A 72,089-nucleotide genomic window follows, 5' to 3' on the forward strand; every position below is an offset into this window, starting at 1 on the left:
TAGTATCACAGATCTACAAGAAATTAGAGATGAATCTGTTGGGATCTTTTTGTGGAAGCCTATGAAAGTGGCAGTTCTGTTGAATTAAAGTGGCCAGTTAAGGCTTCAGCTCAAAGTTATTTACACCAATGGCAGGTATAGAAATGTTTCTTCCATAGAAGTCAGAAGTGGGTGCAGTAAAGTGACCTAGGACTTTTCTTGCGTCTCCTCTACCATTAGGATTGGCTGCCATGTTTGTATTTTCAGCTTCTTGTTCGAAAAGCTCTGTGAGGTTTCCTCCGAAGTGTTGTTCCCTGGCTTGTTGTAAATGCCTCCTTAGAGTCCTCTCAGTTTTAGGATCAGGATCAAAGAGAGGTTCTTTATCTCTGTTTCAGCTCATAAACAAGAAAAGAAAGAACAAGAGAAGAAGAGAAAAGGAGTCTCTATGTCAGAGTATAGAGATCTCCTTGTGAATGAGTTAAAAGAGGAGAAAAGAAAAGAAAGATATCTTTTAATTTAAAAGAGTTTTTGAAAAATAAATAGAAAAAGAAAAAGATTTTTGAAAAAGATGAGAGATAAAGAGGTTAGAAGTTTTCAAAAATAGAAGACAGGGAAAGAGGTAAGAATATTTGAAAAAGAATAGAGAGAAAGAAGTAAAAAGTTTTCAAAAATAGAAGAGAGATAAAGAAGAATTAGAGAGATATCAAACTTTTAAAATTAAAATGAGATAAAATAAGTAACTAACTAGCTAATGAACAAGAATTGAAAATAAAAGATTTGATTTTGAAATTCAATTTTAAAAGAACATAAAGATTTGAAATTAAAAAGAAGATAAGATAGGAAGGACTTAAAGTTAGAAGATATGATAAAGATTTGAAAAAGATTTGGAATTTTGAAACGATTTGAGTTTGAAAATTGAAATTAAAATAAGATAAGATAAGGTTTTGAAAAATATTTGTAGATGATGAGCGGATAATTTGTACGCTTTTTGGCATTGTTTTTAGTATGTTTTTAGTAGTTTGAGTTGAGTTTTTAGTATTTTTTATTAGTTTTTAGTTAAAATTCACTTTTCTGGACTTTACTATGAGTTTGTGTTTTTCTGTGATTTCAGGTATTTTCTGGCTAAAATTGAGGGACCTGAGCAAAAATCTGATCCAGAGACTGAAAAGGACTGCAGATGCTGTTGGATTCTGACCTCCCTGCACTCGAAGTGGATTTTCTGGAGCTACAGAGACCCAATTGGCGCGCTCTCAACGGCGTTGGAAAGTAGACATCCTGGGCTTTCCAGCAATATATGATAGTCCATACTTTGCCCAAGATTTGATGGCCCAAACCGGCGTTCAAAGTCACCCTCAGATTTCCCAGCGTTAAACGCCGGAACTGGCACCTAAATGGGAGTTAAACGCCCAAACTGGCATAAAAGCTGGCGTTTAACTCCAAGAAGAGTCTCTACACGAAAAATGCTTCAATGCTCAGCCCAAGCACACACCAAGTGGGCCCGGAAGTGGATTTTTATGTCATTTACTCATCTCTGTACACCCTAGGCTACTAGTTCTCTATATATAGGACCTTTTACTATTGTATTTGAATCTTCTGATCTTGGGAATCTTTTGTTCTTTAGATCTTTTGATCACTTTGGGAGGCTGGCCTCACAGCCATGCCTAGACCTTGTTCTTATGTATTTTCAACGGTGGAGTTTCTACACACCATAGATTAAGGTGTGGAGCTCTACTGTACCTCGAGTATTAATGCAATTACTATTGTTCTTCTATTCAATTCCGCTTGTTCTTTGTCCAAGATATTCATTCGCACTCAAGAACTTGATGAATGTGATGATTATGTGACGCTCATCATCATTCTCACTTATGAACAAAGTGACTGACAACCACTCTTGTTCTACAAGCAAACGAGGCTCTAATGTTTATCTCTTAGATTTCTGATAACACGATGCATGGTTGATCGCCTGACAACCGAGCGCTCGCCTGACAAACGAGCCAGCCATTCCGTGAGATCAGAGTCTTCGTGGTATAGGCAAGAACTGATGGCGGCATTCAAGAGAATCCGGAAGGTCTAACCTTGTCTGTGGTATTCTGAGTAGGATTCAATGATTGAATGACTGTGACGTGCTTCAAACTCCTGAAGGCGGGGCGTTAGTGACAGACGCAAAAGAATCACTAGATTCTATTCCGGCCTGATTGAGAACCGACAGATGGATAGCTGTGCCGTGACAGGGTGCGTTGAACATTTCCAATGAGAGGATGGGAGGTAGCCACTGACAACGGTGAAACCCTTGCATAAGCTTGCCATGGAAAGGAGTAAGAAGGATTGGATGAAGACAGTAGGAAAGCAGAGAGACGGAAGGGATAGCATCTTCAAGCGCTTATCTGAAGCTCTCACCAATGATATGCATAAGTATCTCTATCTTTATCTTTATGTTTTATTCATCATCTATACCCATTTGAGTCTGCCTGACTAAGATTTACAAGGTGACCATAGCTTGCTTCATACCAACAATCTCCGTGGGATCGACCCTTACTCGCGTAAGGTTTATTACTTGGACGACCCAGTGCACTTGCTGGTTAGTTGTGCAAAGTTGTGTTTATGCCATGGTATTGAGCACCAAGTCTTTGGGGCCATTACTAGGGATTATTTGAGGTGTGAAAAGTAGTGATCACAATTTCGCACACCAAGTTTTTGGCGCCGTTGCCGGGGATTGTTTCGTGTATGGACAACTGACGGTTCATTGGTGGACAAAATTGTGATACAAGAGTTCCAGGCACTGTTAGAGAAGCGTTTTCTTTCCACAACTCCGTTCAACTTAACCAGCAAGTGTACTGGGTCATCCAAGTAATACCTTACGTGAGTAAGGGTCGATCCCACAGAGATTGTTGGTATGAAGCAAGCTATGGTCACCTTGTAAATCTCAGTTAGGTAGATTAAACCAATTGATTATGGATTTTCTAAAATAAATAATAAACAGAAAATAAAAAGGGATAGAAATACTTATGTAAATCAATAGTGGGAATTTCAGATAGGCGTATGGAGATGCTGTGCTCCTCTTGAATCTCTACTTTCTTATTACATTCATCCAATCCTTCTTACTCCTTTCCATGGCAAGCTATATGTAGGGCATCACTGTTGTCAATGGCTACATCCCATCCTCTCAGTGAAAACGTTCCTATGCTCTGTCACAGCACGGCTAATCATCTGTCGGTTCTCAATCAGGTTGGAATAGAATCCCTTGATTCTTTTGCGCTTGTCATCACGCCTAGCCTTCAGGAGTTTGAAGCTCGTCACAGCCATTCAATCTCAGAATCCTACTCGGAATACCATAGACAAGGTTTAGACTTTCCGGATCCTCATGAATGCCGCCATCTATCTAGCTTATACCACAAAGATTCTGTTGGGGAATCTAAGAGATATGCGCCCGGCCTAAAGTAGAACGGAAGTGGTTGTCAATCACGCGCGTTCATAGGTGAGAATGATGATGAGTGTCACGGATCATCACATTCATCAAATTTAAGTGTAGCGTATATCTTGGAATAAGAATAAAAAAGAATTGAATAAAAAGTAATAATAATTGTATTGAAACTTGAGGTACAGCAGAGCTCCACTGTTGAAAATACATAAGTGAAAGGTTCAGGCATGGCCGAATGGCCAGCCCCCATGGTCTAAGGACTAGGCGTCCAGAGATCTGATCCTAAGATCTAATGTGATCAAAAGATGTCAAATACATTAGTTAAATGTTCTATTTATAATAAACTAGCTCCTAGGGTTTACATGAGTAAGTAATTGATGCATAAATCCACTTTCGGGGCCCACTTGGTGTATGTTTGGGCTGAGCTTGATCAATCCACGAGCTGAGGCTTCTCTTGGAGTTGAACTCCGAGTTATGACGTGTTTTGGGCGTTCAACTCCGGATCATGACGTTTTTCTGGCGTTTAACTCCAGACAGCAGCATGAACTTGGCGTTCAACGCCAAGTTACATCGTCAATTTCCGAATAAAGTATGGACTATTATATATTGCTGGAAAGCCCTGGATGTCTACTTTCCAACGCCGTTGAAAGAGCGCCAATCGGAGTTCTGTAGCTCCAGAAAATCCATTTCGAGTGCAGGGAGGTCAGATTCCAACAGCATCAGCAGTCCTTTTGTCAGCCTTTTTCAGAGTTTTGCTCAAATCCCTCAATTTCAGTCAGAATTTACCTGAAATCACAAAAAAACACACAAACTCATAGTAAAGTCCAGAAATGTGAATTTAACATAAAAATTAATGAAAACATCCCTAAAAGTAGCTTGAACTTGCTAAAAACTACCTAAAAACAATGCCAAAAAGCGTATAAATTATCCGCTCATCACAACACCAAACTTAAATTGTTGCTTGTCCCCAAGCAACTGAAAATCAAATAGGATAAAAAGAAGAGAATATACTATAAATTCCAGAATATCAATGAATATTAATTATAATTAAATGAGCGGGACTTGTAGCTTTTTGCTTCTGAACAGTTTTGGCATCTCACTTTTTCCTTTGAAGCTCAGAATGATTGGCTTCTCTAGGAACTTAGAAATTCGGATAGTGTTATTGACTTTCCTAGTTAAGCATGTTGATTCTTGAACACAGCTACTTATGAGTCTTGGCCGTGGCCCTAAGCACTTTGTTTTCCAGTATTACCACCGGATACATAAATGCCACAGACACATAACTGGGTGAACCTTTTTAGATTGTGACTCAGCTTTGCTAGAGTCCCCAGTTAGTGGTGTCCAGAGCTCTTAAGCACACTCTTTTGCTTTGGATCAAGACTTTAACCACTCAGTCTCAAGCTTTTCACTTGGACCTTCATGACACAAGCACATGGTTAGGGACAGCTTGATTTAGCCGCTTAGGCCTGGATTTTATTTCCTTGGGCCCTCCTATCCATAGATGCTCAAAGCCTTGGATCCTTTTTACCCTTGCCTTTTGGTTTTAAGGGCTACTGGCTTTTTCTGCTTGCTTTTTCTTTTTCTTTCTATTTTTTTTTTGCCAAAATTTTTTTTTCGCCATTCACTGCTTTTTCTTGCTTCAAGAATCAATTTCATGATTTTTCAGATCATCAATAACATTTCTCTTTGTTCATCATTCTTTCAAGTGCCAACAGTTTTAACATTCATAAACAACAAGATCAAAAGACATATGCACTGTTCAAGCATTCATTCAGAAAACAAAAATTATTGTCACCACATCAATATAATTAAATTAAATTTAAGGATAAATTCGAAATTCATGTACTTCTTGTTCTTTTGAATTAAAACATTTTTCATTTAAGAGAGGTGAAGGATTAATGGATTTTATTCATAGCTTTAAGGCATGGTTTACATACTAATGATCATGAAATAAAGACACAAAACATAGATAAACACAATACTAAAAACCGAAAACAAGAAGAAATAAAGAACAAGGAATGAATCCACCTCTAGTGGCGTCTTCTTCTTGAAGGACCAATGATGTTCTTTAACTCTTCTATGTCCCTTCCTTGCCTTTGTTGCTCCTCCCTCATTGCTCTTTGATCTTCTCTTATTTCTTGGAGAATGATGGAGTGCTCATGATGTTCCACCCTTAATTGTTCCACATTGTGACTCAAACCTTCTAAAGAAGTGTTGAGTTGCTCCCAATAGTTGTTTGGAGGAAAGTGCATCCCTTGAGGCATCTCAGGGATTTCTTGATGATGAGCTTCCTCATGCATTTCTTGAGGACCGTGAGGGGCTTCTCTAGCTTGCTCCATCCTTTTCTTTGTGATGGGCTTATCCTCTTCAATGGAGATGTCTCCTTCTATGATAACTCCAGCTGAGTAACATAGATGGCAAATAAGGTGAGGAAAAGCTAGCCGTGCCATAGGTGAGGGCTTGTCGGCTATTTTGTAGATTTCATTGGAGATGACTTCATGAACTTCTACTTCCTCTCCAATCATGATGCCATGAATCATGATGGCCCGATCCACAGTAACTTCAGATCGGTTGCTAGTAGGAATGATGGAGCGTTGAATGAACTCCAACCATCCTCTAGCTATAGGCTTGAGGTCCAGTCTTCTTAGTTGGACTGGCTTGCCTTTGGAGTCTCTCTTCCATTGAGCTCCTTCCACACAAATGTCCATAAGGACTTGGTCCAACCTTTGATCAAAGTTAACCCTTCTAGTGTAGGGGCGTTCATCACCTTGCATCATAGGCAAGTGGAATGCCAACCTTACATTTTCCGGACTGAAATCCAAGTATTTCCCCCTAACCATTGTGAGATAATTCTTTGGACTTGGGTTCATACCTTGGTCATGGTTCCTAGTGATCCATGCATTGGCATAGAACTCTTGAACCATTAAGATTCCGACTTGTTGCATGGGGTTGGTTAAGACTTCCCAACCTCTTCTTCGGACTTCATGTCGGATCTCCGGATACTCATTTTTCTTGAGCTTGAAAGGGACCTCAGGGATCACTTTCTTCTTTGCCACAACATCATAGAAGTGGTCTTGATGGCTCTTGGAGATGAATCTTTCCATCTCCCATGACTCGGAGGTGGAAGCTTTTGTCTTCCCTTTTCCTTTTCTAGAGGATACTCCGGCCTTAGGTGCCATTGGTAATGGAAAAACAAAAAAAAAAGCTTATGCTTTTACCACACCAAACTTAAAATATTGCTCGCCCTCGAGCAATAAAAGAAAGAAGAGAAGAAGAAGAAGGAGAAAATGTGGTAGAGAGGGAGAGAAGTAGTTTTGGCTTTAGGTGAAGAAGGAAGGGTTGTGTTGTGTGAAAATGAAGTAGAATGGAAGGGTATTTATAGGGAAAGGGGGGAGGTATGTTTGGCCATTTGGGTGGGAATGGGAGGGAAATTGGTTTGAATTTTTGAAGGTAGGTGGGGTTTATGGGGAAGAGTGGGTGGATGTGAGTGGTGAATGGGGTAATTGGGAAGAGGAGTTGAGGTGATTAGTGAAAGGTGTTGGGAAGTGTGACATGGGGAAGAGTGATTTTGGATTAGGAGAGTGTGATTAGGATTAAAAGGTAAGGTGGGAATATGTTAGGTGGGGATCCTGTGGGGTCCACAGATCCTGAGGTGATCCTGTGAGGTCCACAGATCCTGAGGTGTCAAGGAATTCCATCCCTGCACCAAAGAGGCATGTAAAATGCCTTCGTGCATCATTCTGGCGTTTAAACGCCCATTGGTGCACATTTTGGGCGTTCAACGCCCATGTAAAGCATGTTTCTGGCGTTGAACGCCAGTTTCATGCTTGTTACTGGCGTTCAGCGCCAGTTTTTCCTCTCTGGCCACATTCCTGGCGTTCAGCGCCAGGATGTTGCTTGTTTCTGGCGTTCAGCGCCAGAATGGTGCTCTGTTCTGGCGTTGAACGCCAGCCAGATGCATCTTACTGGCGTTGAACGCCAGCCCGTGCGTCCTCCAGGGTGAAAAAATTTTTTCTTCTGTTTTTGACTCTGTTTTTAATTGTTTTGATTTTTTTTCGTGACTCCTCATGATCATGTACCTAATAAAACACAAAATAACAATAAAATAGAATAAAATAAGAATTAGATAAAATTGGGTTGCCTCCCAACAAGCGCTTCTTTAATGTCAATAGCTTGACAGTGGCTCTCATGGAGCCACAAGGTGATCAGGTCAATGTTGTATAGTTGTCCACACCAAACTTAGAGTTTGGATATGGGATTTTAACACCAAACTTAGAGTTTGGTTGTGGCCTCATAACACCAAACTTAGAGTTTGACTGTGTAGGCTCTTCTTGACTCTGAACTGAGAGAAGCTCTTCATGCTTACTCTCTTTTGTCACAGAGGGATGGCCATGTGCCTTAAACATAAGGTAGTCCCTATTCAATTGAAGGACTAGTTCACCTCTGTTGACATCTATCACAGCTCCTGCTGTGGCTAGGAAAGGTCTTCCAAGGATGATGCAATCATCCTCTTCCTTCCTAGTGTCTAAGATTATGAAATCAGTAGGGATGTAAAGGCCTTCAACCTTTACTAACACGTCCTTTACTATTCCATAGGCTTGTCTCAATGACTTGTCTGCCAGTTGTAATGAGAACAAGGCAGGTTGTACCTCAATGATCCCCAGCTTCTCCATTACAGAGAGTGGCATTAGATTTATTCCTGACCCCAGGTCACACAGAGCTTTTTCAAAGATCATGGTGCCTATGGTACAAGGTATTAAGAACTTGCCAGGATCTTGTTTCTTTTGAGGTAGAATTTTCTGAATCCAAGTATCCAGTTCATTAATGAGCAAGGGAGGTTCACTTTCCCAAGTCTCATTACCAAACAACTTGGCATTCAACTTCATGATAGCTCCTAAATATTGAGCAACTTGCTCTCCAGTTACATCTTCATCCTCTTCAGAGGATGAATAGTCTTCAGAGCTCATGAATGGCAGAAGGAGATTTAATGGAATCTCTATGGTCTCTGTATGAGCCTCAGATTCCTTTGGATCCTCAATAGGAAACTCCTTCTTGCTTGAGGGACGTCCCAGGAGGTCTTTCTCACTAGGATTTTCGTCCTCCTCCTCCCTTGTGCATTCAGCCATATTGACTATGTCAATGGCCTTGCACTCTCCTTTTGGATTTTCTTCTATATTGCTTGGGAGAATACTGGGAGGAGTTTCAATGACTTTCTTACTCAGCTGGCCCACTTGTGCCTCCAAATTTCTAATGGAGGATCTTGTTTCATTCATGAAACTGAAAGTGGCCTTTGACAGATCAGAGACTACATTGGCTAAATTAGAAGTGTTTTGTTCAGAATTCTCTGTCTGTTGCTGAGAAGATGATGGATATGGCTTGCTATTGCCCAGCCTGTTGCGTCCACCATTGTTAAAACCTTGTTGAGGTTTTTGTTGATCCTTCCATGAGAAATTTGGATGATTTCTCCATGATGAGTTATAGGTGTTTCCATAAGGTTCACCCATGTAATTAACCTCTGCCATGGCAGGGTTTTCAAGATCATAAGCTTCTTCAGAAGCTGCCTCTCTAGTACTGTTGGATGCATGTTGCAATCTATTCAGATTTTGAGAGATCATGTTGACCTGTTGAGTCAACACTTTGTTCTGAGCCAATATGGCATTCAGAGTATCAATTTCAAGAACTCCTTTCTTTTGAGGTATCCCATTGTTCACGGAATTCCTCTCAGAAGTGTACATGAACTGGTTGTTTGCAACCATGTCAATGAGTTCTTGAGCCTCTTCAGGCATTTTCTTCAGGTGAATAGATCCTCCTGCAGAATGGTCCAATGACATTTTCGAAAATTCAGAGAGACCATAATAGAATATATCTAATATGGTCCATTCTAAAAACATGTCAGATGGACATCTCTTGGTCAGCTGCTTGTATCTTTCCCAAGCTTCATAGAGGGATTCACCATCTTTTTGTTTGAAGGTTTGAACATCCACTCTCAGCTTGCTCAGCTTTTGAGGAGGAAAGAATTTATCCAAGAAGGCAGTGACCAGCTTATCCCAGGAGTCCAGGCTATCCTTGGGTTGTGAATCCAACCATACTCTAGCTCTGTCTCTTACAGCAAAAGGGAAAAGCATGAGTCTTTAGACTTCAGGATCTACTCCATTCGTCTTTACAGCCTCACAGATCTGCAAGAACTCAGTTAAAAACTGATAAGGATCTTCAGATGGGAGTCTATAAAACTTGCAGTTTTGTTGCATTAAAGCAACTAGCTGAGGTTTCAGCTCAAAGTTGTTGGCTCCAATGGCAGGAATGGAGATGCTTCTTCCATCAAACTTGGACGTTGGCTTTGTGAAGTCACCAAGCATTCTCCTTGCATTATTATTATTTTCGGCTGCCATCTCCTTCTCTTGTTCGAAAATTTCTGAAAGGTTGTATCTGGATTGTTGTAATTTAGCTTCTCTTAATTTTCTCTTCAGAGTCCTTTTAGGTTCTGGATCAATTTCAACAAGAGTGCCTTTATCCTTGTTCCTGCTCATATGAAAGAGAAGAAAACAAGAAAAGAAGAGGAATCCTCTATGTCACAGTATAGAGATTCCTTTGTGTTAGTAGAAGAAGAAAGGGGTAGAAGGATGAAGAAGGATATTCGAATTTTTGGATGAAGAGAGGTGAAGAGAAGTGTTAGTAATTAAATAATTAAATAGAAGAAGAAAAGAGAAGGGAAATTTCAAAAATAATTTTAAAAAGGGGTTAGTAATTTTCGAAAATTAGAGATAAAATGTAATTAAAATTAAAACATGAAATAATTAATTAATTAAAAAGAATTTTTGAAAAAGATAGAGATATTTTCGAAAATTGAAGAGGGAAAAGTAGTTAGGTGGTTTTGAAAAAGATAAGAAACAAACAAAAAGTTAGTTAGTTGATTGAAAAAGATTTGGAATCAAAATTGAAAAAGATAAGAAGATAGCAAGTTAGATAAGATATTTTGAAATCAAATTTTGAAAAAGATAAAATTTTTGAAAAAGATCAAATAAAAGATAAAAATATTTAGTTCAAAAATTTTGAAATTATTTACTTCACTAACAAGAAACTACAAGATAAGATTCTAGAACTTAAAGATTGAACCTTTCTTAACAAGAAAGTAACAAACTTCAAATTTTTGAACCAATCACATTAATTATTAGTGAATTTTCGAAAATTAGATGTAAAGATAAGAAAAAGATTTTGAAAAAGATTTTTTTTTGTTTTTAAATTTTTGAAAATAATAAAAAAAATTGAAAAAGATTTTAAAAAGATAAGATTTTTAAAATTGAAATTTTGACTTGACTTGTAAGAAACAACTAATTTTAAAAATTTTTGACCAAGTCAACCCAAAATTTCAAAAATTTGGAGGGAAATAAGGAAAAGATATTTTTTTATTTTTGAATTTTTAATTATGAGAGAGAAAAACAACAAAGATACTCAATGCATGAAATTTCTAGATCAAAACAATGAATGCATGCAAGAATGCTATGAATGTCAAGATGAACACCAAGAACACTTTGAAGATCATGATGAACACCAAGAACATATTTTTGACAAATTTTTGATGCAAAGAAAACATGGATGACACCAAACTTAGAAATCTTTAATGCATGGATTCTAACAAACAAAAAATGCACATGAAAAACAATAAACAACACAAAACAAGAAAACATCAAGATCAAACAAGAGGACTTATCAAGAAAAACTTGAAGATCATGAAGAACACTATGAATGCATGGGATTTTCGAAAAATGCAAGAAAAATTTTTAAAAGCATGCAATTGACACCAAACTTAAAATTTGACTCAAGACTCAAACAAGAAACACAAAATATTTTTTATTTTTATGATTTTATGATTTTTTGGATTTTTATTAAAATTTTTTTTCGAAAATAAAGTTTAGGAAAACGAAAAATAAAAGAAAAATTTTGAAAAAGATTTTTGAAAAGAAAATTACCTAATCTGAGCAACAAGATGAACCGTCAGTTGTCCATACTCGAACAATCCCCGGCAACGGCGCCAAAAACTTGGTGGACGAAATTGTGATACAAGAGTTCCAGGCACTGTTAGAGAAGCGTTTTCTTTCCACAACTCCGTTCAACTTAACCAGCAAGTGTACTGGGTCATCCAAGTAATACCTTACGTGAGTAAGGGTCGATCCCACAGAGATTGTTGGTATGAAGCAAGCTATGGTCACCTTGTAAATCTCAGTTAGGCAGATTAAACCAATTGATTATGGATTTTCTAAAATAAATAATAAACAGAAAATAAAAAGGGATAGAAATACTTATGTAAATCAATAGTGGGAATTTCAGATAGGCGTAAGGAGATGCTGTGCTCCTCTTGAATCTCTACTTTCTTATTACATTCATCCAATCCTTCTTACTCCTTTCCATGGCAAGCTATATGTAGGGCATCACCGTTGTCAATGGCTACATCCCATCCTCTCAGTGAAAACGTTCCTATGCTCTGTCACAGCACGGCTAATCATCTGTCGGTTCTCAATTAGGTTGGAATAGAATCCCTTGATTCTTTTGCGCTTGTCATCACGCCCAGCCTTCAGGAGTTTGAAGCTCGTCACAGCCATTCAATCCCAGAATCCTACTCGGAATACCATAGACAAGGTTTAGACTTTCCGGATCCTCATGAATGCCGCCATCTATCTAGCTTATACCACAAAGATTCTGTTGGGGAATCTAAGAGATATGCGCCCGGCCTAAAGTAGAACGGAAGTGGTTGTCAATCACGCGCGTTCATAGGTGAGAATGATGATGAGTGTCACGGATCATCACATTCATCAAATTTAAGTGTAACGTATATCTTGGAATAAGAATAAAAAAGAATTGAATAAAAAGTAATAATAATTGTATTGAAACTTGAGGTACAGCAGAGCTCCACACCCTTAATCTATGGTGTGCAGAAACTCCACTGTTGAAAATACATAAGTGAAAGGTTCAGGCATGGCCGAATGGCCAGCCCCCATGGTCTAAAGACTAGGCGTCCAGAGATCTGATCCTAAGATCTAAAATGATCAAAAGATGTCAAATACATTAGTTAAATGTTCTATTTATAATAAACTAGCTCCTAGGGTTTACATGAGTAAGTAATTGATGCATAAATCCACTTCCGGGGCCCACTTGGTGTATGTTTGGGCTGAGCTTGATCAATCCACGAGCTGAGGCTTCTCTTGGAGTTGAACTCTGAGTTATGACGTGTTTTGGGCGTTCAACTCTGGATCATGACGTTTTTCTGGCGTTTAACTCCAGACAGCAGCATGAACTTGGTGTTCAACGCCAAGTTACGTCGTCAATTTCCGAATAAAGTATGGACTATTATATATTGCTGGAAAACCCTGGATGTCTACTTTCCAACGCCGTTGAGAACGCGCCAATTGGAGTTCTGTAGCTCCAGAAAATCCATTTCGAGTGCAGGGAGGTCAGATTCCAACAGCATCAGCAGTCCTTTTGTCAGCCTTTTTCAGAGTTTTGCTCAAATCCCTCAATTTCAGTCAGAATTTACATGAAATCACAAAAAAACACACAAACTCATAGTAAAGTCCAGAAATGTGAATTTAACATAAAAACTAATGAAAACATCCCTAAAAGTAGCTTGAACTTGCTAAAAACTACCTTAAAACAATGCCAAAAAGCGTATAAATTATCCGCTCATCATTCATCTTGTTGCTTAGATTAGGTATTTTTCTTCAGAGTTCTTAAGAATGAATTCTAGTGTTTCATGATGATCTGTTGAAGTCTGGCTGGCTGTGAAGCCATGTCTAATTTTATTGGACCGAGGTTTCAACTGATCATCACAAGAGCTTGTTGATCTCTATCAATCTTGCTATTGGAGCAATGATCTGCTAAGGCTTGGCTGGCCATTGGCCATGTCTAGTGTTTTGGACCGGAGCTTTCTTTGAAAGCTTGGCTGGCTGTGAAGCCATGTCTAATTCCTGGACCGGAGTCTTAGACTAGCATTGCAATGATTCCTGGAATCCAAACTGAGAATTCTGAAACCTTTATTTTCTATTTTCATATAATTTTTGAAAAAGCACAAAAAAATTACAAAACCATAAAAACCAAAAAAATATTTTATGTTTCTTGTTTGAGTCTAGTGTCTTATTTTAAGTTTGGTGTCTTTCATGCATTGTTTATTTGATCTTGGTTCTATTTTCAAGTCAATAGTACAGGGAACTGAAGATTCAGAACATGCAGCAGAGGAATTACACAGAAAAAGCTGGGCGTTCAAAACGCCCAGTGAAGAAGGACAGACTGGCGTTTAAACGCCAGCCAGGGTACCTGGTTGGGCGTTTAACGCCCAAAAAGGTAGTGCATTGGGCGTTAAACGCCAGAATGTGCACCATTCTGGGCGTTTAACGCCAGGATGGCACAAGGGGGAGGATTTTGTTTTCAAATCAATTTTTTTCAAGTTTTCAAAGTTTTTCAAAATCAAATCTTTTTCAAATCATATCTTTTCAATCAAATGTTTTCAAAATCAATTTCTTTCCTTTTTCAAAGATACTTGCTAACAATTAATGATTTGATTGAACATTTCAAGTATGTTGCCTTTTCTGTTGAGAAAGGTTTAATGTTTGAATCATATCTTTTCTTGATAGCCAAGTTATTAATTTTTAAAATCAAATCTTTTTAAAATTGTTTTCAAATCATATCTTCTCAATCACATATTTTTTTTTAAAACCAATCATATCTTCTTAACCTCATCTTTTTCAAATTAGTTTTCAATCATATCTTTTTTATTTCTAATTTCAAAATCTTTTTCAAAAATCACTTGATTCCTTTTCCACTTTTAGTTTTCGAAAATTATCAATCAATTTTTCAAAATGTTTTTAAAATCTTTTTAATTAATTTTCGAAAATTTTCTTCCCCTCTTCTCACATCCTTCTATTTATGGAGTACCACTCCTTCTCAATGCACAATTCGAACTCTCTCTGATTAAGTTCGAATTCTTCTCCTTCTTCTTTCTATTTTTCTTCTTCTCTGACACCTTAAGGAATCTCTACACTGTGACATAGAGGATTCCATATTTTCTTGTTCTTTTCTCTTTCATATGAGCAGGAGCAAAGACAAAGGCATTCTTGTTGAAGCTGACCCTGAACCTGAAAGGACCTTGAAGCGAAAGCTAAGAGAAGCTAAGGCACAACTCTCTACAGAGGACCTAACAGAAATCTTCAAGGAAGAAGAAACCATGGCAGCCGAAAACAACAACAATGCCAACAATGCAAGGAAGGTGCTGGGTGACTTTACTGCACCTACTCCCGACTTCTATGGGAGAAGCATCTCTATCCCTGCCATTGGAGCAAACAACTTTGAGCTTAAGCCTCAAGTAGTTTCTCTAATGCAACAGAATTGCAAGTTCCATGGACTTCCATTGGAAGATCCTCATCAGTTCTTAGCTGAATTCTTGCAAATCTGTGACACTGTCAAGACTAATGGGGTTGACCCTGAGGTCTACAGACTTATGCTATTCCCTTTTGCTGTAAGAGACAGAGCTAGGACATGGTTGGACTCACAACCTAAAGAAAGCCTGGACTCATGGGAAAAGCTAGTAAATGCCTTCTTGGCAAAGTTCTTTCCACCTCAAAAATTGAGTAAGCTTAGAGTGGAAGTCCAAACCTTCAGACAGAAGGATGGAGAATCCCTCTATGAAGCTTGGGAAAGATACAAACAATTGATCAAAAAATGTCCATCTGACATGCTTTCTGAATGGAGCATCATAGGTATTTTCTATGATGGTCTCTCTGAACTGTCCAAGATGTCTTTGGATAGCTCTGCTGGAGGATCTCTTCATCTGAAGAAGACGCCTACAGAAGCTCAAGAGCTAATTGAAATGGTTGCAAATAACCAATTCACGTACACTTCTGAAAGGAATCCTGTGAACAATGGGACAAGTCAGAAGAAAGGAGTTCTTGAGATCGATACTCTGAATGCCATTCTGGCTCAAAACAAGATATTGACTCAACAAGTCAATCTGATTTCTCAAAGTCTGTCTGGAATGCAAAATGCACCTGGCAGTACTAAGGATGCTTCATCTGAAGAAGAAGCTTATGATCCTGAGAACCCTTCAATGGAAGAGGTGAATTACCTAGGAGAACCCTATGGAAACACCTATAATTCCTCATGGAGAAATCATCCAAATTTCTCATGGAAGGATCAACAGAGACCTCAACAAGGTTTCAACAACAATAATGGTAGAAGAAACAGGTTTAGCAATGGCAAGCCTTTTCCATCATCTTCTCAGCAACAGACAGAGAGTTCTAAGCAGAACCCCTCAGACTTAGCAACCATGGTCTCTGATCTAATCAAGACCACTCAAAGTTTCATGACTGAAACAAGGTCCTCCATTAGGAATTTGGAGGCACAAGTGGGACAGCTGAGCAAGAAAATTACTGAACTCCCTCCAAGTACTCTTCCAAGCAACACAGAAGAAAATCCAAAAGGAGAGTGCAAGGCCATCAACATGGCCGAATTTGTAGAGGAAGGAGAGGAAGTGAACACCACTGAGGAAGACCTCAGTGGGCGTGCACTGACCTCCACTGAGTTCCCCAATGAGGAACCATGGGAATCTGAGGCTCAAAATGAGACCATAGAGATTCCATTGGACTTACTTCTACCCTTCATGAGCTCTGATGAGTATTCTTCCTCTGAAGAGGATGAGTATGTCACTGAAGAGCAAGTTGCCAAATACCTTGGAGCAATCATGAAGCTAAATGACAAGTTATTTGGAAATGAGACTTGGGAGGATGAACCCCCTTTGCTCACCAAAGAATTGGATGACTTGTCTAGGCAGAAATTGCCTCAAAAGAGGCAGGACCCTGGGAAGTTCTCCATACCTTGTACCATAGGCACCATGACCTTCAAGAAGGCTCTGTGTGACTTAGGGTCAAGTGTAAACCTCATGCCTCTCTCTGTAATGGAGAAGCTAGGGATCTTTGAGGTGCAAGCTGCAAGAATCTCACTAGAGATGGCAGACAATTCAAGAAAACAAGCTCATGGACTTGTAGAGGATGTTTTGGTGAAGATTGAAGACCACTACATCCCTGCTAATTTCATAGTCCTAGAGACTGGGAAGTGCATGGATGAAATCATCATCCTTGGCAGACCCTTCCTAGCCACAGCAAAGGCTGTAATTGATGTTGATGGAGGTAAACTGATCATTCAAATGAATGAAGAATCCTTTGTGTTTAAGGCTCAAGGATGTCCCTCTGTCACCATGGACAGGAAGCATAAAGAGCTTCTCTCAAATCAGAGTCAAACAGAGCCCCCACAGTCAAACTCTAAGTTTGGTGTTGGGAGGCCACAACCAAACTCTAAGTTTGGTGTTGAACCCCCACATTCAAACTCTAAGTTTGGTGTTGGGAGGTTCCAACATTGCTCTGAGAAAATGTGAGGCTCCATGAGAGCCCTCTGTCAAGCTACTGACATTAAAGAAGCGCTTGTTGGGAGGCAACCCAATGTTATATTTTATCTATTTTCTTTTGTTATTTTATGTTTTTTGTAGGTTGATGATCATGAGAAGTCACAAAATCAATTGAAAAAGTAAAAACAGAATGAAAAACAGGAAGAAAAACAGCACACCCTGGAGGAAGAACCTACTGGCGTTTAAACGCCAGTAAGGCTAGCAGGTGGGCGTTTAACGCCCAGTCCGGCACCATTCTGGGCGTTTAACGCCAGAAAGGGGCACCAGACTGGCGTTAAACGCCAGAAAAGGGCAAGAACCTGGCGTTAAACGCCAGAAATGGGCACCAGCCCGGCGTTTAACGCCAGAATTGGCTCAAAACGTGATTTTGCATACCATTTGGTGCAGGGATGACATTTCCTTGACACCTCAGGATCTGTGGACCCCACAGGATCCCCACCAACCCCACCACTCTCTCTCTTCTTCACCCATTCACCAATCACCTCAACACCTCTTCCCCAAAAACCCTTCACCTATCGAATCCCATCTTTCTCTTCACCACTCACATCCATCCTTCATAAAACCCCACCTACCTCACCCTTCAAATTCAAACCACTTTCCCTCCCAAACCCACCCATACATGACCGAACCATGAACCCCCCCTCTCCTATATAAACCCTTCTTCACCCCTTCATTTTCACACAACTTAAACACCACTTCTCCCCCTCTTTGGCCGAACACAAAGCCATTCCCTTCTTCCTCATTTCTTCTTCTTCTACTCTCTTCTTTCTTCTTTTGCTCGAGAACGAGCAAACCTTTTAAGTTTGGTGTGGTAAAAGCATTGCTTTTTATTTTTCCATAACCATTTATGGCATCCAAGGCCGGAGAAACCTCTAGAAAGAGGAAAGGGAAGGCAAAAGCTTCCACCTCCGAGTCATGGGAGATGGAGAGATTCATCTCAAGGGTGCATCAAGACCACTTCTATGAAGTTGTGGCCTTGAAGAAGGTGATCCCCGAGGTCCCTTTTTCACTCAAAAAGAGTGAATATCCGGAGATCCGACATGAGATCCGAAGAAGAGGTTGGGAAGTTCTCACCAACCCCATTCAACAAGTCGGAATCTTGATGGTTCAAGAGTTCTATGCCAATGCATGGATCACCAAGAACCATGATCAAAGTGTGAACCCGGATCCAAAGAATTGGCTTACTATGGTTCGGGGGAAATACTTGGATTTTAGTCCGGAAAATATAAGGTTAGCATTCAACTTGCCCATGATGCAAGGAGATGAACATCCTTACACAAGAAGGGTCAACTTTGATCAAAGGTTGGACCAAGTCCTCACTGATATTTGTGAAGAGGGCGCCCAATGGAAGAAAGATTCAAGAGGGAAGCCGGTTCAACTAAGAAGGCATGACCTCAAGCCCGTGGCTAGAGGATGGTTGGAGTTTATCCAACGCTCAATCATCCCCACTAGCAACCGGTCCGAAGTTACTCTAGACCGAGCCATCATGATCCATAGCATCATGATTGGAGAAGAAGTAGAAGTTCATGAGGTCATAGCCCAAGAACTCTATAAGGTGGTGGACAAGTCCTCCACCTTGGTAAGGTTAGCCTTTCCTCACCTCATTTGTCACCTCTGTTATTCAGTTGGAGTTGACATAGAAGGAGACATCCCCATTGATGAGGACAAGCCCATTACTAAGAAGAGGATGGAGCAAACAAGAGACCCCTCTCATCATGAGATCCCTGAGATACCTCAAGGGATGCACTTTCCTCCACAAGACTATTGGGAGCAAATTAACACCTCCCTAGGAGAATTGAGTTCCAACATGGGACAACTAAGGGTGGAGCACCAAGAACATTCCATCCTCCTCCATGAAATTAGAGAAGATCAAAGAATCATGAGAGAGGAGCAACAAAGACAAGGAAGAGACATTGAGGAGCTCAAGCACTCCATAAGACCTTCAAGAGGAAGAACAAGCCGCCATCACTAAGGTGGACCTGTTCTTTAATCTCCTTGTTCTTTATTTTCTTGTTTTTTCGAATTTTAGTGCTTATGTTTATTTATGTTTGTGTCTTATGATCATTAGTGTCTTAGTGTCTATGCCTTAAAGTTATGAATGTCCTATGAATCCATCACCTTTCTTAAATAAACAATGTTCTTAATTGAAAAAGATAAGAATTGCATGAATTTTGAATTTTATAACAGTTTAATTATTTTTGATATGGTGGCAACACTTTTGTTTTCTGAATGTATGCCTAAACAGTGCATATGTCTTTTGAATTTGTGGTTCATGAATTTTGGCTCTTGAAAGAATGATGAAAAAGGAGACATGTTACTGAGGATCTGAAAAATCATAAAAATGATTCTTGAAGCAAGAAAAAGCAGTGAATACAAAAAAAAAAGAGAAAAACGAAAAAAAAGGAGAAAAGAAAACGAAAAAAAAAAGAGAAAAAGAAAAAGAAAGAAATAAAGTGTGATCCAAGGCAAAAAGAGTGTGCTTAAGAACCCTGGACACCTCTAATTGGGGACTTTAGCAAAGCTGAGTCACAATCTGAAAAGATTCACCCAATTATGTGTCTGTGGCATGTATGTATCCGGTGGTAATACTGGAAGACAGAGTGCTTTGGGCCACGGCCAAGACTCAATAAGTAGCTGTGTTCAAGAATCATCATACTTAACTAGGAGAATCAATAACACTATCTGGATTCTGAGTTCCTAAAGAAGCCAATCATTCTGAATTTCAAAGGATAAAGTGAGATGCCAAAACTATTCAGAGGCAAAAAGCTAAAAGCCCCGCTCATCTAATTAATACTGATCTTCATAGATGTTTTTGGAATTCATTGCATATTCTCTTCTTTTTATCTTATTTGATTTTCAGTTGCTTGAGGACAAGCAACAATTTAATTTTGGTGTTGTGATGAGCGGATAATTTGTACGCTTTTTGGCATTGTTTTTAGTATGTTTTTAGTAGTTTGAGTTGAGTTTTTAGTATATTTTTATTAGTTTTTAGTTAAAATTCACTTTTCTGGACTTTACTATGAGTTTGTGTGTTTTTCTGTGATTTCAGGTATTTTCTGGCTGAAATTGAGGGACCTGAGCAAAAATCTGATCCAGAGACTGAAAAGGACTGCAGATGCTGTTGGATTCTGACCTCCCTGCACTCGAAGTGGATTTTCTGGAGCTACAGAAGCCCAATTGGCGCGCTCTCAACGGCTTTGGAAAGTAGACATCCTGGGCTTTCCAGCAATATATGATAGTCCATACTTTGCTCAAGATTTGATGGCCCAAACCGGCGTTCAAAGTCAACCTCAGATTTCCCAGCGTTAAACGCCGGAACTGGAACCTAAATGGGAGTTAAACGCCCAAACTGGCATAAAAGCTGGCGTTTAACTCCAAGAAGAGTCTCTACACGAAAAATGCTTCAATGCTCAGCCCAAGCACACACCAGGTGGGCCCGGAAATGGATTTTTATGTCATTTACTCACCTCTGTACACCCTAGGCTACTAGTTCTCTATATATAGGACCTTTTACTATTGTATTTGAATCTTCTGATCTTGGGAATCTTTTGTTCTTTAGATCTTTTGATCACTTTGGGAGGCTGGCCTCACGGTCATGCCTAGACCTTGTTCTTATGTATTTTCAACGGTGGAGTTTCTACACACCATAGATTAAGGTGTGGAGCTCTACTGTACCTCGAGTATTAATGCAATTACTATTGTTCTTCTATTCAATTCCGCTTGTTCTTTGTCCAAGATATTCATTCGCACTCAAGAACTTGATGAATGTGATGATTATGTGACGCTCATCATCATTCTCACTTATGAACAAAGTGACTGACAACCACTCTTGTTTTACAAGGTGACCATAACTTGCTTCATACCAACAATCTCCGTGGGATCGACCCTTACTCGCGTAAGGTTTATTACTTGGACGACCCAGTGCACTTACTGGTTAGTTGTGCAAAGTTGTGTTTATGCCATGGTATTGAGCACCAAGTCTTTGGGGCCATTACTAGGGATTATTTGAGTTGTGAAAAGTAGTGATCACAATTTCGCACACCAGTAGAGATAAGATATGAAATTTAAAATTTGAACTTTACTAACAAAAAAATATCAAACTTAAGATTTTAAGATCAAATGACACTAATTTTTCGAAAATTTGAAAGAAAAATACAAGAGACCACCAAACTTAAAAATTTTAAGATCAAACAAAGAGAGTAACAAATATAATCCGAATACCAAGAAGAGCAACCAAGAACAATTTCGACAATTTAAAGGAAAGATGAACACAAAAAGGGACACCAAATTTAAAAACTGACACAAGACTCAAACAAAAGATAAAGGTTACTAAAGAAAAGAAAGGGTTTTGAAAAATTTTTGAAAAAGAAAACAAAAGACACTATTAAGAGAGTAACAAAACCCTAAAGAATACCTAATCTAAGCGACAAGATAGTCCGGTAGTTTGTCAAACTCGAACAATTCCCGGCAATGGCGCCAAAAACTTGGTGCACAAATTTGAACTCCGCACAACTGAAACGGCAAGTGCACCAGATCGTCCAAGTAATACCTCAGGTGAGTGATGGTCGAATCCCACGGAGATTGTTGGATTGAGCGAGCAATGGCTATCTTTTAGATCTTAGTCAGGTGATTAAGAAAAGATGGTTGTTTGTTTGAAAGCATAAACGAAATAGTAAAGAATGAAATACCATATTAGTGTTAAAGCAATGATGGATATTTAGTTAAGGCTTCAGACATGCGTATTCTTTCCATATTAACTTTTCTTACTATCTACTTCAACAACAAATGATTCATTCAATGGCAGCCATAATTAACTAACTCATGTAGCATCCTCATCAAATTAGTCTCTTCTAAGCCATAGCAGTCCACCATATCCGAGCAACTCATGTAGCATCCTCATCAAGTTAACTCATGGCTTCCCACCATAGCCGAAGGTGAAGACTTAAGCAATCTACTCCCCTTTGCGATCCTATTCAAAACACCACAAACAAGGTCGGATCTTCTGGATCAGGGAACGCTGCTTTTCTGACTCTAGCCTTAACGCCACAGAAACCTCAGTAACCCATGGTCAACGGGATTATATGTCACGTATCCAAAGTCACCCAGGCACGCTCTTGGAATCCACAGTGTACTCTCTAGCTGTGGTTCAATGCTTTTCGGGTCAAGACTCACACGGAACCCATGTAGAACAAGGATGATTGACATAGGTCATCCTCAATTCATGAGATAAATAACGAAAATGCACAAGAGAATGGAGTCAAATGTGTATTGAAATAGAAAGAGTAATATTATTAATCCATGAAAATCAGCAGAGCTCCTAACACTAACTTAGGAGGTTTAGTTGCTCATGCTTTATAAAAAGTAATGTAAAATGTGAAAAAGGTAAAGATGAGGCTGAAGATCCTAAACATGGGTGATTTTCTCCTTTAAATACTAATCTAAGAACTAAGAAGTATAAAAAGTATGACAGACTACACTAGAGGTGCGAAATCCATCCTTGGGCCCACTTTGGTTGAGTACTTGGGCGGAGCTTGGCGTCCAACTTTGAGGAATGGTCGTTGAACGCCCATTAAGGGGTGATTGGTGCTGTCTTGCTTCTTGGTGGGCATTGAACGCCCCAAAGGAGGGTGGTTCTTGGGAGTTCAACGCTGGCTTGTCTCCTTGGGGTGTTGAACGCTAGCTAGGGGGTAGCTTCTTGGCGTTCAATGCCAAGTATGGGCTGGCTTCTTTAAAGAATAGTATAGACCATTATATATTGATAGAAAGCTCTGGAAGTTAGCTTTCCAATGCTGTTGAGAATGCGTCATTTGAACCACAAAAGCCCTAAAAATGCATGTTTGAGTTCACGGAGGTCAGATTATGACAGCATCTACTATGATTTCCTTGCCTCTAAATCAGACTTTGCCAAAGCTCGTCAATTTCAGCCAGAATTTATCCAAAATCACCATAAAACACCACAACTCAAAGTAGAATCTAAAAATGTGAATTTTGTAATAAAACCTATGAAAATATAACTAAAATAATATGAAAATGATGCCAAAAAGCATACAAAATATCCACTCATGTGCTTAGTCTTAGATCATAAAATTAAGTACTTGAAGTTAGGATAGATTAATAAAGAATTTGGGAGGCCCTGGGAGTTGGCCCATGAGCTACATTAGACACATTGCTTGTTCTTTAAAGGCAGGACCCAAAATTTGGAATCCTTGAACCTCTGTTGATGGTGCGTTAGGTGCATGGTGGCCTGCATTGAACGCATGGAAGGTTGGTCAACTACTAGAGGTTGCATTGAAGGCAAGAGAGGCTATATTGAATGCATGGACCAGTTGTGTTGAACGCATGGACCAGCTGTGTTCGACGCATGGTTTGGTGTATCAAATGCATGGTGTAGCCTTTGCTGGATTAAGCTGCGTTGGAGATAGCATAGTGGTGCATTGAACGCAAGTGATGGTGCGTTCAACATAGGGTTGGTTTGGGAATCAAGGGACTCTCTGTTTGGCTGCGTTGAATGTATAAAATGGTGCATTAAATTGTTGTGTTGTCCAGGAGCTTCTTTGTTTTGTCCAGAAGCTTCTTTGTTTGCTTCTCTCTATCTCTTGCTCCTAGTGTTTCTCTTGCTCGCCTCTCTCCATCCTTGTTCTTGCTGACGTTCTTCCACAATCTCCTATAATTAAAAAATTCAAAGCAACTCAAAGTAGTGTTCGCTAAACCATGAAATAATTGTTTATAAAAGAAGAATCACTAAGTTGTTAAATAAAATTCTAAGGAAAAAACAACTAAAGATGTGGATGCATCATTGAACTCCAGGTCCTTGGCAAAAATGCCAATGTTCTAGGGGTAACCTAAAACCAGTGTGATTTAGGCTTGAATGTGAGGTCCAAGCACTTTTGGATGGTAATGTTGACGCCTCCTCTGAGGTGATGAAGCCATCCTAGTTCTTTCAAGAGGTTGGAGAGTGATACTTGCAAGGGATTCTGATGCCTAAGTTAGCAAAGGTCATAGGCAAGTTTTTGTATTGATTAGAGTCGAGAAATATCTGAGATGAAAGCGGTATTTATATAGTGGTAAAGATAAGTTATCTTTTATAACTTATCCACTCATCTTGATAGGTAGTTATTCTCCTATTTTATCTAACGATTGTTGATATCTCATATTTTGATATATGTAAATGTTTGTAAGTGCAGTTAAAATTCTACCATCTAAGTTGTACAAAAAAGATCGGACGTTTAGGACGAGTGACCTTGGACTTCTGAAGTTGGCCTTAGTTATCTTGGCTTAAATTAAAAACATTTATAACTAAGTAAAACAAAGTTAAAAATTAAAATATGCAAAAGTACTTATAATATGAAAACAATCTATATATTTATTTTAATAGATTTAGACACTTCTAATAGATCAATCAGATTAATTTGTGAATAAACATAGATTTGACTTTAACAAATTAGGTTTGTTAAAAAATTTAGACCTAGTATCTTGTGATAGTTCAAGTCGACTAGTCGAGCACATATAAAATTATAGAATCTTGGCAAATTATCTGAAATATTCCCATTTCTACCTTCAATGAATAAGATAAAAAAATATTGATATAACATAGATAGTTACTAAAACTTATATGAATATTGTAAGTAAGCATTTATGAATACTAATAACAATCAGTTAAATAATTTAAAAACTTTCTTCCACGTAAAGATAGAGAACAAGAGAAAGCAAACAAAAAGGTATGGAGAAGGAGATTTTTTTTAAACATAGAAATGTGTATGACATTTATCTTCATGTCTATTTCTCTTTGCATTGACAAATAAAGTGAAAAGCAAATTTTGACAGTGGATTATAAATATATTTTTAAAGCGACATATTTATCTTATATTGATAAATACTATTATTTGAAAAGCATGAGTCATTACATGTCACCAAAAAAAATAAGCCATTACATGCAATTGTATAACTCTCTTAATCAATGTCTAAAAAAAGTCTCAATAAAATATTTTAATTCTATTTGATGATAATGAGTCATGAAACCAGATGTATTTACAACATAAAAGAGTAGTTAGAAGATTAACCACTATTGTTACAAATCAAATTATAGGAGAAAAATACAAATATATTCTGAAAAAGAAAGGGGGAAGTTAAACAACATAAATAATAAAATTTATATATAAGGGCATGTGCATATCAAAATAATAAGAACAATATGATCAAAATTAAAAAAAAAAGGAAAAAGTAAGTACTAAGTAATATGAGAGAAAAAAAATTTGAGATATGGAATAATGAAATAGCTCAATTACATTTATTAAAAGAAAATAATATTGATATTGAAAATATAGAAAAACTCACAAAATAAAAAAAGAAGAATAATAGTGTACTGTACCCCTTATACGTCGGAGGAATCGGGTTATACCTCGGCACATTCACCCATATTCAAAATTAATAACTCTATCCTAACAAATATCTCCCCCAAAATCTCTCTTTAAAGTCGGCCACGAAGATATCGGCTTAAACTGATGACTCATTCAATCTCAACCAAACTATAAATCAGGACAAAGGCCGACAATAAGGGCCAGGATCATTCAACACCACCTCACTAACTATACACTCATTTTCTTTAATGATTCTTTGCTAACTTGAGCATCAAAGTCCTTTTTGCTGGTACCACGCTTGGGTCCGAGTTCACGAGGGTACTCCAATTCTGGATCAAACTGTGAGACGCCTGATGATTCCATATTTAATGATAATTTTTTGCTTGATTTGGATGGATTTCATCATATAAACTCACACTTAAGCACCAAAATAGCATACTTTTGTGTTTTATCCCTAAATTAAACCTAAATGTGAAAACATATATTTTTGTGCATAAATTGACCATTTTAATCCCACTTTTATTTTATTCGATGCCGTGATATGTTTGTGAGTGATTTCAGGTCCTAGAGGCAAGAATGGATAGATAGAAGTGGAAGGAAGCATGCAAGAAGGGAGAACACATGAAGAAAAACTAGGAGAAGCACATAGCCAAGTTTGCATACGCACAACCTCCTGTGCGTACGCACAACCTCCTGTGCGTACGCAAAAGTGCAACAATCAGCAAGTGTGCCTATGCACAACTCCTGTGCGTACGCACAGGAGAAAAATCAGCAAGTGTGCATATGCACACATCTATGCATACGCACAGGTCCCTCCACGTGACTTCATTAAAATGTCACATGGCTCGCGATTTTGGAGCTTTCCTGGCCCAATTTTGGAAGGTTGGAAGCTGAAATTTAGTGCTATATGAAGAGGGCTTCATTCCATATCAAAGCATTAGGTTAGATTACATAGAAAGCATTAGTAGGAGTAGGAGTAGTATAAAGTAGTATAGAGTAGTGATCTTTTATTTCTCTCTTAGGGTTTTACTTAATTTCCATTGTAGAATTTTATAGTTTCAAGTTTGATCTTGGATTTTGCTCTTCTCTTTTGTAAGTTCTCTTTAATTTCTCTTTAATTACATCACATTTACTCATATTTCTCTAGTTTAAGTTACTTTGTTAATATATGCAATTTTAGTTCCTTGAATCTTTTGTCTATGAATTTAATGTTTTATGCTTTATATATGTTTGATTGAATGTTTATTATTGATTTTGTGAATAGTTTGGTTATAATTTTCATTTTCCTTTGCAATTTCTTATGTTTTACTTTTACGCCCACCAAGGGTTTGTGAAAGTGTCACTTGTTAATTTTGAGTATATTTTCACACCTTGGCTTGGAAAATGAGTTCCTAGGATACTAGAGTCATAATGTTCGATATTTAGTGGTAATTCTTGGGTAGTTAGTTGACTCTTGTTTCCATTGACGCAAGTTTTTTACTAAAAAATTAGTAAGTTAGCTAGGACTTATGAATTAAGGTCAATTATGCTTACTTGACTTACTCCTCGATGTTAGGGGTTGACGAAGCGAGATTGACTCATCATAATTGCCAAAGTTGTGGTTATGACGATGATAGGATTCCTTAATTCTCATTTCCAAGTCAAGGTTCTTTTATGCATTTATAGCATTTTCACTAAGTTTTGATCTAGTTTCCTTTTTAATTGCATTAATATCCTTTTTTATCATTTGTTAGTACTTTTATTTCTTAGTTCTTTTAATATTTTGTTCTTTGATTGAGAAAACCCCCTTTTCCTCACAACCAAGAGTGTGACATTTTAATTTCATTCCTAGGGAGAACGACCCAAGGTTGAATTACTCTCGGTTATTTTTATTTGAAATTTAAACTTTGATGGTGGGAGTTAGTTGTTGATTTGGGCTATACTTGCAACGAAGATATTCTATTTTGTGAAATTCTAGATCAACATTAATTCTCGCATCAACGCCTTGGAGAAGAGAGAGACCGACGTATAGCTTAGAAAGAGTAACCTTCTCAAAACATTTGGGCGCCCATCATGGGGCCCCGCCTCATTTTTTAGTTTTGATCTAACACTACTAGATTCGACTTGTATCTTCTTTTCTTTGCAGAAGCCGAACTTTGATGGATCATTCAGTAGCTCTCCAATCCAACCCAACCAATACGAAACTCTTGGCTTCCAATGCTACTCTACAGGCGGAAAACCAACGAATGGCCGAACCGTTAGCAGAAATGCTGAACAACGGTGAAGAAAAGAACGATAATAAGAAGGTCAATAACAACCTCCATGAGGAACAACAGCCAAAGTCGAACGTGAAGACAGGAGAAGCACCTCCCAAGACAAAAAGACAACGGACTAGCCCTTTTTCCGAAGAAATAATGAATTTCAAAATTTCTAAATATTTTACACTCCGAATGACTTTGACACCATACAAGGGGATCGGAGATCCTAAAGTTCATGTCAACAAATTTGAATCTATGATGTTTCTCAATAGTGACTCCGATCCCATTTTGTGCCGATCTTTTTCAACTTTTTTAGATAGAGCTGCTTTATTATGGTTTTCTAACTTACCTGCAGGTTCGATATCCAGCTTTGACGAATTTGCCAAATTATTCATAAACCACTTTACAGCATCCAAAATCTACGTGCGAGACTCATATTATCTTAGTACGATCAAGCAAGGACAACACGAGATTCTGAAAGACTACATCACGTGCTTCACAACAGCGGCCATGGAAATCCCAGACCTCAATCCAAAAGTACAACTACATGCAATAAAGAGTGGCCTCCGACTTGGGAAATTCCAGGAAGCAATAGCAGTCTCAAAGCCGAAGACATTGGAAGAATTTAGGGACAAAGCAACTGGACAAATTGAAATTGAAGAATTACATGAAGCTCGGAGAATTGAAAGACCATCATCTCAAAAGAAAGAAGAGAAACCTCTTAGGTCTCAAAGCAAGGATTTCAAACAATTTTTCAAATTGACACCGAAGTTTGATTCATACACCAAGTTCAGCACCAAAAGGGAGGACATTATCAAAGAAATCTTGCACAACAAACTAATAAAACTGCCGAGTAAAGCAGGAATATATCAGAAAAGGGAAAGAATGAGAAAGCTGAAGGCTCTGAGTACCAATGACAATTCAATTGTTAAGTACTTGTGGTGTTTATGTAACAGGCAAAAAGCTTGAAAACAAAACACTTAGCAGTCAAGGCTAGGCTCAAGTGCAAAAGCACTCCCTCAAAGCTCAAGGCTCTGAGTATCAATGATTAGAGAGTAATCAAAAGAAACAAATAAGCTTAAAGAAGTCCTCTAATTAAATGCTTGTGGTGCAAATCACCCAAAAGGAAAAGCTAAGAAGAAAATGAAAAGCTTGCTTCAAGGAAGAAATATAAAGAAAAGATTTCATAAAATGAGCTAGATAGAAAGATCAATCATTTGAATTTCTCTTGCGATTGTTGCATGCATAGAAAACTAGCCAACCATGAACATAAAAATTGCTATTCTTCTCACTTTGGGTTGTCAAAATGTACTGCATGATTCTTTGCTTGCTTGGGGACAAGCAAGATTTAAGTTTGGTGTTGTGATGACACGATATTTTGTGCATATTTTAGTAGCAATTTTTATCTGTTTTTATTGGGTTTTCATAAATTTCTAGGCAATAAGTAAGTGCTTAGATGAGAAATTCATGCTTGTCCTCATTCAATCAAACATTGTTGATTTTATGCATTTTCATGAGATTTTTGCAAGATTTAGTTGATAATATGAGTGATGCAAAATTTGATGATTATGCCAAGGCTTTGATGTATCTGTTTGGTTGATGACAGGTGAAAAGATGAAGTAAAAGAAGCAGAAAGCACAAAATAAGCTCAAAAGAAGAATTCTAGACACATTTTAAAGTTTGAGCACGCTTTGGAGCCTTAGGCCACGCTTTTAAAAGCGTGGCCCATGATTTAAACAAGGAGAGCGCTCTTAGCACGAGAACGCTACGTTCATTTTGAAAGAGCGCTTGCGATAATGGAGCAAGCAAAATTCACAAGTGACGCGTACGCGTAGGCCATGCGTACGCGTCAAAATTGCAATTCTGGAAGACCACGCGTGCGCATGTATGGCGCGTACGCATAGGTGTAGCATCTGGGAAAAAGCACGCGAACGCGTGAGTAAAGCGCAGCGTGAAAGTGGCATCTTTGAAGATCTACGCGTACGCGTAGGTGACGCGTATGCATGGGGAGCGTTCATATTGCAAGCGCTACGCTATTTCGGAGAGTGCTGATATGGACGCGCACGTGTATAGCACGTGTACGCGTCACAAGAGCAAATGTTGAAGGCCACGCGTACGCGTGGGTGACGCGTACGCGTGGATGTGCCAAACTGCAAAATGGCGCGCACGCATGGGTGACACGTGCACGTGGGTGTAAAAATGCTCCGTTCTCCAAATGAACACTACGCTCTCCTAGAAGTGAATTTCTTCTCAAATTAATCTGATTCCAAGCCCATTGAAACTTCAAAGCAAGTAGAGCCCATTGACACCACTCAAAGGCATAAGAAATAGTTAGAATAGAAATTTCATTTATTTGTACTTTGTTTTCAATTTTAATTTCATTTGTCATTTAGAAAAGCCTATATAAGGGCATCAGTTTCATTTCATTAGAGGGGGGATTCAGAAGGCTGCATTAGGAGTAGTAGTAGTAGTAGTAGTAGTAGTAGGAGTAGGAGTAGAATAGAAGGCTCTTGTAAATACTTTTATTTCTCTACACTTTTACATTTCAGTATTGAATTCAATTTAGCTTATGCACTTTCAATCTCTGCAATTCCCTTATGCAATTTCCCTTTTTGTAAGTTTTACAATTCAGTTTACAGTGAGCTTGATTAACATTTCTGCAATTTAGAATTCTTGCAATTGTTCTTAGAGCGATGATCAATTGAACCCCAAATCATTAGGGGGAGGAGCTCTGCTATGATTCACATGATTTAGTGAACTTCTTCTTCTTCTCAATTCATTTGTATAGCTATAGGATATCCCTGTTTTGATTGATGATTCATTCACTCTGGAAGGGGTTTAAATCTGTGAATGCTTGTGTGAGCCTTGAAAGGGGAATCATGAGCATTAGAAGTGAGGCTCTATCTTTCAATACTCTCTTGATCAACACCATGCAGGAGAAATTGAGATCCTGAGAGTTTGTGTGGCTTATGGATGAGAGACATGAACTTAACCTCTTCTCATGACAATTGGATCAAGGAATTGGCAAGATTGATTGTGATTAGAGAGATTGAATTGGCAAGGAATTGGGATCCAATCAAATTCAATCCGCTATAGATCTACTCATATGATTGAGAAAGGAGTTGAGACCTGTTTAATTCATTGGGGATTATGATATCTCCAATCCCTAATGAATCTTTCTCTCTGTTATTTCTGTTCCATTTAATTTTCTAGCACCCAGTCCCTTTACATTTGATGCAATTTATATTCTGCACTTTAAATTCCTTGCACCTTACCTTCTGATTATCAGTTTCACTCAATTCACCACTGTTAGCTTAACTAAATTTATCACCTAACTAAAGTTGCTTGATCCATCAATCCCTGTAGGATCGACCTCACTCAAGTGAGTTATTACTACTTGATACGACACGGTATACTTGCCGATTAGTTTGTGCAAAATTCAATTTTCCCTCATCAACTTGCCGACTTTATTTCAGAATTTACTAACACAGAGGAAATGGTCACGCAATGGGAATTATATGTAGATGGTGCATCAAATGAGAGCAGATGTGGAGTTGGGATCCTACTAAAATTCAACAAAGAAGTGCATGGCGAACAGTCAATAAAATTCCTCTTTCAAGCCACCAACAACTAAGCTGAATATGAAGCACTGCTTACTGGCCTAAGGTTTGCAAGAGAAGTAGAAGTAAAAAACCTAAAGGTATATTGCGACTCCTTTCTCATGGTACAACAGGTAACTGGTAATTTTCAAGTTTAATACCCACTCTTAGAGAAGTATTTAAATTTGGCAAAAAGCATCATACAACATTTTCAAAATTTTGAAATATCACATATACCTAGAGAACAAAACTGTAGGGGCGATATTTTATCCAAATTAGCTACATATAGGGTAACTGATTCATCAGACAAATTATCCCATCTTACACTAACAGAACCAAGTTTAGATATCAAATCTATTCTAAGTGTGTCATATGAAGAATATTGGCAAAGCCCATTCATTTGCTATTTGAGAACTGGGGAAATACCAGAAAACAAAAACCAAAGGTTATTTAGACATAAAGCAAGCTATTACACCAAGATGGGAGCCAACCTATACAAACGGGGTATCTCTAGACCATTGCTAAAATGCCTTGGCCGAGCAGATGCAGAAAACGCCATCGTCGAAATCCATGATAGAATTTGCGGACACCATGCTGGAGGCAGAAGTTTGGCCACAAAAATTTTACGAGCAGGGTACTACTGGCCGACATTATGAGAAAACTGTAGAAACAAAGTACAGAAGTGCGATGCATTCCAAAAGTGTGCACCACTCATCCACAGCCCGATCGAGTTGCTACACACCTTGGATATTAGTTGGCCTTTTCATATACGGGGGATGGATATAGTCGGCCCATTCCCAGTAGCACGAGGATGGGTAAAATTCCAATTAGTAAAAATTGATTACTTCACAAAATGGATAGAAGCACAGCTGATGAGCGGATAATTTAAACATTTTTTGGCATTGTTTTTAGGTAGTTTTTAGTATGATTTTGTTAGTTTTTAGTATACAATTATTACTTTTTATGCAAAAATAACATTTCTGGACTTTACTATGAGTTTGTGTGTTTTTCTGTGGTTTCAGGTATTTTCTAGCTGAAATTGAGGGACCAGAGCAAAAATCTGATTCAGAGGCTGAAAAAGGACTGCATATGCTGTTAGATTCTGACCTCCTTGCACTCGAAATGGATTTTCTAGAGCTATAGACACCCAATTGCGCTTCATCAATTGCGTTGAAAAGTAGACATCTTGGGATTTCCAACAATATATAATAGACCATACTTTGCCCGATTTTTGACGACGCAAACTGGCGTTTAAACACCAACTTCCTGCTCTATTCTGGCGTTAAACGCCAGAACTGAGTTACAAGCTGGAGTTGAACGCCCAAACTGGCACCAAATCTGGCGTTTAACTCCAAGAAAAGTCTCTACACATGAAAGTTTCAATACTCAGCCCAAGCACACACCAAGTGGGCTCCGAAAGTGGATTTCTGCACTATTTACTTATCTCTGAAAATCCTAGTAACTAGTTTAGTATAAATAGGACTTTTTACTATTGTATTCAGGATCTTGGTTTTTCTGGTTCCCTCTTTGGGGCCGAAACCAATGAACACCATTATCACTTATGTATTTCCAACGGTGGAATTTCTACACCTCATAGATTAAGGTGTGGAGCTCTGCTGTTTCTCGAGTATTAATGCAAAGCACTATTGTTCTTCTATTCAATTCAAGCTTATTCTTATTCTATGATATTCATTCGCACATAAGAACATGATGAATGTAATGATAAAGTGACACTCATCACCATTCTCACTTATGAATGCGTGCCTGATAAACACTTCTGTTCTACATGAAAATAAGCTTGAATGCATATCTCTTGGATCTCTTTTCAACGATTCACATCGTCTCTTCTGACAACAGAGCATCTGAATCCGAGATTAGAATCTTTGTGGTATAGGCTAGAATCAATTGGCAACATTCCTGAGATCTGGAAAGTCTAAACCTTGTCTGTAGTATTCCGAGTAGGATCTGGGAAGGGATGACTGTGACGAGCTTCAAACTCGCGATTGTGGGGCACAGTGACAGTGTGCAAAAGGATCATTGGATCTTATTCCGACATGATCAAGAACCGATAGCTGATTAGCCATGCGGTAGCTGTGCCTGGTATTTTTCATCTGAGACGAGAAATCCGACAGTTGATTAGCCATACAAAAACCGTAGAGGACCATTTTCACTGAGAGGATGGGAGGTAGCCATTGACAATGATGATCCCCAACAGACAGATTGCCATGGAAAGGAGTGTGAATGATTGAATGAGACAGTAGGAAAGCAAAGATTCAGAAGGAATAACGCATCTCCATACGCTTATCTGAAATTCCCACCAATGAATTACATAAGTATCTCTATCTTTATTTTATGTTTATTTATCTTTTAATTATCAAAGCTTTATAACCATTTGAATTCGCCTGACTGAGATTTACATGATGACCGTAGCTTGCTTCAAGCTGACAATCTCCATGGGATCGACCCTTACTCACGTATGGGATTACTTGGACGACCCAGTGTACTTGCTGGTCAGCTGCACGGAGTTGTCAAAAGTGTGAATCACGATTTCGTGTACCAAGTTTTTGGCGCCATTGCCGGGGATTGTTCGAGTTTGGACAACTGATGGTTCATCTTGTTGCTTAAATTAGGTAATTTTCTTTTTCTTTTTATTTTTATTTTGTTCTTCAGGATTTTTAAGAATGAATTCTAGAGTTTCAGATGATACTCTTATCATCACAGGAGTTTTTTTTTATTCCCATCAATTTGGCTATTGTATGTCATGTCTGCTGAAGCTTGGCTAGCCATGTCTAATCTATTAGACTGAAGCTTTAGACTAACATTGCTTGATTCTTGGAATTTTTATTAAAATATTTTGAGTTTCGTATTTCCTTTTTCCAAAATATTTTTGAAAAAAAATATTCTGTGTTTCTTGTTTTAGTCTAAAGTCAATTTTAAGTTTGGTGTCAATTTCATGTTTTCTTTTTTCTTGCATTTTTCAAAATTTTATGCATTATGTTCTTTATTGATCTTCAAGTTGTTCTTGAGAATTTTCTGTGTTCTGATCTTTAAATTCTCTCGTTTTGTATGATTTGTTGTTTTTCATATGCATTTTCAATTTGCTAGTGTCCATAGTATACTAACTTCTAAGTTTGGTGTCTTGCATGTTTTTCTTTTCTAAAATTTTTTCAAAAATATGTTCTTGATGTTTATCATGATCTTTAAAGTGTTCTTGGTGTTCATCTTGACATTCAAAGTGTCCTTGCATGCATTATTTGTTTTGATCTTGCGTTCTTATGTTTTAATTCATTTTGTTGTTTGTTTCTCTCATCATTAAAAATTCAAAAATTCAAAAATATATCTTTTCAAGTCAATAATACAGGAAATTGAAGATTCAGAACATTCAGCAGAGGAATCACAGAGAAAAAGCTGGGCGTTCAGAAAAATTCCCAGTAAGGAAGCATTTCTGGCGTTCAACACCAACCAAGGTACCTGGCTGGGCGTTAAACGCCCAAAAGGGTGGTATTTTGGGCGTTAAACGCCAGAATGGATACCATTATGGGCGTTTAACGCCAGGATGGCACAGGAGAGGAGATTTTGTTTTCAATTCAAATCTTTTTCAAATTCTCATGTTTCAATTCTTATTTTTGAAATCATATCTTTCAAAATCAAATCTTTTCAATTATATCTTTTTCAAAAATCAAATATTTTTCATTTTTCTTTTACTATTTTCAAAAACCTTGCTAACAATTAATGTTTTGTTTCTAAAATTTCACATTTGTTACTTTCTTGTTAAGAAAGGTTCAATATTAGAATTTTAGAATCATATCTTTTAGTTTCTTGTTAGCCAAGTTATCATTTTAAAAAAAATCAAATCTTTTCAAATTGTTTACCAATCATATCTTTTTAAACCATATCTTTTTCAAATCACATCTTTTTAAAATTCTAATTTCAAAATCTCTTTCTAACTTTTTATCTTTTCAAATTTATTATTTCTTATCTTTTTCAAAATCACCTAACCACTTTCTCACTTTTGATTTTCGAAAACCATTAACCATTTTTCAAAAAATTTTTTAATTAACTAATTGTTTTAAATTTTGATTTAATTTTCGAAATTACCTCTCTCTCATCTCTTTCTATTTAATCACTAACACTCCTCCTCTACTAACAATTCGGGCTCTCTCATTCCTTATATGTTCGAATTCGCCTCTATCTACCTTACCCTTCTATTCTTATTTTCCTCTGACACCTTAAGGAATCTCTATACTATGACATAGAGGATTCCTCTTCCTTTCCGTTCTCTTCTTTTTCATATGAGCAGGAGCAAGGACAAAAACATTCTTGTTGAAGCTGACCCTGAACCTGAAAGGACTCTAAAGAAGAAGCTAAGAGAAGCTAAAGCACAATAATCCAGAGAAAACCTTACAGAGACTCTCGAAAAAGAAGTAATAGCCGAACCCAACAACAATAACAATGCAAGGAAGATGCTTGGTGACTACACCGTACCAACTTCCAACTTCCATGGAAGAAGCATCTCAATCCCTGCCATTGGAGTAAACAATTTTGAGCTAAAGCCTCAATCAGTTTCTCTGATGCAATAGAATTGCAAGTTTTATGGACTTTCATCAGAAGATCCTTTTCAGTTCTTAATTAAATTCTTACAGATCTGTGATACTGTTAAGACCAATGGAGTTGATCCCGAGGTCTACAAGCTTATGCTTTTCCCTTTTGCTGTAAGTGACAAAGCTAGAATATGGTTAGACTCTCAATCTAGAGATAGCCTGAACTCTTGGGATAAGCTGGTCATGGCTTTCTTAGCCAAATTCTTTCCTACTCAAAAGCTGAGCAAGCTTAGAGTGGATGTTCAAATCTTCAGGCAGAAAGAAGGTGAATCCCTCTATGAAGCTTCGGAAAGATACAAGCAACTGACCAAAAATTGTCCTTCTGACATGCTCTCAGAATGGACCATCCTGGATATATTCTATGATGTTCTATCTGAATTGTCTAAGATGTCATTGGACCATTCTACAGGTGGATCTATTCACTTGAAGAAAATGCCTGCAGAAGCTCAGGAACTCATTGAAATGGTTGCAAATAACCCGTTCATGTACACCTCTGAAAGGAATCCTGTGAATAATAAGACGCCTCAGAGGAAGGGAGTTCTTGAAATTGATGCTCTGAATGCCATATTGGTTCAGAACAAAATGTTGACTCAGCAAGTCAATATGATTTCTCAGAGTCTGAATGGATTGTAATCTGCATCCAATAGTACTAAAGAGGCATCTTCTTAAGAAGAAGCTTATAATCTTGAGAACCCTGCAATGGCAGAGGTGAATTACATGGGTGAAGCCTATGGAGACACCTATAATCCGTCATGGAGAAATCATCTAAACTTCTCATGGAAGGATCAACAGAAGCCTCAACAAGCCTTTAACAATAATAATGGTGAAAGAAACAGGTTTAGCAATGGCAAGCCTTTTCCATCATCCTCTCAACAACAGATAGAGAATTCTGAGCAGAACCCATCTAGCTTAGCAAATATAGTCTCTGATCTATCTAAGGCCACTCTCAGTTTCATGAATGAAACAAGGTCCTCCATCAGAAACTTGGAGGCACAAGTGGGTCAGCTGAGTAAAAGGGTTACTGAAACTCCTCCTAGCACTCTCCCAAGCAATACAGAAGAGAATCCCAAAAGAGAGTGCAAGGCCATAATTGTGACCAACATGGCCAAACCTGGAGAGTGTGAAAAGGCAGTGATTCCCAGTGAGGAAGACCTCAATGAACGTCCACTAGCCATTAAGAAGTACCCCAATGAGGAACCACAGGAATCTGAGGCTCATACAGAGACCATAGAGATTCTATTGAACTTTCTTTTACCATTCATGAGCTCTGATGACTATTCATCTTCTGAAGAAGATGAAGACATTGCTGAAGGGCAAGTTGTCCAGTATTTAGGAGCAATCATGAAGTTAAATGCCAAGCTATTTGGTAATGAGACTTGGGAGGATGAACCTCCATTGCTCATTAATGAACTGAATACCTAGGTTCGGCATACTTTACCTCAAAAGAAATAGGATCCTAGTAAATTCTTAATACCCTGTACCATAGGCACCATGACCTTTGAGAAGGCTCTGTGTGACCTAGGGTCAGGTATTAACTTCATGCCACTCTGTAATTGAGAAACTAGGAATCTTTGAGGTACAAGCTACAAGAATCTCACTAGAGATGGCAGACAAATAAATGAAACAGGCTTATGGACTAGTAGAAGACGTGCTAGTGAAGGTTGAAGGCCTTTACATCCCTGTTGATTTCATAATCCTAGACACTGGAAAGGATGAGGATGAATCCATTATCCTTGGCAGACCTTTTCTAGCTACAGCAAAAGCTGTGATTGATGATGACAGAGGAGAGTTGGTCCTTCAATTGAATGAGGACTACCTTGTATTCAAGACTCAAGGTTCTCCTTCTGTACACATGGAGAAGAAGCATCAAAAGCTTCTCTCAATACAGAGTCAAACAAAGCCCCCACATTTAAACTCTAAGTTTGGTGTTGGAAGGCCACAACCAAACTCTAAGTTTGGTGTTGAGAGGCTACAACCAAACTCTAAGTTTGGTGTTGAGAGGCCACAACCATGCTCTAATTATCTGTGAGGCTCCATGAGAGCCCACTGTCAAGCTATTGACATTAAAGAAGCGCTTATTGGGAGGCAACCCAATTTTTATTTATCTATGTTAAATTCCCATTTTCCATTATTATTTTATGTTTTCTTTAGGTTGATGATCATGTGGAATCACAAATACAACCTACAAAAATCAAAGCAAATTCAAAAACAGCATTAAAAAACAGCACACCCTGGAGGATGAACTTACTGGCATTTAAATGCCAGTAAGGGTAGCAGAATGGGCGTTAAACGCCCAGCACCATTCTGGGCGTTCAACGCCAGAAAGAAGCACCAGACTGACGTTTAACGCCAGAAATATGCTACAGCTTGGCGTTAAATGCCAGGAAATGTATAAAAGCTGGCGTTTAACGCGAGAAACATGCAGCAGTCTGGCGTTAAACGCCAGTATCGCATACAGAGGGCGTTTACATGCCTAAATGGTGCAGGGATGAAAAATCCTTGACACCTCAGGATCTGTGGACCCATAAGATCCCCACCTACCCCACATCTCTCTCTCTCCCCCCCTCACACATCTCTATAACACTCTACCCAAAACACCACTCACCTATCAAATCCTATCCTTTTCCCGATATTCTCTTTACCAATCACGTCCATCCCTTATCCCCAAAAACCCCACCTACCTCACTTTTCAAATTCAAACACTTTTCCTTTCCAAACCTAATCCCAAATACACAAACCTACCTCCCCCCATTCCTATATAAACCCCTCCACACTCCTTTATTTTCACACATTACCAACACTACTTCTACTCCTTGGTCGAACCACAAACCACTCTCCATCTCTTCCATTTTCTTCTTCTTCCCCTTCGTTTTTTCATCTTTTAATCGAGGACGAGCAAACCTTTTAAGTTTGGTGTGGTAAAAGCATTGCTTTTTTTTTCATAACCATTTATGGCACCTAAGGTCAGAAAAACCTCTAGAAAGAGGAAAGGGAAGACAAAAGCTTCCACCTCTGACTCATGAGAGATGGAGAGATTCATTTCAAAGGTCCATCAGGACCACTTCTATGAAGTTATGGCCAAGAAGAAGGTGATCTCTGAGGTTCCTTTCATGCTCAAAAGGAATGAGTATCTAGAGATCCAACATGAGATTCGAAGAAGACGTTGGGAAGTTCTCACCAACCCCATTCAACAAGTCGAAATCTTAATGGTTCAAGAGTTCTATGCAAACGTATGGATCACTAAGAACCATGATCAAAGTATGGACCCGAATCCAAAGAATTGGCTTACAATGGTTCAAGGGAAATACTTAGATTTTATTCTAGAAAATGTAAGGTTGGCGTTCAACTTGCCAATGATGCAAGAAAATGCACACCCCTACACTAGAAGGGTCAACTTTAATCAAAGGTTGGACCAAGTCCTCATGGACATATGTGTGGAAAGAGCTCAATGGAAAAGAGACTCAAGAGGCAAGCCGATTCAATTGAGAAGACCGGACCTTAAGCCTGTGGCTAGAGGATGGTTGGAGTTCATCCAACGCTCCATTATTCCTACAAGCAACCGATCCGAAGTAATTGTGGATCGGACCATCATGATCCATAGTATCATGATTGGGGAGGAAGTGGAAGTTCATGAGATCATACCTCTAGAACTCTACAAGGTGGCTGATAAGCCCTCCACTTTGGCAAGGTTAGCGTTTCCTTATCTCATTTGTCACCTATGCAGTTTAGCTAGAATTGTCATAGAGGAAGACATCCTCATTGAAAAGGACAAGCCCATCACTAAAAAGAGGATGAAGCAAATAAGAGAGCCCACTCATGGACCTCAACAAGAGAATGAGGAAGTTCCTCATCAAGAAATTCCTGAGATGCTCAAGGGATGCATTTTCCTCCACACAACTATTAGGAGCAACTCAACATCTCTTAGGGAGATTTGAGTTCCAACAAGAAGCAACTAAGGATGGAGCACCAAGAGCACTCCATTATTCTCCATGAAATTAGAGAGGATCAAATAGCCATGAGGGAAGAGCAATAAAGGCAAGGAAGAGACATAGAGGAGCTCAGGCGTTCCATTGGATCTTCAAGAGGAAGAACTAGCCGCCATCACTAAGGTGAACCCATTTCTTGATTTCCTTGTTCTTATTTTTTTGTTTTTCAATATTATGCTTTATGTGTTATCTATGTTTGTGTCTTTATTAAATGATCAGTAGTATCTAGTGTCTATGTCTTAAAGCTATGAATAATTCCAGGAATCCTTCACCTTTCTTAAATAAAAAATGTTCCTAATTACAAAAGAACAAAAGGTACATGAATTTCAAATTTTATCTTGAAATTTGTTTAATTATTTTGATGTGGTGGCAATACTTTTTGTTTTCTGAATGAATGCTTGAACAGTGCATATTTTTTATAGTGAAGTTTATGAATGTTAAAATTGTCAGCTCTTGAAAGAATGATGAACAAAGAAAAATGTTATTGATAATCAGAAAAATCATGAAATTGATTCTTGAAGCAAGAAAAAGCAGTGAATAACAAAGCTTGCGAAAAAAAAAAGAGAAAAAATGGCGAAAAAGAAAAAGAAAGAAAAAGAAGAAGCAAGCAGAAAAAGCCAATAGCCCTTTAAACCAAAAGGAAAGGGTAAAGAGGATCCAAGGCTTTGAGAATTAATGGATAAGAGGGCCTAAAGGAATAAAATCCTGGCCTAAGCGGCTAAATCAAGTTGTCCCTAATCATGTGCTTGTGTCATGAAGGTCCGAGTGAAAAGCTTGAGACTGAGTGGTTAAAGTCGTGATCCAACGCAAAAGACTGTGATTAAGAACTCTGGACACTTCTAACTGGGGACCTTAGCAAAGCTAATTCACAATCTGAAAAAGTTCACCCAATTATGTGTCTGTGACATTTATGTATCCGGTTGTAATACTGAAAAACAAGATGCTTAGGGTCACGGCCAAGACTCATAAAGTAGCTGTGTTCAAGAATCAACATACAGAACTAGGAGAATCAATAACACTATCTAAATTCTGAATTCTTATAGATGCCAATCATTCTGAATTTCAAAGGATAAAGTGAGATGCCAAAACTGTTCAGAAGCAAAAAGCTACTAGCCTCGCTCATCTAATTGGGACTAAGTTTCACTGATATTGTGAGATTTATTGTATATTTTCTTCTTTTTATTCTATTTTATTTTCAGTTGCTTGGGGACAAGCAACAATTTAAGTTTGGTGTTGTGATGATCGGATAATTTATACACTTTTTGGCATTGTTTTTAGGTAGTTTTTAGTATGATTTAGTTAGTTTTTAGTATATAATTATTAGTTTTTATGCAAAAATCACATTTCTAGACTTTACTATGAGTTTGTGTGTTTTTCTATGATTTCATGTATTTTTTTGGCTGAAATTGAGGGACCTGAGCAAAAATCTGATTCAGATGCTGAAAAAGGACTGCATATGTTGTTGGATTCTGACCTCCCTGCTCTCGAAATGGACTTTTTGGAGCTACAGAAACCCAATTGGCGCGCTCTTAATTGCGTTGGAAAGTAGACATCCTGGGTTTTCCAGCAATATATAATAGTCCATACTTTCCCAAGTTTTGATGACGCAAACTGGCGTTTAAACGCCAACTTCCTGCCCTATTCTAGCGTTAAACGCCAGAATTGAGTTACAAGCTGGAGTTAAACGCCCAAACTGGCACCAATGCTGGCGTTTAACTCCAAGAAAAGTCTATACACATGAAAGCTTCAATGCTCAACCTAAGCACACACCAAGTGGGTCCCGGAAGTGGATTTCTGCACTATTTACTTATCTCTGAAAACCCTAGTAACTAGTTTAGTATAAATAGATCTTTTTACTATTGTATTCAGGATCTTGGTTATTCTGGTTCCCTCTCTGGGACCGAAACCAATGAACACCATTATCACTTATGTATTTCCAATGGTGGAGTTTCTACACCTCATAGATTAAGGTGTGGAGCTCTGCTGTTCCTCGAGTATTAATGCAAAGTACTATTGTTTTTTGGTGCGCGAAATTGTGATCACTACAACTTCGCACAACTAACCAGCAAGTGCACTGGGTCGTCCAAGTAATACCTTACGCGAGTAAGGGTCGATCCCACGGAGATTGGTGGTATGAAGCAAGCTATGGTCATCTTGTAAATCTCAGTCAGGCAGACTCAAATGGGTATAGATGATGAACGAAAATAACATAAAGATAAAGATAGAGATACTTATGTATATCATTGGTGTAAGAGCTTCAGACAAGCATATGAAGATGCCTTCCCTTCCGTCTCTCTGCTTTCCTACTGTCTTCATCCAATCCTTCTTACTCCTTTCCATGGCAAGCTCGTGTAGGGTTTCACTGTTGTCAGCAGCTACCTCCCATCCGCGCAGTGAAAGCTAATGCACGCACTCTGTCACAGTACTGCCAATCACCGGTTTGGTTCCCTCCCCTACCGGAATAGAATCCCTCTTTTGCGTCTGTCACTAACGCCCAGTAGGTTACAGGTTTGAAGCACGTCACAGTCATTCAATCATTGAATCCTACTCAGAATACCACAGACAAGGTTAGACCTTCCGGATTCTCTTGAATGCTGCCATCAGGTCCTGCCTATACCACGAAGACTCTGATCTCACGGAATGGTTGGCTCGTTTGTCAGGCGAGCACTCGGTTGTCAGGCGATCAACCATGCATCGTGCAATCAGAAATCCAAGAGATATTCACTAAGCCTCAGATGCTTGTAGAACAAGAATGGTTGTCAGTCACCTTGTTCATATGTGAGAATGATGATGAGTGTCACGGATCATCACATTCATCAAGTTGAAGAACAAGTGATATCTTGGACAAAGAACAAGCGGGATTGAATAGAAGAACAATAGTAATTGCATTAATACTCGAGGTACAGCAGAGCTCCACACCTTAATCTATGGTGTGTAGAAACTCCACCGTTGAAAATACATAAGAACAGGGTCTAGGCATGGCCGTGAGGCCAGCCCCCAATGATCTAAGAACTAGATGTCCGAAGATGAAAATACAATAGTAAAAGGTTCTATATATAGAAAACTAGTAGCCTAAGGTGTACAAAGGTGAGTAAATGACATAAAAATCCACTTCCGGGCCCACTTGGTGTGTGCTTGGGCTGAGCAATGAAGCATTTTTCGTGTAGAGACTCTTCTTGGCGTTTAACTCCCATTTTGGTGCCAGTTTGGGCGTTTAACTCCCATTTAGGTGCCAGTTCCGGCGTTTAACGCTGGGATTTCTGTAGGTGACTTTGAACGCCGGTTTGGGCCATCAAATCTTGGGCAAAGTATGGACTATCATATATTGCTGGAAAGCCCAGGATGTCTACTTTCCAACGCCGTTGAGAGCGCGCCAATTGGGCTTCTGTAGCTCCAGAAAATCCACTTCGAGTGCAGGGAGGTCAGAATCCAACAGCATCTGCAGTCCTTTTCAATCTCTGAATCAGATTTTTGCTCAGGTCCCTCAATTTCAGCCAGAAAATACCTGAAATCACAGAAAAACACACAAACTCATAGTAAAGTCCAGAAAAGTGAATTTTAACTAAAAACTAATAAAAATATAATAAAAACTCAACTAAAACTACCAAAAACATACTAAAAACAATGCCAAAAAGCATACAAATTATCCGCTCATCACAACACCAAACTTAATTGTTGCTTGTCCTCAAGCAACTGAAAATCAAATAAGATAAAAAGAAGAGAATATACTATAGACTCCAAATTATCAATGAAACATAGCTCCAAATTAGATGAGCGGGACTAGTAGCTTTTTGCCTCCAAACAGTTTTGGCATCTCACTTTATCCTCTGAGGTTCAGAATGATTGGCTTCTTTAGGAACTTAGAATCCAGATAGTGTTATTGATTCTCCTAGTTAAGTATGATGATTCTTGAACACAGCTACTTATTGAGTCTTGGCTGTGGCCCAAAGCACTCTGTCTTCCAGTATTACCACCGGATACATACATGCCACAGACACATAATTGGGTGAACCTTTTCAGATTGTGACTCAGCTTTGCTAAAGTCCCCAATTAGAGGTGTCCAGGGTTCTTAAGCACACTCTTTTTGCCTTGGATCACAACTTTATTTCTTTATTTTTCTTTCTTTTTCTTTTTCTCCCCTTTTTTTTTCTTTTTCTCTTTTTTTTTTTCTGTATTCACTGCTTTTTCTTGCTTCAAGAATCATTTTTATGATTTTTCAGATCCTCAGTAACATGTCTCCTTTTTCATCATTCTTTCAAGAGCCAACAATTTTAACATTCATGAACAACAAATTCAAAAGACATATGCACTGTTCAAGCATACATTCAGAGAACAAAAAGTATTGTCACCACATCAATCTAATTAAGCTAGTTTTAAAGATGAATTTGAAATCCTGTACTTCTTGTTCTTTTGTGATAAAAACAGTTTTCATTTAAGAAAGGTGATGGATTCATATTCATAGCTTTAAGGCATAGACACTAAGACACTAATGATCATAAGACACAAACATGGATAAACATAAAGCACTAAAATTCGAAAAAAAACAGAAGAATAAAGAACAAGGAGATTAAAGAACGGGTCCACCTTAGTGATGGCGGCTCTTTCTTTCTCTTGAAGATCCTATGGAGTGCTTGAGCTCCTCAATGTCTCTTCCTTGTCTTTGTTGCTCCTCTCTCATGATCCTTTGATCTTCTCCAATTTCATGGAGGAGGATGGCATGTTCTTGGTGCTCCACCCTTAGTTGTCCCATGTTGGAACTTAATTCTCCTAGGGAGGTGTTCAGTTGCTCCCAATAGTCTTGTGGAGGAAAGTGCATCCCTTGAGGTATCTCAGGGATCTCATGATGAGAGGGGTCTCTTGTTTGCTCCATCTTCTTCTTAGTGATGGGCTTGAGGTCATGCCTTCTCAGTTGAACCGGCTCTGGATGCCATAAATGGTTATGGAAAAACAAAAAAGCAACGCTTTTACCACACCAAACTTAAAAGGTTTGCTCGTCCTCGAGCAAAAGAAGAAAGAAGAGAGTAGAAGAAGAAGAAATGGAGGAGAGGGAGATGGCTTTGTGGTTCGGCCAGAAGGGGAAGAAGTAGTGGTTTATGAAGGATGGATGTGAGTGGTGAAGAGAAAGAGATGTTGAGGTGATTGGTGAATGGGTGAAGAAGAAGAGAAAGAGTGGTGGGGTTTATGGGGATCCTGTGGGGTCCACAGATCCTTAGGTGTCAAGGAAAAGTCATCCCTGCACCAAATGGCATCAAAATCCACGTTTTGAGCCATTTCTGCCGTTAAACGCCGGGCTGATGCCCATTTCTGGCGTTTAACGCCAGGTTATAGCCCTTTCCTGGCGTTTAACGCCAGTCTGGTGCCCCTTTCTGGCGTTAAACGCCCAGAATGGTGCCAGACTGGGCGTTAAACGCCCAACTGCTAGGCTTACTGGCGTTTAAACGCCAGCAGCTTCTTCCTCCAGGGTGTGCTATTTTTCTTCCTGTTTTTCATTCTGTTTTTGCTTTTTCAATGGATTTTGTGACTTCTCATGATCATCAACCTACAAAAAACATAAAATAACAAAAGAAAATATATAAAATATAACATTGGGTTGCCTCCCAACAAGCGCTTCTTTAATGTCAGTAGCTTGACAGAGGGCTCTTATGGAGCCTCACAGATACTCAGAGCAATGTTGGAACCTCCCAACACCAAACTTAGAGTTTGAATGTGGGGGTTCAACACCAAACTTAGAGTTTGGTTGTGGCCTCCCAACACCAAACTTAGAGTTTGACTGTGGGGGCTCTGTTTGTCTCTGATTTGAGAGAAGCTCTTCATGCTTCTTCTCCATGGTGACAGAGGGATATCCTTGAGCCTTAAACACATAGGATTCTTCATTCACTTGAATGATCAGTTCACCTCTGTCAACATCAATCACAGCCCTTGCTGTGGCTAGGAAGGGTCTGCCAAGGATGATGTTTTCATCCATGCACTTCCCAGTCTCTAGGACTATGAAATCAGTAGGGATGTAATGGTCTTCAACTTTAACCAAAATATTCTCTACAAATCCATAAGCTTGTTTTCTTGAGTTGTCTGCCATCTCTAGTGAGATTCTTGCAGCTTGTACCTCAAAGATCCTTAGCTTCTCCATTACAGAGAGAGGCATGAGGTTTACACTTGACCCTAAGTCACACAGAGCCTTCTTGAAGGTCATGGTGCTTATGGTACAAGGTATTGAAAACTTCCCAGGATCTTGTCTCTTTTGAGGTAATTTCTGCCTAGACAAGTCATCCAGTTCTTTGGTGAGCAAAGGAGGTTCATCCTTCCAAGTCTCATTTCCAAATAACTTGTCATTTAGCTTCATGATTGCTCCAAGGTATTTAGCAACTTGCTCTTCAGTGACATACTCATCCTCTTCAGAGGAAGAATACTCATCAGAGCTCATGAAAGGCAGAAGTAAGTCCAATGGAATCTCTATGGTCTCATTTTGAGCCTCAGATTCCCATTGTTCCTCATTAGGGAACTCATTGGAGGCCAGTGCACGCCCATTGAGGTCTTCCTCAGTGGCGTTCACCTCCTCTTCTTCCTCTCCAAATTCGGCCATGTTGATGGCCTTGCACTCTCCTTTTGGATTTTCTTCTGTATTGCTTGGAAGAGTACTTGGAGGGAGTTCAGTAATTTTCTTGCTCAGCTGTCCCACTTGTGCCTCCAAATTCCTGATGGAGGATCTTGTTTCATTCATGAAACTTTGGGTGGTTTTGATTAGATCAGAGACCATGGTTGCCAAGTCAGAGGGGTTCTGCTTAGAATTCTCTGTCTGTTGCTGAGAAGATGATGGGAAAGGTTTGCCATTGTTAAACCTGTTTCTTCCACCATTATTATTGAAACCTTGTTGAGGTCTCTCTTGATTCTTCCATGAGAGATTTGGGTGATTTCTCCATGAAGAATTATAGGTGTTTCCATAGGGCTCTCCTAGGTAATTCACCTCTTCCATTGAAGGGTTCTCAGGATCATAGGCTTCTTCCTCAGATGAAGCATCCTTAGTACTGCTTGGTGCATTTTGCACTCCAGACAGACTTTGAGAAATCAAATTGACTTGTTGAGTCAATATCTTGTCCTGAACCAGTATGGCATTCAGAGTATCAATTCTCAAGAACTCCTTTCTTCTGACTAGTCCCATTGTTCACAGGATTCCTTTCAGAAGTGTACATGAATTGGTTATTTGCAACCATTTCAATTAGTTCTTGAGCCTCTGTAGGCGTCTTCTTCAAGTGAAGAGATCCTCCAGCAGAGCTATCCAAGGACATCTTGGATAGTTCAGAGAGACCATCATAGAAAATACCTATGATGCTCCATTCAGAAAGCATGTCAGAAGGACATTTTCTGATTAGTTGTTTGTATCTTTCCCAAGCTTCATAGAGGGATTCTCCATCCTTCTGTCTGAAGGTTTGGACTTCCACTCTAAGCTTACTCAATTTTTGAGGTGGAAAGAACTTTGCCAAAAAGGCATTGACTAGCTTTTCCCAAGAGTCCAGGCTTTCTTTAGGTTGAGAGTCCAACCATATTCTAGCTCTGTCTCTTACAGCAAAAGGGAATAGCATCAGTCTATAGACCTCAGGGTCAACCCCATTAGTCTTGACTGTGTCACAGATTTGCAAGAATTCAGCTAAAAACTGATGAGGATCTTCCATTGGAAGTCCATGGAACTTGCAATTCTGTTGCATTAGAGAAACTAATTGAGGCTTAAGCTCAAAGTTGTTTGCTCCAATGGCAGGGATAGAGATGCTTCTCCCATAGAAGTCGGGAGTAGGTGCAGTAAAGTCACCCAGCACCTTCCTTGCATTGTTTGCATTGTTGTTGTTTTCGGCTGCCATGTCTTCTTCTTCTTTGAAGAATTCGGTTAGGTCCTCTACAGAGAGTTGTGCCTTAGCTTCTCTTAGCTTTCGCTTCAAGGTCCTTTCAGGTTCAGGGTCAGCTTCAACAAGAATGCCTTTGTCTTTGTTCCTGCTCATATGAAAGAGAAGAGAACAAGAAAATATGGAATCCTCTATGTCACAGTATAGAGATTCCTTGAGGTGTCAGAGGAAAAGAAATTTAGAAGGCAGAAGTAGAAAATTCGAACTTATCAAAGAAGATGGAGTTCGAATTTTGCATTAAGGGATAGTGTTAGTCCATAAATGGAAGGATGTGAGAAGAAGGGAAGTAATTTTCGAAAATTTAAGTAAAAGATTTTGAAAACATTTTGAAAAACACTTAATTGATTTTCGAAAATAAAAGTGGAAAAGAAATCAAGTGATTTTTGAAAAAGATTTGAAATTAGAAATCAAAAAGATATGATTGAAAACTTATTTTGAAAAAGATGTGATTGAAAAAGATATGATTTGAAAACAATTTTAAAAGATATGATTTGAAAACAATTTTAAAAGATATGATTTGAAAACAATTTTTAAAAAAAAGATTTGATTTTAAAAATTAATGACTTGCCTAACAAGAAAAGATATGATTCAAACATAAAACCTTCCTCAACAGAAAAGGCAAAAAATGTTCAATCAAATCATTAATTGTTAGTAAGTATCTTTGAAAAAGGAAAGAAATTGATTTTGAAAACATTTGATTGAAAAGATATGATTTGAAAAAGATTTGATTTTGAAAAACTTTGAAAACTTGAAAAAAAATTGATTTTGAAAACAAAATCTTCCCCCTTTGCCATCCTGGCGTTAAACGCCCAGAATGGTGCACATTCTGGCGTTTAACGCCCAAACTACTACCCTTTTGGGCGTTAAACGCCCAGCCAGGCACCCTGGCTGGCGTTTAAACGCCAGTCTGTCTTCTTCACTGGGCATTTTTGAATGCCCAGCTTTTTCTGTATAATTCCTCTGCAGTATGTTCTGAATCTTCAATTCTCTGTATTATTGACTTGAAAAGACACAAATTAAAAATATTTTTGGATTTTTAATAATGAGGAATAATCAAAATGCAACTAAAATCAAATAACAATGCATGCGAGACACCAAACTTAGCAGTTTGTATACTATTGACACTAACAAAATGAGAATGCATATGAGAAACAACAAAACACTCAAGTCAATAGAATTCAAAGATCAAAACAAGGAAATCATCAAGAACAACTTGAAGATTAATTAAGACACATGCATAAATTCGAAAAATGCAAGAAGAACAGAAACATGCAATTGATACTAAACTTAAGATGAGACTCTAGACTCAAACAAGAAATATTTTTGGATTTTATGCTTTTGTAATATTTTTTTTTTGGTTATTTTTCGAAAATTAGGTGAAAAGGAAAATAAAGGTATCAAAATTCTTAATGAGAATTCCAGGAATCATGCAATGTTAGTCTAAAGCTTTAGTCTAAAGGAATTAGACATAGCTAGCTAAGCTTCAGCAAGACATTGCATTCAAGAGCTAAATTGATGATGATCAATCAGCTTTGGTGATGATAAAAACATCACCTTGAAACACTAGAATTCATTCTTAAGAACTCTGAAGAAAAATAATACCTAATCTAAGCAACAAGATGAACCGTCAGTTGTCCATACACAGAACAATCCCCGGCAACGGCGCCAAAAACTTGCTGCGCGAAATTGTGATCACTACAACTTCGCACAACTAACCAGCAAGTGCACTGGGTCGTCCAAGTAATACCTTACCCGAGTAAGGGTCGATCCCACGGAGATTGGTGGTATGAAGCAAGCTATGGTCATCTTGTAAATCTCAGTCAGGCAGACTCAAATGGGTATAGATGATGAACGAAAATAACATAAAGATAAAGATAGAGATACTTATGTATATCATTGGTGTAAGAGCTTCAGACAAGCATATGAAGATGCCTTCCCTTCCGTCTCTCTGCTTTCCTACTGTCTTCATCCAATCCTTCTTACTCCTTTCCATGGCAAGCTCGTGTAGGGTTTCACTGTTGTCAGCAGCTACCTCCCATCCGCGCAGTGAAAGCTAATGCACGCACTCTGTCACAGTACTGCCAATCACCGGTTTGGTTCCCTCCCCTACAGGAATAGAATCCCTCTTTTGCGTCTGTCACTAACGCCCAGTAGGTTACAGGTTTGAAGCACGTCACAGTCATTCAATCATTGAATCCTACTCAGAATACCACAGACAAGGTTAGACCTTCCGGATTCTCTTGAATGCTGCCATCAGGTCCTGCCTATACCACAAAGACTCTGATCTCACGGAATGGTTGGCTCGTTTGTCAGGCGAGCACTCAGTTGTCAGGCGATCAACCATGCATCGTGCAATCAGAAATCCAAGAGATATTCACTAAGCCTCAGATGCTTGTAGAACAAGAATGGTTGTCAGTCACCTTGTTCATAGGTGAGAATGATGATGAGTGTCATGGATCATCACATTCATCAAGTTGAAGAACAAGTGATATCTTGGACAAAGAACAAGCGGGATTGAATAGAAGAACAATAGTAATTGCATTAATACTCGAGGTACAGCAGAGCTCCACACCTTAATCTATGGTGTGTAGAAACTCCACCGTTGAAAATACATAAGAACAGGGTCTAGGCATGGCCGTGAGGCCAGCCCCCAATGATCTAAGAACTAGATGTCCGAAGATGAAAATACAATAGTAAAAGGTTCTATATATAGAAAACTAGTAGCCTAAGGTGTACAAAGGTGAGTAAATGACATAAAAATCCACTTCCGGGCCCACTTGGTGTGTGCTTGGGCTGAGCAATGAAGTATTTTTCGTGTAGAGACTCTTCTTGGCGTTTAACTCCCATTTTGGTGCCAGTTTGGGCGTTTAACTCCCATTTAGGTGCCAGTTCCGGCGTTTAACGCTGGGATTTCTGTAGGTGACTTTGAACGCCGGTTTGGGCCATCAAATCTTGGGCAAAGTATGGACTATCATATATTGCTGGAAAGCCCAGGATGTCTACTTTTCAACGCCGTTGAGAGCGCGCCAATTGGGCTTCTGTAGCTCTAGAAAATCCACTTCGAGTGCAGGGAGGTCAGAATCCAACAACATCTGCAGTCCTTTTCAGTCTCTGAATCAGATTTTTGCTCAGGTCCCTCAATTTCAGCCAGAAAATACCTGAAATCACAGAAAAACACACAAAATCATAGTAAAGTCCAGAAAAGTGAATTTTAACTAAAAACTAATAAAAATATAATAAAAACTCAACTAAAACTACCAAAAACATACTAAAAACAATGCCAAAAAGCATACAAATTATCCGCTCATCATTCTTCTATTTAATTCAACCTTATTCTTATTCTAAGATATTCATTCACACACAAGAACATGATGAATGTGATGATCAAGTGACACTCATCACCATTCTCACTTATGAATGCGTGCCTGACAAACACTTATGTTCTACATGAAAATAAGCTTGAATGCATATCTCTTGGATCTCTCTTCAACGATTCACATCATCTCCCCTGACAACAGAGCATCTAAATCCGAGATTAGAATCTTTGTGGTATAGGCTAGAATCAATTGGCAGTATTCCTGAGATCCGAAAAGTCTAAACCTTGTCTGTGGTATTCCGAGTAGGATCTGGGAAGGGATGACTGCAATGAGCTTCAAACTCGCGACTGTGGGGCGTAGTGACAGTGTGCAAAAGGATCATTGGATCTTATTCTGACACGATTGAGAATCGACAGCTGATTAGCCATGCAGTAGCTGTGCCTGGTATTTTTCATCCGACACGAGAAATCCGACAGTTAATTAGCGGTACAGAAATCGTAGAGGACCATTTTCACTGAGAGGACGGGAGGTAGCCATTGACAACGGTGATTCCCATCATACAGCTTGCCATGGAAAGGAGTGTGAATGATTGAATGAAGACAGTAGGAAAGCAGAGATTCAGAAGGAATAACGCATCTCCATACGCTTATCTGAAATTCCCATCAATGAATTACATAAATATCTCTATCTTTATTTTATGTTTATTTATCTTTTAATTATCAAAGCTTCATAACCATTTGAATCCGCCTGACTGAGATTTACAAGATGACCATAGCTTGCTTCAAGCCAACAATCTCCGTGGGATCGACCCTTACTCACGTAAGGTATTACTTGGACGACCCAATGCACTTGCTGGTTAGCTGCATGGAGTTGTGAAAAGTGTGAATCACGATTTCGTGTACCAACAACCACTTGCGAAAATAACCTCGGACAAGGTACAATTGCTCATTTGGAAATCTATTATATGTAGATATAGTCTGTCTAGAGAAATTGTTTCTGATAATGGTCAGCAATTTACTGATATGAAAATTGCTTCATTTTTAACTTATCTTCATATTAAACACCATTTTTCCTCTGTCGAGCATCCACAAAGTAATAGGCTCGCAGAGGCAGCTAACAAGATAATTTTGCAAGCTCTAAGAAAATAGTTAACAGATGCAAAGGGATGTTGGGCTGAACTCATACCATAAATATTGTGGAGCTATAACACAACACCACAATCCACAACGAACGAAACCCCGTTCCGGCTAGTATACGGCATAGACTGCATGATCCCCATTGAGGTCGGTCAAGGATTCATTCAGACCTAATATTTTGATGAAGGCACCAATATAGATGCAAGATCAGCCGAACTTAATACAATTAATGAAGAACGATGCCTCACCGAACTCCGACAGAAATCAATGCAGCTAGCCATTCAAAAGCAATACAACAAAAAAGTGCGATCGAGGATACTAAGTCAAGGAGACTTGGTGTTGAGACAAATAGAAAAATTTCATAAACCTGCAAGACACGGAAAGCTGGTGGCATCTTGGGAAGGACCTTTCTAAGTCTCCAAGGTCATTGGCAGAGGAGCTTATTGCCATGAAACGTTAGACGGCACAGCCATATCTAACATCTTAAATCTTTTGTCACTAAAGCTTTATTACAGTTAAATCCTCTTTGTAAATTTAGTGGCCAGGTACGTTTTTTCCTGATCATGGGATTTTTCCCTAAGGAGGATTTTACTCAGACAGGTTTTAATGAGGCCGACCACTCCACATCTTTCAAAACTGAAAGGTCATCTCCATATGAATAAAATTCCACTACTTTCTTCTTTTTACTATCCGTTATATTGACGTATATCACTCAAACCAACAAAAAAGGGAAGTTAATTGCAAGATTCACAAGCATGCATTCACAAGTCAAATTTAATGTCAAACCGAAGTTATAAGTCGGATTAGCAGGTCACAAAACAAAGCCGATCTAAAATTGGTTACCAAGTTCACAATTCCAAACTAAAAATTCAAAAAAATTACAAATGTTTCAAATCCTTCAAGATGGGGGAGGGACATTCTCATCGTGCTCCTCACCAGCCTCGTCCTCAACCAACTTTCCATCAATCACAATTTTGGTCACATCAAGTTGACGAGCATCAAATTCGGGCAAAATAGGGAGACCTGACTAACAACATAGCCAAATCTCGTAGCAAACATTTCAAGTCCTTCTTCTTCCAATTCATGAATACGAGATGTCATCTCGCCTTTTGTCTTATCATTTCCTTAATCTCAGCTTGAAGAAGGCGAATCTAATCTTGAAGCTTCAAAATCTCCTCATCCCTATGTTTCATCATCGTGGACACATCAACGATAACATCATCCCTCTCCTTCACATATCGCTCTAATCCATTGACCTTATCCACAGCAACCTGTTGCTCCGCTCCCAGCAACTCGGTCGCACGTCCAACACATAACAAACATGAAGCCACAAACTACATAACAGAGCTAAACAATGACGAATACATATCGAAAATAAATTCATAAAGCAAAAAATTACTAACTTGAATGAACTTCACCATCCCCTCCACACCAGTTCGATGAGTCAGCTGCATATCCTTAGGATAATGGGAAACTTTGTCAGCAAGCTCCCCAATGGGAATTGGTCGCTCCAGAGAGACTGTGGGTTCACCCCTTCAATAAAACCATGAAGTTTCTTTGTCTCTCGAATACCGATCTATCACCAACTGTAGCACCTTTATCTTCCTCGGATATGACCTCCATGGATTTATCCTATTCGTCTCTCTTCCTCTTTAAAGACACAGAAGGTTGAGCGGCAGAATGAGTGGCATCCCTACTAGCCACCTTCACTAACCCAGAACTACTACCAGCATTTTCCTTTTTACGATGCAAAAAATATTGGAGCCGAGAAGTATTCAGATGAGGCACTCATCCACCTGCAAACAAAATAAATAATACATCAAGAACCAGAAATCATCAAAATTAAAAACACAGGTTTATATTAGAAAATTCAAAAACATATCAGGAATAGAAAAACATTCACCAGCAGTAAAATTTTCTATTAGAAAATCTGAAAACAGATCTTCCTCCGTACTCCTCTCCGCAGGCTCAAGAATCTGTATTGGCTCCGAACACCAATACAAAGGGTACTTTTCTATCAGCTCACTATCTAAATAAAATGGATACTCGGTCTCTAAGGATCGAACCTTTACAAACATGGATTCGAAGTTTTTTAAGGAGGATTTATACAGAAGAAAAATAGAACGTCCAGGAAAACTACTAAGAAAAATCCAAAGACCCTTCCGCACCCCATTCGATTGAACTAAAGAGAAGAAAAAATTCAAAGAAGCAGAAAATTCCAAAACGTCCATTAGACATTCAAATGCCCACAGAAATGCCCAGGAATTAGGGTGTAACTGCGAGGGAGCACAGTTAAGTTGAGTCAAGACCTTACACTCGAAATCCAAAAAAGAGAATTTCACGTTCAACTCAGTAAAACAAGGAGTATAATTGTAAAAATACTCCCAATCCTCTCTCCTTTCATAGACTCTCTCCTCACTAGTACATGAGAAATGTTCAACACGAACCCCCAACCCCTTCTTCACAAGCTTCAGAGCTTCCAGCTCACAAAGCGACTAGGTATCACAGTAAGACGACACGCGAGTCTTTACATCCAGATGCACCCAATGGTGCATATTTTCCTTGTTTACTGCAACTACTTTCACTTTCTCCTTCTCCTTTTCTTTCTCTCTAACCATTTTTTTGAAGAAAAGTGGTGCACGAAATTGTGATCATCAACAATGGCGCCAATAAACTTGGTAGTGCTCTCAAACGTGAATCACACTTGGTCACAACTCTGCACAACTAACCAGCAAGTGCACTGGGTCATCCAAGTAATACCTTACGTGAGTAAGGATCGATCCCACGGAGATTGTTGGTATGAAGCAAGCTATGGTCATCTTGTAAATCTCAGTTAGGCGGATAATAATTGATTATGGAGTTTTCGAATAATAATAATAAATAAAATATAAAATAAAGATAGGAATACTTATGTAAATCATTGGTGAGAATTTTGGATAAGTGTATGGAGATGAATTGTCCTTGTTGGATCTCTGCTTTCCTACTGCCTTCCCTCAATCCTTCTTACTCCTTTCCATGGCAAGCTGTATGTAGGGCATCACCATTGTCAATGGCTACATCCCATCCTCTAAGTGAAAATGGTCCAAATGCTCTGTCACAGCACGGCTAATCATCTGTCGGTTCTCGATCATGTTGGAATAGAATCCCTTGATTCTTTTGCGTTTGTCATCACGCCCAACAATCGCGAGTTTGAAGCTCGTCACAGTCATTCCATCCCGGAATCCTACTCGGAATACCACAGACAATGTTAGACTTTCCGGATTCCCATGAATGCCGCCATCAATTCTAGCTTATACCACGAAGATTCTGCTTAAGGAATCCAAGAGATATGCGCCTGGTCTAAGGTAGAACGAAAGTGGTTGTCAGTCACGCGCGTTCATAGGTGAGAATGATGATGAGTGTCACGGATCATCACATTCATCATGTTGAAGTGCAACGAATATCTTAGAATAAGAACAAGCGGAATTGAATAGAAAATAGTAGTAATTGCATTGAAACTTGAGGTATAGCAGAGCTCCACACCCTTAATCTATGGTGTGTAGAAACTCCACCGTTAAAATTACATAAGTGATGAAGGTCCAGGTATGGCCGAATGGCCAGCCCCCAAACGTGATCAATAGTCTCCTCAGATGAATAAGAAAATAAAACTGAGACCAAAGATGTCTAATATGATAGTAAAAAGTCCTATTTATACTAGACTATCTACTAGGGTTTACAAAAGTAAGTAATTGATGCAGAAATCCACTTCTGGGGCCCACTTGGTGTGTGCTTGGGCTGAGCTTGATCTTTACACGAGCTGAGACTTCTCTTGGAGTTGAACACCAAGTTGTAACGTGTTTTTGGTGTTCAACTCTGGTTCGTGACGTGTTTTTGGCGTTTGACTCTAGAATGCAGCATGGAACTGGCGTTGAGCGCCAGTTTACATCGTCTAATCTCAAATAAAGTATAGACTATTATATATTGCTGGAAAGCTCTGGATGTCTACTTTCCAACGCCATTGAGAACGTGCCATTTGAAGTTCTATAACTCCAGAAAATCCATTTCGAGTTCAGGGAGGTCAGAATCCAACAACATCAGCAGTCCTTTGTCAGCCTTCTTTCAGAGTTTTGCTCAGGTCCCTCAATTTCAGCCAGAAAATACCTGAAATCACAGAAAAATACACAAACTCATAGTAAAGTCCAAAAATGTGAATTTAGCATAAAAACTAATGAAAACATCCCTAAAAGTAACTAGATCATACTAAAAACTACCTAAAAATAATGCTAAAAAGCGTATAAATTATCCGCTCATCAAAAAGCGAGACACATACAGGGACAGGAAGATGAGGAGACTAACCTTTCGAAGACATGTCGTTTTTCTAACTTAAGCAAAACTGACTTGAGTCATGTGTTATGTTTCTTTCCAAGGAGGAAACGGCAATAAAGTATAATTACAACCCACGAATTTAGAGAGAAGGTAAAATTAAAACTGTTCACATGCCTAAACACAAACGGTCCACTTTTTACTTGGGAAAACAAAATTGATTGCAGCCTAATTAGCAAAGTAAAACCATTATTAAACCTATTTTTTACTGTAAAAAAAAAAAAAAAAAACAAGCTTGAAACCGCAGCAACGTGCGTTGAGCTTGGGGGCTAATTAAGATATTTGTTCCAAAAAATGAGGCATAACCACACAAGGTAAGCTCAACTTGCTAAACTACGTTTTTCAAGTCAAGCTTGGGGGCTATGTGTTGTACCCCTTATATATCGGAGGAACCGAGTTATACCTCGACACGTTCACCCACATTCAAAATTAACAACTCTATCCTAACAAATCTCTCCCCCAAAATCTCACCTTAAAGTCAGTCACAAAGATCTCAGCTTAAATCGATGACTCATTCAATCTCAACCAAACTATAAATCAAGATGAAGGCCGATGATAAGGGCCAGGAGCATTCAACACCACCTCACTGATTATACACTCATTTTCTTAAGTGATTCTTTGTTGACTTGAGCGTCGAAGTCCTTTTTGCAGGTACCATGCCTGGGTCCGAGTTCACAAGGATACTCCAATTTTGGGTCAAGCTATCAGACGCCTTTGAGTAGAAAGAGACCGACGTATAGTTCAAAAAGAGTATCCTTCCCAGAACAAATAGAATATTATGATATAATACATATAAAAAGATTATGTCTCCTAAAAAAAATTCTTATGTAACAAAATAAAAAATGTAAAATTTCTAAACATAATTGTGAATCTATCTTAATTTTTCTTTTTTGATATATTATAAGAGTAAAGTATCATTTTTATTTAATTCCTAAAATTATTTCTAATATTTAAATCATCATATTTAAACTTTTAATATTTTAAAAATATCTCAATATTATTTTATCGTTAGTGATTGGTGCACGAAATTGCAATCACACTTTTGCAATCCGCACAACTAACCAGCAAGTGCACTGGGTCGTCCAAGTAATACCTTACGTGAGTAAGGGTCGATCCCACGGAGATTATTGGTTTGAAGCAAGCTATGTTTATTTTATTATTCTTAGTCAGGATCTCAATTAAAATTATTAGTTTGAATTATTAGAAAAATAAAAGAGCGTGAATTAATTACTTGTAATGTAGTAATGGAGAATATGTTGGAGTTTTGGAGATGCTTTGTCCTCTGAATTCCTGCAATGTAATATTCAACTCAATTATTTGTAAAGTTCCATCCATGGCAAGCTGTATGTAGGGTGTCACCATTGTCAGTGGCTACTTTCCATCCTCTCAGTGAAAACGGTCCAGATGCTCTGTCACAGCACGGCTAATCAGCTGTTGGTTCTCGATCATGTTGGAATAGGATCCATTGATCCTTTTGCGTTTGTCATCACGCCCAGCAGTCGCGAGTTTGAAGCTCGTCACAGCCATTCAATCCTTGAATCCTACTCGGAATACCACAGACAAGGTTTAGACTTTCCGGATCCTCAAGAGTGGCCGCCATCAGTTCTAGCTTATACCACGAAGATTCTGATTAAGGAAGCTAAGAGATGATCATTCAATCTGATGTAGAACGGAGGTGTTTGTCAGACACACGTTCATGGATTGAGGAAGGTGATGAGTGTCACGGATCATCACCTCCGTCACAATTAAGCGCGAATAAACATCTTAGATCGGAACACACACACGTTTGAATGGAGAAATAGAAACAATTGCATTAATTCATTGAGACGCTGCAGAGCTCCTCACCCCCAACAATGGAGTTTAGAGACTCATGCCGTCAAAGTGTATAAAATTTAGATCTGAAATGTCATGAGGTGTAAAGTAAATCTCTAAAAGTTGTTTAAATAGTAAACTAGTAACCTAGGTTTACAGAAAATGAGTAAACTATGATAGATAGTGCAGAAATCCACTTCTGGGGCCCACTTGGTGTGTGCTGGGGCTGAGACTTAAGCTTCTCACGTGCCTGGGGCTGTTTTGGGCCTTCAACGCCAGGTTGTAACCTGTTTCTGGCGTTGAACTCCAGCTTGTAACCCGTTTCTGGCGCTGGACGCCAGACAGCAGCATGATACTGGCGTTGAACGCCAGTTTACGTCATCTATCTTCGCGCAAAGTATGGACTATTATATATTGCTGGAAAGCCCTGGATGTCTACTTTCCAACGCCGTTAAGAGCGAGCCAATTGGACTCTTGTAGCTCTAGAAAATCCATTTCGAGTGCAGGGAGGTCAGAATCAAACAGCATCAGCAGTCCTTTTTCAGCCTAACTCAGATTTTTGCTCAGCTCCATCAATTTCATCCAGAAAATACCTGAAATCATAGAAAAATACATAAACTCATAGTAAAGTCCAGAAATATGATTTTTGCCTAAAAACTAATAATATTTTACTAAAAACTAATAAAAACATACTAAAATCTACATGAAATTACCCCCAAAAAGCGTATAAAATATCCGCTCATCACAACACCAAACTTAAACTGTTGCTTGTCCTCAAGCAACTAGATAAATAAAATAGGATGAAAAGAAATTAAGAAGTAATAATATTTCAGAGTTTTTAAGTTGAGCTCAGATTCTCATTAGATGAGCGGGGCTTGTAGCTTTTTGTTTCTGAACAGTTTTGGCATCTCCCTTTATCCTTTGAAATTCAGAATGATTGGCATCCATAGGAACTCAGAATTCAGATAGTATTAATGATTCTCCTAGTGTAGTATGTTGATTCTTGAACACAGTTACTTTATGAGTCTTGGCCGTGGCCCCAAGCACTTTGTTTTCCAATATTACCACTGGATACATAAATGCCACAGACACATGACTGGGTGAACCTTTTCAGATTGTGACTCAGCTTTGCTAAAGTCCCCAGTTAGAGGTGTCCAAAGCTCTTAAGCACACTCTTTTTGCTTTGGATCACGACTTTAACCACTCAGTCTCAAGTTTTTCACTTGGACCTACATGCCACAAGCACATGGTTAGGGACAGCTTGATTTAGCCGCTTAGGCCTGGAACTATTTCCTTGGGCCCTCCTATCCACTGATGCTCAAAGCCTTGGATCCTTTTCACCCTTGCCTTTTGGTTTTAAAGGGCTTTTGGCTTTTATTCCCTTTCTTGATCCAATGATTCCTTGTAATTTTTTTTCACTTTTTTTTTCGCAAGCTTGTTTTTCACTGCTTTTTCTTGCTTCAAGAATCAATTTCATGATTTTTCAGATCATCAATAACATTTCTCTTGTTCATCATTCTTTCAGGAGCCAACAATTTTAACATTCATAAAATTCAATATAAAAAATATGCACTGTTCAGGCATTCATTCAGAAGACAAAAAGTATTGCCACCACATATAAATAATTAGAATTTTCCTTATTAAGAACTCGAAAAAATATTGCCTCTTTATTCTAAGAATCTACTACTTTATTCATGTTTGATAATGATGAGAAAAATAAATTATAGCTTAATTGGAGATAAAATCAAAATAGAGATACTAATTACTACTACTCCTATATAACTTCTAAGGTAAATTTCTATAAAAATACTATCACAGAGTTAAAGCTTAAAATTAGAACTTAACAACCTGTATTTTGGGAAGTGGATGTTCCTCTAGTCTGTGGGGTGCTTGGTCCTTCAAGGAATAGCTTCTGACGCTTTAGTTCCTTCAGTTCACATCCTTGCTCTTCCTGTTCCTTTAGGTGCCATGATCTTGATGAGTTTTAGCTCAGTGATCATGGCAAATCACACCAAACTTAGAGGTTTGCTTGTCCTCAAGCAAAAGAAAGGAAAGGAGAGGAATAGAGGGAGAGGCAATTTCGAAATCCAAAAGATATGATGAGTTGAAAAAGATTTGAAAAAGATTTGGATTGGAAAAAGATTTGTGTTTATGAATTAAGATACATTTGACATTTTTGAAAAAGGGATTTAGAAATTAGTGTTTTTAGAAATTAGGATTAAAATTTTTGGAATTGAGGGATGATATTTTAAAACATGTTTATGCAAGAAATTATGAATTGAAACATAAAAATTAGAAAATTTGTGAAGAAAAACGAATTTTACCTCCTCCCCACCATTCTGGCGTTAAACGCCCAAATGCTGCTTGTTTTGGGCGTTTAACGCCCAATTGCTGCTTCTCCTGGGCGTTCAACGCCCAGCTGTTGCTTCTTTCTGGCGTTGAACGCCAGGAAGTCCTTTGTCACTGGGCATTTTTCTGAACGCCCAGGACGCTGTCAATCTGGCGTTAAACGCCCAGAAGGTGCTTCTTTCTGGCGTTCAACGCCCAGAAGATGCTCCTTTCTGGCGTTTAACGCCCATATGGCTACCCTTACTGGCGTTGAACGCCCAGTGGGTGCTTCTTTTGGGCGTTCAACGCCCAAAATGTTTCTTACTGGCTTTTTCATGCCAGTGAGCTTCCAAATTCCCTTGTAACTCTGTGAATCCAATCAATTGCTATTTTACCTTTTGAAGATACTTTGACATATACCTGTAAAAATTAATTAGCAAAAACAAATAAAATTAAATTTTGTGAATGACTGGGTTGCCTCCCAGCAAGTGCTTCTTTATTGTCCTTAGCTGGACAGTGAACTCTCATGGAGTCTCACAGATAATCAGAGCAAGGTTGGGACCTCCCAACATCAAACTTAGAGTTTGAATGTGGGGGTTCAACACCAAACTTAGAGTTTGGTTGTGGCCTCCCAACACCAAACTTAGAGCTGGACTGTGGGGGCTTTGGTTGACTCTGCAGTGAGAGAAGCTTTTCATGCTTCCTCTCCATGGTTACAAAAGGAGAACCTTGTGTCTTATAGTTTGCAATGTCTGCAAACCACAGAGCTTCCTGAACAGCAAACAATTGCTCATCCGGAAAGGTTTCAGAGATCTCAGTAGGAGGGAGGGATGCTCCTGCTACTGGTTCTATCCGGGACAGGTGATCAGCTACTTGATTCTCTGTTCCTTTTCTGTCTCTTATTTCTATATCAAACTCTTGCAGAAGCAACACCCATCTTATGAGCCTGGGCTTTGAATCCTGCTTTGTCAGTAGATATTTAAGAGCAGCATGGTCAGTGTACACAATTACTTTTGATCCTACTAAGTAGGATCTAAACTTGTCAATGGCATAAACCACTGCAAGTAATTCTTTTTCTGTGGTTGTGTAATTTTTCTGGGCATCATTTAAAATACTGCTAGCATAATAAATGACATGCAGAAGCTTGTTATGCCTCTGTCCCAATACTGCACCAATGGTATAGTCACTGGCATCACACATTAGTTTAAAGGGTAATGTCCAGTCTGGTGCAGAAATAACTGGTGCTATGACCAGCTTAGCTTTCAGGGTCTCAAACGCCTGCAGACACTTCGTGTCAAACACAAATGGCGTGTCAGCAGCTAGCAGATTGCTCAGAGGTTTTGCAATTTTTGAAAAATCCTTTATAAACCTCCTATAGAATCTTGCATGCCCCAGAAAGCTTCTGATTGCCTTAACATTGGTAGGTGGTGGTAATTTTTCAATTACTTCAACTTTAGCTTGATCCACCTCTATTCCCTTGTTTGAAATTTTATGCCCAAGGACAATCCCTTCAGTCACCATAAAGTGACATTTTTCCCAGTTTAAAACTAGGTTGGTCTCTTGGCATCTTTTCAGAACAAGTGCTAAATGGTTAAGGCAGGAGCTGAATGAGTCTCCAAATACTGAAAAGTCATCCATGAAGACTTCCAGAAACTTCTCTACCATATCAGAGAAGATAGAGAGCATGCACCTTTGAAAGGTTGCAGGTGCATTGCACAAGCCAAATGGCACCCTTCTGTATGCAAATACTCCAGATGGGCATGTGAATGCCGTTTTCTCTTGATCCTGGGGATCTACTACAATTTGATTATAACCTGAATATCCATCCAGGAAGCAGTAGTATCCATGATCTGCTAGTCTTTCTAGCATCTGGTCTATGAATGGTAAAGGAAAATGATCCTTTCTGGTGGCTGTATTGAGCCTTCTATAATCAATACACATACGCCACCCTGTAACTGTTCTTGTAGGAACCAGTTCATTTTTTCATTATGAACCACTGTCATGCCTCCCTTCTTAGGGACGACTTGGACAGGGCTTACCCAGGGGCTGTCAGAAATAGGATAAATAATCCCAGCCTCTAGTAATTTAGTGACCTCCTTCTGCACAACTTCCTTCATGGCTGGATTCAACCGCCTTTGTGGTTGGACCACTGGCTTGGCGTCACCCTCCAATAGGATCTTGTGCATGCATCTGGCTGGGCTAATGCCCTTAAGATCACTGATGGACCACCCAAGAGTTGTCTTGTGTGTTCTTAGCACTTGAATTAGTGCTTCCTCTTCCTATGGCTCTAAGGTAGAGCTTATGATTACAGGAAAGGTATCACCTTCTCCCAAAAATACATATTTCAGGGATGGTGGTAATGGTTTGAGCTCGGGTTTGGGAGGTTTTTCCTCTTCCTGAGGGATTTTCAGAGGTTCTATTATTCTCTCTGATTCCTCCAAATCAGGCTGAACATCTTTAAAGATGTCCTCTAGCTCTGATTCGAGACTCTCAGCCATATTGACCTCTCTTACCAGAGAGTCAATGATATGAACACACATGCAGTCATCTGGGGTGTCTGGATGTTGCATGGCTTTGGCAACATTCAACTTGAACTCCTCCTCATTGACTCTCAGGGTTACTTTCCCTTTTTGGACGTCAATGAGGGTTCGGCCAGTTGCTAGGAAAGGTCTTCCCAGAATGAGAGTTGCACTCTTGTGCTCCTCCATTTCCAGCACCACAAAGTCAGTAGGAAAGGCAAATGGCCCAACCTTGACAATCATGTCTTCAATCACACCTGATGGGTATTTAATGGAGCCATCAGCAAGTTGAAGACATATCCGAGTTGGTTTGACTTCTTCAGTCAAACCAAGCTTTGTGATAATAGATACAGGTATTAAGTTGATACTTGCCCCAAGATCACATAGAGCCTGCTTGGTACAATTACCCTCTAATGTGCATGGTATCATAAAGCTCCCGGGATCTTTAAGCTTCTCAGGTAAGCTTTTCAGAATGACTGCACTGCATTCTTCAGTGAGGTAAACTTTTTCAGTTTCCCTCCAATCCTTCTTATGACTTAAGATCTCTTTCATGAACTTAGCATAAGAGGGTATTTGCTCAAGTGCTTCTGCAAACGGAATCTTTATTTCAAGAGTCCTGAGATAGTCTGCAAAGCGGGCAAATTGCTTATCCTGTTCCGCTTGGCAGAGTTTTTGAGGATAAGGCATTTTGGCTTTGTATTCCTCAACCTTAGTTGCTGCAGGTTTATTGCCTACAGATGTGGATTGGGAAGCCTTTTTAGAAGGGTTGTTATCAGCACTTGTATGTGACTGATCCCCCACTGGCGTTTGAATGCCAGGGGTGGAAGCTGGAGTGGCGTTAGATGCCAACTCCTTATCTGTTATTGGCGTCTGAACGCCAGAACTGTGCTCCCTTTGGGCGTTCAACGCCGGATTCATGCTTGTTTCTGGCGTTGAACGCCAGGAATGAGCATGGTCTGGGCGTTCAGCGCCAGCATTATTCCTCTCTAGGCTCTGATTGTCCTCAGAGGGATTTTGAGTAGCCATTTGTTCATTTCTTGGCTTTCTACTACTTTGAAGTGAGGTATTTAATGTTTTCCCACTTCTTAATTGAACTGCTTGGCATTCTTCTGTTATTTATTTTGACAGTTGCTTTTCTGTTTGCTTTAACTGTACTTCCATATTCCTGTTAGCCATTCTTGTTTCCTGTAGTATTTCCTTGAATTCGGCTAACTGCTGAGTTAGAAAGTCTAATTACTGATTGAATTCATTAGCCTGGTCTACAAGACTGAGTTCAGCAGTTACTGTTTTAGCTTCTTCTTTCATGGAAGATTCACTGCTTAGGTACAGATGCTGATTTCTGGCAACTGTATCAATAAGCTCTTGAGCTTCTTCAATTATTTTTCTCATATTATAGATCCACTAGCTGAGTGATCTAGAGAAATCTGAGCTTTTTCTGTAAGCCCATAGTAGAAGATGTCTAATTGCACCCACTCTGAAAATATTTCAGAGGGGCATTTTCTTAGCATCTCTCTGTATCTCTCCCAGGCATCATAAAGGGATTCATTATCTCCTTGTTTGAAGCCTTAGATGCTTAGCCTCAACTGTGTCATCCGTTTTGGAGGAAAATATTGATTCAGGAATTTTTCTGACAGCTGTTTCCATGTCCTTATGCTGTTCTTAGGTTGGTTATTCAACCACCTCTTAGCTTGATCTTTTACAGCGAATGGAAACAATAATAGTCTGTAGATATCCTGATCTACTTCTTTATCATGTACTGTGTCAGCAATTTGTAAAAATTGTGCCAGAAACTCTGTAGGTTCTTCTTGTAGAAGACCGGAATACTGGCAACTTTGCTGCACCATGATAATGAGTTGAGGATTCAACTCAAAACTACTAACTCCAATGGAGGGTATACATATACTACTCCCATATGAAGCAGTAGTGGGGTTAGCATATAACACCAGAGTCCTTCTAGACTGTTCATTTCCGCTTATGTCCATGTTGGAGTAAAGGGGTAATGTGGATTTAAATTTTTAGTTTATAAATAAATAAAAAAAATTCGAAATAAAATAAAAACCAAAATAAAAATAAGATAAAATAAGAAAATTAAAATAAAAAAAATTAATAAGAATTTGAAAATATTTTATGAAGATTTTTGAAAAAGTGAGGAGAGAGAAAGTAGTTAGGATATTTTTGAAAAAGATAAATTTTTTTTTAAACTTAAAAAGATAAGAATTGAAAAATTTTAAAATTAAAATCTGAATTTTTATAAAAAAAAATTCGAAAAAAAATAGTTCAAAATTAGTTAGAAAATATATTTTTTTGAATTTTAAATTTTATGATGAAAGAGAAAAACACACAGAAGACACAAGACTTAAAATTTTTAGATCTAATGCTCCTTATTTTCGAAAATTTTGGAGGGAAAACACCAAGGAACACCAAACTTAAAAATTTTAAGATCAAAACACAAGAAAAACTCAAGAACACCTTGAAGATTCACAAGAACAAAAGAAAGAACACCAAACTTAAAATTTTTAGAAAACTTCACTAAATTTTCGAAAATTGAAAAAAAAATTAACAATAGAACACCAAACTTAAAGTTTGGCACAAGATTAAATCAAGAAAAATTATTTTTAAAAGAAGTTTTGAAATAAAGATACCCAATTACCAAGAATATAGACCAACGCTCTAGCCAATTGGGCAGAAAATGTAACAATTGTTCTGAATAGGTATATTTCTTTTGGAAGACTAATGCTTTGGATTAGCACAAGAAAAACAAGAAAAGACACAGAACAAGAAAAACTCAAGATCAAACAAGAAAAATAAACAAGAACAACTTAAAGATCAATGAAGAACAAAAAAACACAAATTCGAAAATTTAAAGAAAAAATATAAAATATGCAATTGACACCAAACTTAGAACAAGACACTAAACTCACGAAAAAGATTAAAATTGGTAAAGAAAAATAATATTTTTGAAAAAAAATTTTTAAAAAGAAATTATCCTATTAGAATTTAATGACTCTATAACAACAAAAATAAACTATTCCTAATCTAAGAAATAAAATAAACCTTTAGTTGTTCAAACTCGAATAATCCCCGGCAACGGCGCCAAAAACTTGGTGCACGAAATTGCAATCACACTTTTGCAATCCGCACAACTAACCAGCAAGTGCACTGGGTCGTCCAAGTAATACCTTACGTGAGTAAGGGTCGATCCCACGGAGATTATTGGTTTGAAGCAAGCTATGTTTATTTTATTATTCTTAGTCAGGATCTAAATTAAAATTATCAGTTTGAATTATTAGAAAAATAAAAGAGCGTGAATTAATTACTTGTAATGTAGTAATGGAGAATATGTTGGAGTTTTGGAGATGCTTTGTCCTCTGAATTCCTGCAATGTAATATTCAACTCAATTGTTTGTAAAGTTCCATCCATGGCAAGCTGTATGTAGGGTGTCACCATTGTCAGTGGCTACTTCCCATCCTCTCAGTGAAAACGGTCCAGATGCTCTGTCACAGCACGGCTAATCAGCTGTTGGTTCTCGATCATGTTGGAATAGGATCCATTGATCCTTTTGCGTTTGTCATCACGCCCAGCAGTCGCGAGTTTGAAGCTCGTCACAGCCATTCAATCCTTGAATCCTACTCGGAATACCACAGACAAGGTTTAGACTTTCTGGATCCTCAAGAATGGCCGCCATCAGTTCTAGCTTATACCACGAAGATTCTGATTAAGGAAGCTAAGAGATGATCATTCAATCTGATGTAGAACGGAGGTGTTTGTCAGACACACGTTCATGGATTGAGGAAGGTGATGAGTGTCACGGATCATCACCTCCTTCACAATTAAGCACGAATAAATATCTTAGATCGGAACACACACACGTTTGAATGGAGAAATAGAAACAATTGCATTAATTCATTGAGACGCTGCAGAGCTCCTCACCCCCAACAATGGAGTTTAGAGACTCATGCCGTCAAAGTGTATAAAATTTAGATCTGAAATGTCATGAGGTGTAAAGTAAATCTCTAAAAGTTGTTTAAATAGTAAACTAGTAACCTAGGTTTACAGAAAATGAGTAAACTATGATAGATAGTGCAGAAATCTACTTCTGGGGCCCACTTGGTGTGTGCTGGGGTTGAGGCTTAAGCTTCTCACGTGCCTGGGGCTGTTTTGGGCATTCAACGCCAGGTTGTAACCTGTTTCTGGCGTTGAACTCCAGCTTGTAACCTGTTTCTGGCGCTGGACGCCAGACAGCAGCATGATACTGGCGTTGAACGCCAGTTTACGTCGTCTATCTTCGCGCAAACTATAAACTATTATATATTGCTGGAAAGCCCTGGATGTCTACTTTCCAACGCCGTTGAGAGCGCGCCAATTGAACTTCTGTAGCTCCAGAAAATCTATTTCGAGTGCAGGGATGTCAGAATCCAACAGCATCATCAGTCATTTTTCAACCTAACTCAGATTTTTGCTCGGCTCCCTCAATTTCAGCCAGAAAATACCTGAAATCACAGAAAAACACACAAACTCATAGTAAAGTCCAGAAATATGATTTTTGCCTAAAAACTAATAATATTCTACTAAAAACTAATTAAAACATACTAAAATCTACATGAAATTACCCCCAAAAAGCGTATAAAATATCTGCTCATCAGTGATCGATTAATAGAATTGACGATAGAATAATATTAAGATGATTTTAAAACGTTAAGAACTTAAATAAGATGAAAATATTGGGAACAAAAATAATACATTACTATTAAAAAAATTATCAAATTTAATAAAATAAAAATAAATTTTAACAGAATAAATTATATTACAAATTCAAGATTTTTACTCATACTTATAGAATGATAAGTAGATAACCTTTCAAAAAAAAAAAGAATATAAAACATATACAATAAAATATAAATCATATTTTTGAATAAATAACTAATTATTTATGACCATAAAAATTTTGAACGTAGATAAGACTGACCACAAAAAATTAAACTTATGTTATTATAAAAAATTAATATTATTTGACAAAATATCCAATCCTTATATTTTGAGTTAACTTTGTTAGAAAAGCATATTAATATAATGAAACTTAGTCCTCCTGATGAGTAGCACTAAATTTATACAGGGTAAAAAGATACAGATGCGTTTGCTTAAATCCTTAAACAAGAACAGATTTGTCACAGATGCGTTTGCTTAAATCCTTAAACAAGAACAGATTTGTCCCACTCAGTTAGTTCAATATAATTATGAAATAAAAACAAGCAACAATTAAATTTTCATTTACTTGTCATCTTTCAGCTTATAATATTCAAATCATCCTTAATACACGTCCGTTCATTTCACAAGAGACTATCATTGAGCAAAGAAAAATAATTACAGAAACAAGTCAAACAACCACTAGATATTTTGTTTTCTAACAATATACTATGCATGTTAATTCCCACCCATTTACCAAGACAATAATAACGACCAAAAAATAAAATAAAAATAAAATACCAACAACAAAAAAAAGAGTTGGTAAATATTATAAATACAATCTATAAATGAAAATAGCATCATTAACCATTGTCACGAGTAGACACATTTAGAGATGTTAATGGAATAGGATGGGGCGGGAGATGTTTTCCTACTCTCTAGTCTCGTCTCTAAATTTATTTTATATCTCTGTTTTTATTTTTTACCATGGGAGAATATTATTCTCCATCCTTATTTTTAATAGGGTTCCATTCTTTGCAGAGACCCCATTTTTTATCTCTCTAATAATTTTGACTAATTATTAATTTTCAAAGGAATAGAGTTGAAAGTATCCATTATATACAAAAAGTAAGATTTTATACAAAAAAAATTTAAACGATAAAATTGTGACTTTCAAAATGACGCAGTAGGAGACGCCATGGCAAACCAGAGCACATAGTAGTGGACGAGGTGGAGGATGTGGCAGCAGAAAGGAGAATGGACACGACGACAGAATTGTGGAAAGAAATGCCACGAATATAGAAAACGACACAGTGAGGGTAGCAGAACAGTAAGGGGTGACAATGCGGTGAGACGGGTGAGTGGCGAGGGAGACAGAGAGGTTAGATAGAGTATGGATGACATTAGAGATCTATGAACTAAAGAAGGGTTATACAAATGAGGATCACGAATTTTGAGAGTCTCTATATATGGCATGTGAAATGACTAAAAAATATAAATAAAAAATAAACTATTAAGAACAATTAATTAAATGTAGAATTTTAAGGATTATCAGGAACGGAATCTCCGCTTGGTCTCCATGTTTGTCTTGGGAAAATTTTATCCTTCATCTCTATTCTTGTAGACAAAAATTCTCCCAATCAAATCTCTATTTAAAGTATTCCCCACAAGAATTTCGTGCCTCGAAAAATTTTATCATCCTTAAATACATTGATAATAATATGGACAAACCCAACAAAGGATTTATGCAAAATGATTCCTTTCTGCCAAAAAAAGCAATAATGGAAAAAGATCTTGTGGAAACTTGCGTGTAAGAGACTAATATGACTTCAATTTAGCAATATACACTCGCAAGAAAAAAAATACAATGTTAAAGAGACTAAAATATTTAAGTAACGTTTATTTTGAGGTACCGAAACAGAGATTGAGAAATTGAGATTTAGTATCATATTTGTTGGTTCAGAGATTGGTACTAAAATTTCTGTCTCTGTCTCTAAAATTTCATTATTTCAGTACCTCCAAAATGTAGGAATACAGAAGACTAAAATTTTTAGAGATGAAAACTAAAACTTTAATAATATTTTATACCTAAAATACTCTCATTTCAATTAATTATTTTTAATTTTATTCTTTGTGCAAATTAAATTAGAGTTTCATTTTTGTTTCAATTTCTGTCTTTCATTTTGTATCAAACAGAATACTGAGATTTATTTCAATCTCTGTCTCTTAGTCTCTGTCTCTCAATCCCAATCTTTTTGTCTCTGTCTCTCCACCAAACGCTACTTTAGATACCAATTTAATTAAAAGAAAATTCGATCGGGAATACTAGGTAAATAATGACCATATGAATAACCACCAATCAAATAAAAATATATTACATCTTAATTTAATACTATTAATTAAATTTAAAATTAATTTACTCTTTTAACCCTATTAATTCACATTATTCACTCATCGTTTAAAAGTGTTATTGTTTAGCGATACTTTTTCAATTCCGAAATTGATTTTATGAGCTCTGCAACTTTGCGTGTTACTTCTTGCTTTCCCCTACCTCTTTTCGGGATTGGTTTTCTGTTTTTAAGGGAGAAAACGATCCTTTCTCTCTGCTCTGTTTCTTTTCTTTTCTTTTCTTTTCTTTCTATATCATGTTCCTGTAGTTTCCGCAACTTGCTCCAACACCCTCAATTTGTTTTTCTAGATTCCCTCTGTCTACTCTTCTTGTTCATCTCATCATGGAGGATGCTACTGCTGCTGCTACTACTCCCACTGCTAATGGTATACATAATTTTTATGTTTTCTCTTTTATGGTTGTTGATGATGTCATTGCAAACATTGATGATCCTGTTCAATTAATTGTTAACTTCAAGACAATTGTGTTTGTGTGAATTGGACTCTCTTATTAATACTGTATCTTAGTTGCTTTATCAATGGAGGTAAAAACAGATCTTTCTTTTATTATTGTTATGGATGAAGACAAAATTGAGTTGAAGTGAGAATCTCAATTTATGCTTCTTCAAGGGAGATCAGAGCAAAATTTGCTCTTTAAAGTGTGTTCATTTTTCATGAATCAAGGGATTGTTGTTTCTTTTCCTCATCATCCCTTTTGCACTTGTAATTATTCATGATCCGCATTCAATTCCATTGAAATTTTTTTTAACATAATATTTATACTTTTGCTGGCTTTACTCCCGTAGCTGGAAGAATTTCATTGTTTGTTAATTTCCTTATCTGAATTTTGTTATAGTGTTGGAAGCTAAAGATGGAACTATTTCCGTCGCTTCAGCATTCCCCGGTCATCAAGAAGGTATCAGTACTTTTCTGCACATTCTCTTCTGAACTCATAAGAAATACTATATGGTGGTGCTTCAATTAATAAAACTCAGAAATTATGAATTTATAGAAGACAGGAAAGCTTAGTTACATGGAAAATCATGAGTTGAGCATACCAAGTTGACTTCCTATCATATGAATCGCTTATTATGGGATCATAAGCTTGGAAATATGATTTGGGGGGTTTGATGCAGTGATGCACCCCTTGATAATGGTTTGATTTATGATTTAACAAAAATGATATCTCCTAATTCACAAGGAACTGAAAATAGTTGCATACAACTAGACATGTTCTTCACTAAGGATGGGATCCTTTCCATTTGAAAATACATTTTGACATAATTGAGAGGATTCATTCCCTATTCGCTACGGATTACCTTAATTGGTGTTGTTTCCTCTTGTTGCACCAGCTGTACAGGATAGAGACCACAAGTTCCTCTCAAAAGCTGTTGAAGAAGCATACAAAGGGGTTGAATGCGGTGATGGAGGACCATTTGGTGCTGTTGTTGTACAAAATGATGAAGTAGTTGTAAGCTGCCATAACATGGTTCTAAGGAACACTGATCCCACAGCTCATGCCGAAGTTACGGCTATTAGAGAGGTTAAATTAATAGTTAATTCTTCCAGTACCAATTTTCTTCTTGACGTCTGGAATCTGAGGTCTATATCATTTCTTGTTGAGGGTTATATTATACTATAGAAATCTTTCTGGAACATCTAAATCATTGTACTCTGGATTTTTTTTACCAGTTTTTCTTGAGTTCTTTGTCTCTTGCTACATTCTAATCAAACATATATGAAACCTGGATGTGTATTAGAAAGGCATGTTAAGCAGATTTCTTGATTTCTTTGTGGCTGCTGTCATATTTTATTTGCTGTCTCAGATCTCAAACTTAAGAGAATTTTAATAAAATTAAAAGCACCACTCAAAGATAAATAGAGGAGACTGGATGCGAGTATTTTTGCAGAAATTTCATTAGTTTGATCAAAATTTGCAGCAATCATTTGACTCTCTTTATGCTGATGCTGCTATCTCCTATGTATGTTGAGCACCTTTATGTTAGCCTAATATATTAACATTTTGTAAT

The 72,089-nt window shown here is 38.2% G+C and overlaps 2 protein-coding genes and 2 non-coding genes across 4 annotated transcripts in view; 3 read left to right on the forward strand and 1 right to left on the reverse strand.

Moving 5' to 3' along the window:
• Nucleotides 1-15,014: 15,014 nt before the first annotated feature.
• LOC130953931 (small nucleolar RNA R71) lies at nucleotides 15,015-15,118 on the reverse strand. Its single transcript, XR_009076091.1, has one exon. It is a non-coding gene; the product is annotated as a small nucleolar RNA R71 (small nucleolar RNA).
• Nucleotides 15,119-27,336: 12,218 nt separating this feature from the next.
• LOC130949538 (uncharacterized) lies at nucleotides 27,337-29,045 on the forward strand. Its single transcript, XM_057878224.1, has 2 exons — nucleotides 27,337-28,160; nucleotides 29,042-29,045. Exons 1-2 carry the CDS (start codon nucleotides 27,337-27,339, stop codon nucleotides 29,043-29,045), a joined length of 828 nt encoding a protein of 275 aa, XP_057734207.1.
• Nucleotides 29,046-46,958: 17,913 nt separating this feature from the next.
• LOC130952707 (small nucleolar RNA R71) lies at nucleotides 46,959-47,066 on the forward strand. The gene has a single exon (XR_009074885.1). It is a non-coding gene; the product is annotated as a small nucleolar RNA R71 (small nucleolar RNA).
• Nucleotides 47,067-70,159: 23,093 nt separating this feature from the next.
• Nucleotides 70,160-72,089, forward strand: part of LOC130947461 (guanosine deaminase-like) — a 2,518-nt gene continuing 588 nt past the window's right edge. The window contains exons 1-3 of the mRNA XM_057876167.1: nucleotides 70,160-70,446; nucleotides 70,916-70,975; nucleotides 71,412-71,602. Coding sequence (XP_057732150.1) covers nucleotides 70,404-70,446; nucleotides 70,916-70,975; nucleotides 71,412-71,602 — 294 coding nt within the window. The 5' untranslated portion in view covers nucleotides 70,160-70,403. The remainder of the gene's footprint in view (nucleotides 70,447-70,915; nucleotides 70,976-71,411; nucleotides 71,603-72,089) is intronic.

Source organism: Arachis stenosperma, chromosome 9 (genome assembly GCF_014773155.1).
Source record: "Arachis stenosperma cultivar V10309 chromosome 9, arast.V10309.gnm1.PFL2, whole genome shotgun sequence".
Classification (NCBI taxonomy): domain Eukaryota; kingdom Viridiplantae; phylum Streptophyta; class Magnoliopsida; order Fabales; family Fabaceae; genus Arachis; species Arachis stenosperma.

Bases quoted from the DNA above. Each gene is read 5' to 3' on its own strand.
- LOC130949538 (XM_057878224.1), top strand. From the start codon at position 27,337: ATGGATCATTCAGTAGCTCTCCAATCCAACCCAACCAATACGAAACTC.